This window comes from Vigna angularis, chromosome 10, assembly GCF_016808095.1.
Source record: "Vigna angularis cultivar LongXiaoDou No.4 chromosome 10, ASM1680809v1, whole genome shotgun sequence".
NCBI classification, from domain to species: Eukaryota; Viridiplantae; Streptophyta; class Magnoliopsida; order Fabales; family Fabaceae; genus Vigna; species Vigna angularis.
In genome coordinates, this window is record NC_068979.1 from 26,075,231 (window position 1) to 26,136,178 (window position 60,948).

The window sequence follows — 60,948 nt, forward strand, 5'->3', positions numbered from 1 at the left end:
TTTAAGTTTCTTTTCTTCATTCATGCTTCTGTAATCAGACAACTATTTTTCTTGTAATAAATAAGAGTAAAAAACTATCATCTATTCAAATTATTAAACCTAAAATATATCTTACTAACAGCCAAGAATACTTTTTATTCAAGTGGAAGCCCACTCTTTCGCGTAAGTACTTAGTTCGGATACAGTGTACTTGGTACGAAAAAAAAAAGGAAAAAAAAATTTAAAAATAAATAAATAAAGTACAAATAAATGTAAAAACATTGTACTATTATTCTTTTCTCTTATTCACTTTTAAAAGTACTTTTATAGAATATTTATTTTAAACCATAAAAGACAAACCAAATCATATCAAATTCTAACAATTTTCCCAAATAATTCGGTACAAACATAAATAGTAGTCTTGAATTTCTCCAACAGGAGAGAGTAGGTAAATAACTTGAAAGCTGTGTAAAAGATTTGAAGTTATCTTTAACTTCAAATTTTATAATAAATGTTTGTTTTTGTTTTTTGTCCTTTTCATTCAATAAAAACTGTACTCCCATGCGACATATTCTTACCGCATTTGTGAGGAATCTCAGACTTGGAAACTAACACTTGAGATGAATAGTTTTTCATCCTATAAAAAAACAAAATGGCTAAAATATGTTTTGTGTTATAATTCAAAAGTAAAATTGAAATTTGATTCAGTTTCAAATTTTAAAACATAATTGAGCGAAAATAAATAAATATAATTTTTTTTAATTAAATTGTATGTACTATTTTTCTTAATGATGTCAAAATGGACTACCCAACTTGATCAGACTTAATCATCTGATTTATTATTTAACAAATCGAAAAAATTTGAATTATGTCTGATCTAAATAGGTTAAACGAATTGGTTCAGTAATTTATTAATTTTCTTTTCATCCTAATTTTTATGATTTTTATAATATATTATTTTGATGATTAAATTGAAATAATAATAATTGGATCAATTAATATAAAAAGTTTTACATAGACAAAATAAATATTTGAATTACAATATTTTTTATTCTATTGATAAATTAATTAATCTTTTTCATTTAAAGAAATAAAAAGAAAAAAGTGAGCATATTCAATCTAAATAAATACAATTTTTAATAAATCAGATCAAAATTTACTCATATAAAAAATTTCACGTTTTTTTTCATTCAACCCGATCTAAACCCTAATCACAACTCATTTTAATGGTAGTTGTTAAATGCTATCTCACACCGATTTTTAAAGTGTTTACTAATACTAATTTTTGAGATGTGTTTGGACCCATTTACATGTATAATAAAAAAGTTAACATCATTAAATCGAAAAGATTACATTCATTTATTTATAAAATTTAAAAATTAATATATATATATATATATATATATATATATATATATATATATATAACTTGAAAAGAAATATAAATTTGAATTTGACTTATAAAATGTAAGTGGATTTGAGGGTAATTTTTTTGTTATTTTTTTGAGTGGATGTGTGGGTAATTGAGAGTGGATTTGAAAGTAAAGTTTGTGAGAATTAGTGTAAGATTTGATTGATATGATAGATAAAACTATTTTGTTTAATTGATAAAAATTGAAGATTATCAAAATATCCCTAAGTAATATAAAATGATAATAATAATATATTATTATTTTATTTATATTTATTATTATTATTATTATTTATATATATTTATTATTATTATTATATATATATATATTTATTATTATTATTATTTTATTTATATTTATTATTATTATTATAAAAAATAAAATTAATTATGAAGAGATGGAACCTCCTTCTCCAGTTTTGTTTCAAACCATGCAAACATGACAAATAGGAAATTGAAATCTAATAATGGAGATCATGAACTGTGGCAAGCGTATATAAGAGAATAATTCATCAATCTCTGCAAATCATGCCTCTTATGAGATGATTGAAAAAAGTTTAAATTCTGTATTCACTCGTTCTCTTCTCTTCAGTAATCAATTCAAACGACCATGAAAACTTCCACCATCCATTTGCGTTATTCCCTTTAAACAGTAAATTATGTGCAAAACTCAGCATTAGTGATTTTTTAGGAATCTGGTACTTGGGAGAGTAACACTTGATATGAATAGTGTTTTATCCTATAAAAGATGTATATAAGCATGTACTTGCTTGGATACCCTTCATGATTTGATTTGATTTTGCAGAAAGAGAAAATATGAGATCAAAGTACTGCTGTGATATTTTTGTGTACGTTCTATATTTATTTTATCTGACACCACCACATGGAGTTGTTGCTAAAACAAATCAAAGGATTCATTTACATCTTTAATACCTTACTATCTTTGTATCCTTTTTTTACATCAAACATGCCAAACAACAGTGAAATACCGTAACCTACAAATACTCGTATAAAACACTTTAATTCCCTTACATCTTTTTTTATTCTCATAAACTCATTATTTTTAGTTTGTCTTTTGTTTTCAGACATTTTTAGTTTTTTTTATTGATTTATTATTTATTTAATATTATACTTTAAATTTAATGAAAAGATATGTGTTATGTAAAAATATTATATTAATGTATATATATATATATGATTTAATGAAAAATCTTAGTGTAAATCATTAAAAAACATCAACGATTAGTGAAATAGAGCACAACATAATGTCACATGTACCATACAAAAATGAAACACAGTTCTTTAAACTTGGTACTTTTCCTTGCTACATGTGAAGGTTTGTTAACACTAACACAAACTATTACATCATTTTTCACTTTTGTGCATTTTCTTCAACAGTATACTCAAAAGTGGTTGTAATGATAAGAGTGTGCATATGTTTCCACACTAAAACCTTTATGTACACAAACACAACACAAGTTTTCTGGCATTGCATCATGTGTGTAATTAAATGCAGACAAGAGATACATTTGAGAAGAAACGGGGTAGATGGGAGTTAGTTCACTGTACAATAATAGTAATAATTATCAATATTGACAGAACACTGTTGTTTGATGTTGAGTTGGAAGAAGGTAGAGAAGTATCTTAAATAGAAGTAGCTAAGTAGCTACCTCTTACAAGGGTACCTACCCTAAGACACTTTGTCCCTAAACACCACCCCACATGAGCCACCACCTTCTTACACGTACTCTCACCAGTTACACCACTCTAAAAACAAGCTCTGCATGTCTGACACTGTGTGAGTGACTGTGGCACAGCATAAGGTTTCACCATCTTCTTCACTGCACCCACCCAGCATGTTTTTCTCTGTGTCCATTTGTTCTTCTGCGGCATTGTCTTTGCCACTCAGATGCAATGCCAAAATCTCTTCTCCACGGGTTGATGTTGCTGCCGATGCCTTCCCTTCCTTTCTCCCCAGAGAAATGCACACCATTCAAGACCCTTCTGCCAGAAAATTCGCCATGCGGATTCAGAGGCTACCTGTGCCTGTAAATATTTCATCTTTTTACTTTCTTCAGTTCCCTGCCTCTTCCTTTGATATTCTGCGTACTGTTTTTGCATCTTTCTTGTGTAAAGTTAAAAGGGTATCCGAATCTTTTGTTCCTTTCAAGTATAATGTGTTTTTATTTATACTTTTTTCTAGTTTAATAGAGTAAATCTATGTTTCTGGAAAACAAGTTATGTATCAAAGCTTTTGTAAACAAAGTGTTGACATTTGGAAGGATTTTATTTCTTTTAGTTCCCACAGTTTTCTGAACAAGCAATAGTTTTTTGGTTTGTGATGTGTGAACACCTCTTTGGAAAAGAAAAATCAAAATCTGTCGTGAAGATTTGCTTAAACCCATTTTTTCTTTGGTTTTTTCCATTTTTTATTTGATTTTTAATAAAGGTAAGCAAGCTTCTGGTATTATTTTTGTTGGATTTGAGATTTGCTTTAGTTTCTAATGGTTTTTGCAACGAAAACTTGTTGGGTGGAATTATATTTGGAGAGGTGGAGGAGATTGGATGGGTTTGCATTTCTGGTCCCTAATGCTCGGTTCGACACTGCTGTGTTGTGGTCTATTGGAGTTTTTAATGTTATTTCTGATTAATTCATGATTTTTTGGGTCCTTCGACACACTCCGGAGTTTCTTCTTGGCCAGGAATGAAAAATGTATGTACTTCTGGAATGTGTCTTTTATTAAATAATTTGTTGTGTGACATTATTAATGGAAGTATTTTTCATTAGAAAATTATCTTCATTTCACTTGCTGAGATCTCTGATTTCCTCTGTTTAAAACTTGTAACTAGTCCTAACTTTCTAAGCCTATGAATGTAGTAGATTTTTCTCTTATTTTTTGCTTGGACACAGTTTGATGCAGTCAACTAAAAGCTTCAGAAAGTTTTGACATAACTTTCAACACAGATTCTGGTTTTTGTTAATGGACACTGAACTCATAAGAATTGATCCATTCATGAATTCAGTTTCACTGTTTGTTCCACTATGATGCTTCTTACCTGCCACATTTGCATAGAGTACCAACCAGTGTGCCTCACATTCATATAACTGTCTGATTTAATTAGGTTAGGTTCTCAGAAAATCCCATCATGAGTAGTTGTGTGAAGCCAATGGTGCAGAGCAAGGAAACTCCAGTTGTTCTTCTACATGGTTTTGACAGGTGCTCAAAATATGCAAGAGACAAATTTATTTATGCATTTTATGCACAAGTTACCCCTGAAACTCATGCTGTGTTGTTATTCAGCTCTTGTTTAGAATGGAGATATGTCTTACCATTGCTTGAGGAATCTGGTATTGAGACCTGGGCCATTGACATTCTTGGTTGGGGTTTCTCTGATCTAGGTTTGGTTTTTATTACTTTGCCTATTGTATGTTATTACTTACCCTTTTGTTCATGACATTTTTAAGATGCTTTCTCCTCTTTTTTTTTTCTTCTTCTGTCCATCAGAAAAACTTCCTCCCTGTAATGTGGTATCAAAGCGTGATCACTTCTATCAGGTACTAATGTGTTAGTAAGTGTATATGTTGTATTGTATCCCCAACTCATAATTAAATCTGAAAAGTGAAACTCAGTTGGTGTCTGCACAGCTATAAGATGTAAATAAATCTGAAAAATCTGCTCCACCTAGTAAATTCTTTCCCTAAATTATCTAACTTTGTGAATTGAGTTGGGTTTGGAATAAACTTAAATGGATTAGCTGTTGGAGTCTTATGGCTAGTTAATGTATTAGCAGTACAGGTAGTTAATGTATTAGTCATTGGAGTCTTATGGGTAGTTAATGTGTTAGCTGTTTTTGTCTATTTTGAGTACAACAGTTATGTATATGTGAGTTTATAAATTGTATTGTTGATTGCATGAATAAGACAACAGCAACAGAAGTCAATCAGTTTATTCACATAGTAAATTTGTTGTCATCAAATTGGAGAAACATTTCAGATAAATTATAGGCTTTCACTAGTTCATCAACTATGGTCTAAGGAAATTAAATAAAGGATGCATTCAATAACTATAGTTTCTTTCTACATCTGTTTTTATTTCTTTGCATACTGTGTTGAGAGTGAAATGGATATTTATCTATGACAGTTTTGGAAATACTACATCAGAAGGCCAATGACATTAGTTGGACCAAGCCTTGGCTCTGCTGTTGCCATTGACTTTGCTGTCAATTATCCTGAAGCTGTACGTACCATTCAATAATTTGACTTCTAAATACCCACCACGATCCATTTTGCAGAAGAGTTCTTCATCAAATGACTCTGGTGTCCTGTGGTCATTTATTTGCAGTTCATCTTTTCAGGTGGAGAAGCTTGTTCTGATTGGTGCTAGTGTATATGCAGAGGGAACTGGAAAACTGGCAACCTTACCCAGATCAGTAGCCTATGCTGGGGTGAATATCTCTCCAAATTACTATATTATTATTAACACGGGAGATTAACAACAAAATCACACCAAACCCCATCTCTCTCTATGCAGTTTTTCTGCTTGTTTCTTTTGGCTCTTTATGATACAGAGTTTCATAATATGACATTTAACTTTTAGAAATGGCATCTTTGTTCCTTCATTTTGACTTAAATCAGTTGCTGTAGTTATGAGGAGATTTGGAATTTAAGGACTTTCATTAAATTACAACTCACCACTGTTGTTCTCTTGGATCAGGTTAATTTATTGAAGAGCTTTCCATTACGCCTTTATGCCACCTATTTGACCTTCACAAACATTTCCTTCAGCGCTAGCCTTGATTGGACTAATGTAAGTTTTCTGATTCTAGAATTACAGCTTTATTTGTTGTAACCTGGTATACATGTCCTTTTTATCCATTCTTTGCTTCACAATGGGTCATTCTTCAGTTTTTACTTTTGGATAATTCAGCATCACATGGTCAAGCACTTTGTACAGGATAGCAGAAAATTCTAACAAATATTACGAGCTGTCACTGTTATGAGCTGAAGATTACATGTCTATTGTGTGATCCTATGTGCAAGAACCTAAAAAAAAGAAATAGTAATAATAAATTTACATAGGAATTGTTGGTAAGATTGAGTCTTTGAAGGGTAGAAGAAAAAGAGATAAAGAAAGCTGGGGATGATGTCTTCAAGGCATGGCTAAGCACTTTCCTTTAGGTTGTGTCTTTCATGAATAGTTGATGTCTATTCATGCACTTATTCCATGAACATGAATGGTCACATCATTTTCTCTATCAGTAGAACATGTGTTGAAAATATGCCTTAATATCTTTAATTTGAAAATGAATTATTTAGTATTTTAGGAATATGTTTATTAAGGCAGGAGCAATGTTAAAAAACATGGCTAAATATCTTTTGTTTTAAATTGAACAATTTAGTCCCTTTTAGGAATTTTTTGTTTATGTTTCAAATCTTTAAGATGTTGAGTAGATTTGAAGATATTAATCTGTTTTCAAGATTAGGATGTTGTAAGTATTTAATTGTGTTACACTTTAGCTCTATAAATAGAGCCAAAGAATAGAAGTTTAACAAGCTCCTTTTTGTAACATATTTTCTCTTTTCTAAACATAATTATTCTAACAAAAAACATCTCAACATGTTCCTAGATTCAAATGATGTTAAGAAGCATTATATTTATAACCATTGGATTGAATCTAGAAAAGACAATTCATCATCTTGAATGAATCAAGAAAACCATTCACTTTGAATGAATGAAGACAACTCTTTTATTTAAATGAAACATGATAAATTTTCATGTTCTGGAAATATCTCACATGAGAATTACATGTCTGGTATCTCAATAGTTATCCTCTTGTCAAGGGATCTCTTGTCTGTCCAAGGATATATGAGAAGATCCTTCACACAATGAGCTTCTCATAGTCTGAGTTTGAATGTGCAAGAATGAATAATGCTAACAGTTATCGTGTGTATTGCATAGGTTGGCCGGTTGCATTGTTTATTACCTTGGTGGAATGATGCTACTGTGGATTTTATGACAAGTGGTGGTTACAATGTTTCTCCTTTGATAGGAAAGGTATGTGAAGCTTTCCAAGTTGTTGATGAGTGCTTGCCTTATTTTTGTGTCATTTGAACTGAAGAAGTGGTTTAACTCACAGGGATACTTGGAACTGTTAATCTTCACCATGGAATGAGTCAATTTTTTATGCAATTGTTATTAATGAAATAAAAATGCTTCCTAAGGTCCACTTGACTATAATTTCATGTTTTCTCTTGCAACTCTTTATATGTATATACATATATTGTAAGGAAAATGCATAAGATGATTAATTTTACATAGTTTTTTCAGTAAATTTTAGAACAAACATTTCTTAGATGGAGACTGTGAGCAAATTTATCTATTCATCTGTCAATATCATTTGAGCTTTGTCGGATTTAATGCTACAGCTTACATAAACCGGAATGTTTGGAAGGTTGTCTGCATTGTTTTGATTGCTGTTTGAAATTTTCTATTTTGACAATTTTTATTTTAAATTATGTAGACTTGTGCTAGACTAGACTTGTAGGATTACAAGAGTAGTGTGTATTCTGAGCATACACACATTCATTTTATAATAGTATGTACAGGATGATTAAGGTAATAAAATAAATCACTACATATCTAATAAATATATCTTATATCCCTATTTAATCTGAACCTGATTAAATCATATCTTCAACAAGACTTATGATCAGAGCTATATTTTGCCAGAAAAACAAAGTAAAATTATGATTTTATTCATTAGGATGAAAATGGGCTTGGAAGACATGTGAGTTACATAGAAAGCTAAATATTGTTATGAGGTTAATGTAAGAAAAAATAATTGTATATTATTGAAAATCTCATGTCGACTAGAGATAATTCAATTTACAATGTATAAGTGGGTGTAAACTTTATCTTACAAACTGGTTTCGTTGATTTAGGCTTAAAGTCTGTTTCAAGTTGAACCACACCCTTATATTTTGCATAACACCAATGAGTCATGAATCAACTTATGTAAGAAACAACTTATGTAAGAAACCTGATACCACCTAAGTCCAAAATCTTAAAGTAATAAGATATGGAGTTTTCTTCCTTATATGTTAACATTCCCATTTTTACTTAAGGTAGAACTTAAACTCACTTGAATATCTAACAAATGGATGTCCAGGATGGAGTTCCATTCTTTATTAAGAAACTTGATATCATTCTCATTAAGATGTTTTGAATTTGTCTATCAGGTAAAGCAGAAAACACTGATAATATGGGGTGAAAATGACCGCATCATCAGCAATAAGTTTGCGGTGGTAAGTTACCCTGTGGCACTATTTTTCTAACATTGTGATTAGCCAGAAATGTACAATATTTGTTTGACATGCTGGAAAGTAATGATCATGACTCATCTTGTTTCACTTTATTGGACTGCAAGGGAACACTATTCCATGCTAATATCATAACTGAAGTTTGCTTTTGAACTTTTTCACTTGCAGCAACTCCACTGTGAATTACCTGATGCAACAATTCGCCAAATACCCCATTGTGGTCATCTTCCGCATCTCGAAAGACCAGACTCTACCATCAAATTAATTGTTGAATTTGTGCAGAGAGAAGCTAAGCAATTGAATCCATATGCTGCACAAGTATCAAGATTGAACTGAATAAGAATTTCTCCTTAGTTTGGCAAAGAGCTACAACTGTGAAGTTAATTTGGCAAACCTGAAGGTTATAGAACTACAGAACTGATTAAGAATTTCTCCTTCCCCATTTAGAGGAAGATAGTTCCTAAAGTAACATGACATTGTTAATATTATATGTCTCTTTCTTATATTCTCATTTTACATATACTGATTGACTCTTCTGGGATTGAATTGTTTTCAATGATTAATATTATTCATGGTTCTAAGCTGCTTAGCACAATAGCATCATCTTTGATGATTTGGATTATTTGGTAAGCTTTTTTTGTACTAATTTTCTGTTGAGCTTTCAAAATACACTAAACTGATGGACATTGATTTTGATGTTTTGAAAGCTTAACAAAGCGACTGAAAAAAAAACTCAGAAGTGAATTTGGACAAGTGATTTTCATGAATAATCATGATTTGGTAAGATTAAAGTGTTATTTTTTTTATAAGACATAATAAACACAACAGGACTATCACCCTAGAAAGCAACCCATGATATAAGCTTGTTATGGTGCTAACATGATTGGTAATTTGTTGATAGTGATAGAACAATATAAAATTTATGAGTCTAGCATGTGTACCATTTATTCAATTATTATTCTCTGGCTAAGATGACATGACAATGATAGTGTTTTGTAGTCTAGTATCTAACTCCATATAACTAAAATGAACCTGAGTTATAAATAGTAATGTTACTAGATTCAGTTTGATTAGTTTACATTTGTCAATTGAAATTGTTCTCAGTATTGCTTCTATTGGAGAAAATCTAGTGTTATTTTATTTTAGTTGGCTTTGTAATTTATAGACTTCTTAGTTAATGTAGTATAGAGTTAATTAACTTTTGAACATGACTATTAAATTTATTATAAACTTGTGATTATAATCATATGATGTTTTAGAACAACCAATATGTAATGTTTTTCTTAAAATTTATTCCTTGTTAATGTTTTTAAGCTTAATAGTTATCCAATAAATAATAGGTACCAAAATATTTATAAAATCACAAAATCCGACCAACCTATAGGGTAATATTTTTAGTCTAAAATCAAACCAAATCACACCACAAACATCCTAAACAATTGATTGAGTATAGAATTTTGATTTACATATCTAATTAATCACAATTACCAACGATATACTTTTCTTATTATCTATTGTGTGTTAAGTTTTATAATATTATATAAATATTTTTATACTTTTTCTATTATTTAGATGAAGTACATCATGATATTAAAAATTATTATTTATCTCTTAATAAAAAATCATATCTGAATTTCTTAATAATATCATGTATTTTTTTCTTGAAAACAATTTTTCCAGTTGATTTGGTTTAGATTTAATAAAAGAAAGAAATCAAATGGTTGGAATTTTATTTTCTCCTAATCCTATTCAAATTAATACATTAGCAACACTCACACTTATGAAAAACAAAATTCTTTTTAAAAATACCAAACTTTATTTCCAATAAGTAAAAATCTAAGAGAAAAAATCTGGCATTTAATGTAATTATGTACTTAAAACTCAAATTTGAGACTATAATTACAAATGTTATTGTTAGTAAAAGTAAATAATCGAGGAAAATGAAAACAAATTAGGAGATTTCAGATAATTTGAGTAAAAAATCTCGAAAGTTTTATTAGTACATAGATTAATTCATTGAAGTGAGAAGTTATGGTTGTCAACTAAAAGAAAAAAGTTAAAGAATATTATAATTTTAAAGTGAAAAGGGTAGGTATATAACACGTAATTCTATAGGGCCAAATGAAAAGATTAATTAAAATATTACAAGTCTCTCTTAGGTAAGAATAACTTTTTAAAGGATGTTTATTTTAAAATTATTTTAAAGTTAGCTGGAAAGACTTAGATGTTCTTGACTGGATTTGAGGGAGTGAATTTGAAAGATAAATTTTTTTGTCGTTTATTTGAATGAATTTGTAAATAAAATTTGTGAGAATTAGTATAAAATTGTATTTACGTGACAAATTAAAAAAATTTATTTCCAAATTTATTCTCATTTACCTCCAAATTCACTCAAATAAACGACAAAAAAATTTATCTTTAAATCCTCTCAAATCCCTTCAAATCCACTCCCTCAAATCCACTCAAAAGAACAAGGCCTAAGAGATCAAAAGGAGATTGATTTCAAATTAAGTACATATTTTTTAAATTAGTATGAAACTGATATAGTCTTATTGAGAAGCTGTCTTTGTTTGTACTATTTATGTTTCAAACATAAATATTAAATGAAGTTACGATGCAATTGTATTGTAAAGGAGTAGTATTAATGAACTTTTGTTATCAAAATCTATTTTAGGTAATTGAATTGACATCTTACAAAAATTTCTTTACAATTTTAAAATTTAAAAGCCAGTATAGAAATAAATCAATGAATTTTATATTTGGATGGATTAAGTACTAATAAAGGAATTAGAGTAAGAATTGTAACATTACAATTTTAGCCGTTAATCATAGGTAAAATAAATAAAATAAAACAGATTTTTCACCAATTATAGATTTAGTACTCATACATATATATAAAATAAAATAATCATAATAATAATTATATCAATGAGAACTAAACTTAATCACTAAACATAAGAAGATGTTTTGTAGCATCACCATCCTCCACCAGCGATACTTCAATACCTAACTCTCATATGCTTCTACCAATAAGGTGATCATCGCAGAAGAAATAAATAGCACACCAAGAACAACCAAAGAAAACAATAGGGTGAGCTAGTATTCAAAAGAAAACTTCATAGACAATTTCCTACACTACATATTAGTTCAATATTAAAACATTTTATAACTTATATAAACATATAAACATTTGACTCTAAATTCAATTATCCTGATACTATGCTTGACATAGACGTCACTTAAGGTGTGCACCCATGGCAGTATTTATACTCTGCATAATTATAAACAAATGTAACTAGACCTACTATCCATGAGGTTAATCTTCCACTCCTAAGACCCAAAGGGCTAGAGTAAAGACCTTCTGTCATTCTTTCTGTAATCTCATTCATCTCTATATGAGTTGTATAATTGATAGAATATTATGATACCTGCTTATTGAGTCTCACCATCAAGCATTCACCACAACTTACTTGAACATAGACTTTGAGGTTCTTGTCACATCACATATATTTTTCACAATCACAAATATACCATCCAATAAGCATTAATATGTATTAGAATTATACATACCATCATAACCACCATATCGTATGTGAACAACTACCATACATAAACACGCTCACAAATCATAAATATCCATTTTCTTATGAGATAATCGATTATCATGCCTGATAATGGATTATTCCATAAAGTTTTAAGCAAAGACAATAATACCTATTGAAATAATCGATTATTAAATTTGATAATCGATTATTCTAAAGAGTTTTTCAGCAAAGAACACTAGTACAAAAATCGCGTACAACGTTGAATATTTTGGACTTTTAACGATTAATTCGCGAACGACGTCATATTAGTAGACGTTAAATTGACGTCAAATTTTTTAAATTCGATGTCAAATTAACATCGAATTTTGTAAATAAGCGACGTTAACTTAACATCGAATTTTGTTAATATACAATGTTAATCAATTTTTTTTTAATTAATTGTGATCCTTTTTTACAACTCTACGAGACCTCAAAAGCAGAAAAACAACAAATTTCAGTTTTGATATTTTATAAAGCAAGAACTATGAACGTAGTATCAACAACAAATAACAATAACCAACATCAAACAAGTTCAATCAAACAACAACAACAAACAAGTTCAACTAAACAACAACAACAAACAAGTTCAACAAAAAAACAAAAACAAGTTCAACAAATAAGTTCTTCAAAACGAAAACGAAAACTAAGCTTCAAAAGGTGGGTTTGTCGAAATAAAGTGTCGTCACCAGTGACAGAGAAAACAGAATGTGCCTATGAAGAACAAAAGCACGAAAATAATCGGTCAAAACAAACGAAAATCATAAATAAAATGCATTTGTATCAAATGAAATAAAGATTACATGTGATGGTCGTCAAACTTCGTTCGAGAAAAGTTTCAGAAGAGAAAAGGGTCTCGCGCGCTAAGATAAAGTGAATGAATTTTCAATCTTCCGCTCAATTTTTTGTTGAATTCACAAACCTTTTGACGTCTAACACTGGGGCATTCGACGTTTTACATCCTTTTATGTCGAATTACAATTATAAACGACGTTTAATAATTGCATTTATTTACAAAAATGTCACCGGTCATTTTTAACGTTGGCTATTCATTGGTTAGACGTTAAACGCGTGACGTTATACGCTGTTTTTATACTAATGGAAGCAATTCTGACTGAAATAATTGATTACCAGGTTTGAAAATCGATTATTCCTGTCAATTTTTTACAACAACATGATTTTCTAATTTAGTTACCCTCAATACCCATCTAAATTATCAAAATGGCATCTTAGACACTAGAATTAATCCAAAAATAGATTTATAACTTAAAATAGATACCAATTTGGTGATTTGGTCAAGAATCAAGATGCAACCAATCAACATACAACCCACAACTCATATATCATAATTCAAATTCTTTAAACCAGATTTTTAAAGTACTAACTAACTAAGTCTTAAATGACCTCAAGATAAACATAGAACAACAACTTTACTCATAAAACTATTATTCTCATATTTCACCTATTAAACACCCCTCTCTCCACCCCGCCCCCCTTTATTGACTAAAATTAATCCCTAACCTACATATTGACCAAAACCAAACCAAAATCAAAACTCTAAAACTCATATATCATATTATAAACATTTCACATCAAATTTAGTTAGACTAAAAAGCCTACACAAGTCTTAAATGGCCTAGACACCAACCCCAACATCAGGTTTCTCTCCAAAACCACTCCTCTAGAAATTATTAAAACCCCCCAAATAAGACCCAAAACCCAGCCACGACTTTCATCTTTCGCGACATCAAGATTTAACAACATTTTTGCTACCAATTATAACGCCAACTCCATCATTTCAATCAATCAAAACAGATACATTCAACAAGCAATCTCAACAAGGTTCTTTAAATATCAGACAAGGCATATTCCAACCAAATTCATGCAATAATGCTACAATACAACAAACCAAAATCCACCAGACCATTCAATCACTCAAATCGACTATCATATCATCATACAAGCTTCGAATAAAACTTGTCTTATCAATTAAAATCAAAGAAATTAGCTCTCCTTACTTGACAGATGACCAAACAGCTCTAGGGTCCTAAAATAGCTGCAAGTCACAAAAACACAACCAGAGTACACTGTTAGAATCACTAATCAACAGAGACTCAAATTGGAAACTCAAAGGGCGCATGCAAACTAAGTAGAGCCTACATGCAACAAGTACAAGAAAAGACTAAGGAAAAGGGGTTGAAAACTCAACTTACTCAAACGAAGAAACTGGTCGATCCATATTGAAGAGCTCGTTGCAAGGATCAATCCTACGATCTCGATTCTTCAATTAGAGGAGTAAGGAGGAAAAACCTTTAGAGAGAAGTCAGAGAACTCTAGAAAAGTAGTTTCTAAAAATATAATGTGTTTTAAAATAATGAAACTCGTCTATTAACAAAACAATTTATATTAAAATAATTGAATATCACTATTTTTAAACTACTGTCGCTTTTAAAATATCATTTTCTAAGTCTTTACCAAAATAATAATCACATTTCCCACTAATATTTTCTTAATTTATTGTTTAGGTAAGACTTGTTGTGTTTAAATAATGAGATTGAATATGAGGCTTTTAATAACTTGTTTAAAGATATTGACTATTGTTGAAAATAAAAAGACGTTATTTAAAAATAATTATTAAGGGGTCCCGACAACATGGTGGACATCAAATAGTGATAATTTTGTAACACCAAGCCAAAATGAGAAAGAACAATGAAAAACTAATGTTTATGTCTCTCTTTACTAAATCGTATCAAGTATTCAAGTTTTTCAAGTCTACTTTTTCTCTTTTCCAATTGCTTATTTAAGTATTTGCACTTATTTCTTCGAAGTTAAATGTTAAATCTTTTACTTTGTTCTTTTTTTCTAGGTTTCTTCTTTTAATTTGAATTTTAAAATTTTAAATTTAAAGTTTAATTTATGTCTATTTTTTTTCAAAAATTTAAACTTTACATTTTTCTAAATGATAATTTTATTCTCATAAAATTTACTTTATATAATTGATTATTCGAATGAAAATAAATAATAGAATTGTTTTAATATTCAATTTTTTTTGAAAGATATTAATTAGCAATACATTCAATAAGTATGGAAAGATGGGTGATAAAGTATAAGATTAGTCGCCACAAGTTACATTTGTTAAAATAAAAGTTTGAAATTTAAAGACTTAATGTGTTTAAACTTGAAGATTTTATACTTTCGATCACATTGTACTATGTTAATGATTATATAAGTGTTGAAAATGTTGATTATATGTTTAATTTTATATTTGGATTGTCATTTGTGGTTTGATTGTGATGTAAGCAATTTCTTTATCTTTGATATTGTTTTAGTTAAGTATGTAATAAAGCCTTGCCTGAAATGTTAATCCTACTAAACTCTTAATTAATTTCCTACTAATTAAATCTTAATTTATAAATTAATCTTTAAAAACCATAATCATACTAAACTCTTAATTAATTCCCTATTCTCTCTACTTTTTAATGTTCAGAAACAATAACTTGTAATTCCCTATTCTCTCGACTTTTTAATGTCCACAAACAATTAATTTTTTTTATATTTAATAACAACTATAGATCGCTACTATTGCATTTAATTCTCACTTTACTAATTCCCATTGCATGCATAGCATGCATATTCTACTTTTTATCATTTTGGATCTTCTCCCACTTAATTAAAAAAAAAAACTATATAGATTCCCTATAAATCATGTCACATTCTTTTAAAATAAACACAAATATATTTTTTTTAGAATTGATTGCCAAAATGCATTTTACTATTTTATACAAAATTATTCAAGTAGTGTGACACTTTATCTAAATAAATGGTAGAGATGGATAATCTAAATAAAATAACTTATAATTAATAGTGATTTTAAGTTGGAGAAAATAGAAACATCTATTTTTTTGATGTAAAACAAATCCAAACACCCTTTTAAATACTCTCTTGTGGATTGAAATTAATAGAAAATTACAAAATAAAGTAGAAGAAAGTTATCTTTAACATAATGATTAATAACTAATATGGATAATATATTAGAGAATATATTAGATGGTATTGATTCCCATTTTGTATGTTTTGATTCTCTACGAAAGGAATGCACCATTATTTATTTCCAACATATATGTCGGTCAAGCAATTATTCATTTTCTCATTCAGTCATTCGGTGGAAGTTGACATCATCATCATCATCAACACAAAAGTGGTCCTCATTATCATCAATGCTCAAAAACTAACTCATTTGGAGAAAAAGAAGGTGAAAGATTAAACTTCAAATTATCTGCTATTGTTGCTCCATGCTTCAATCAACTTCACTTTTCCCTCAAGCAATTTCACTCCATTGGAGCCTTTTCTATAACAGAGATGAACAAGTAGCACAAAATGCATGTTTGGAGTGAAAATAAGACAATGAAACATATAAGAGTTCAATATTTCTTATTTCTAAGCTAGTTTTATTCCAAAATTGAATATATAAATATTCATATAAGAGTTGAATATTTTTTATTCCTAAATTATTTAAATATTGTGTTTTATTTGTAAATTTAAAAATGTACTTATTTATTATTTAAAATCCAAATAAGGTTAATGTGCTACCATATACGAAGATTTTATTAAAATAAAAATACGAAAAAACCACACATAAAATTATATCCACACATGATAAAAAAAAACTATTATGAAAAAAATCATAATCTTTTTTATTTTAAATTTTTATATATATTTTATTTTAAATTTTAAAAATAAATAAATATAATTATTTTAATCCAATGATATTGGTTTATTTTTTATTAATAATATTTTACTTAAATTGATACAAATGAAACGATAAATATCTCAAATGTAATTTAATATGTAAAAAAAAATTAACACAACTTATATCTATTTATTTTTAGAATTTAATAATCAAACATTAACAAAATTTAGAATAGGAACGAATTCTAAGTACATTTGAAAATTTAAAATCCAAATACGTATTTAATATTACAATTTATTCTAAAATGAAAACACAACTATTAAAAATAATTTGAAAAAACATATGTAATCCAACATATAATAGCATACCTAACTCTCACATAATATCTTTTTCTCCAATGAAATGATTGAATACAAAATAAAAATTAATAAAAATTTACATGTTGAACATAAATCGTCCTTTATTTTAAAAGGTTTAAGTTATCTATATCGATTATGCCAGTTATCTGCTAAGTTAAATAATATAATTTAAAATAATAAATGAATATGTTGTGAAGAAAGACCACCAGAATCACAAAATCCAAATTCTTGCTCAAGTTTAACTTGCTAAGGGTCTGATTCTTAAATCTCACGCCACATTCTACCCCAAATTTCTGAGTTGTTCAGATCCATAATTCATAAATTGATAACCGTGCCAAATCATCAATGTCCAATGGAAAACGACAAACCAGCTCACGGACTAAACATTAAATATATGTAATTCTTTTTATCAAATTACTATAATAATGTAAGTTTTAAAAAATTACAAAAATAGACCAATTATGCCAACTTGATATGATTTTATTTATAAAAAAAATAGTTAAACTTACAAGTTAATACAATTTTATAATTTTTTGAAATTTTAATCAAAATCTTGTCAATTTCATGTAACTCTAGTCTATAATCTATATCATATAAAAAAGAGTTCATCTGTAATCTATAACTGCATCTATTCTATATCTGTATATAGAAAAACACGTACATTTTTGTGATGTCCTCCTAATTTAGTTTTCCATTTTATTTTCTTAATTATTTTTCAATTTTATCATTTTAATAATTACTCTTTTAAATTCAACTAATTACTCATTATAAAATAACCACGTGTTCAAATTTAAATAATTAATCATAATAGAAAAGTTGTTTACAAAATATTACTTATAACATTTTTTATTTCAATAACTAAAATTTATTTTTCTATAAATATAAACATATATATAAAAACTATATTTAATTTCTTTTTTAATTTTACTCTCTTAATTACTGTTTTTAAAATTTAAATAATTCATAAATATTTAAAAAAAAGAAATACACATACACACGATAGCTAATATAACTATAATATAAAATTAAAGTCATGATAAGCTAGAATTTAATTTTTCTTTAAATTAAGATAACATAAAAGAGAAAAATATCAAACACATAATACAAGGTTATTATTAGCAAGGGTCAATTAAATGAAAAAAATAGTGGCTCTCTCAGTGATGATAGATATTAGATATAATAATATACAAAAGGAAACCGAAGAGGTCCCACCTCGTTTGCAGTCACATATCAAATATTCACCACTGAAAAGGAACCAAATTCCCTAACTTTTTTTTTTCTTAGGAACACAACAAAAACAAGAAACAGGAGGCTAAAGTGGGGTCTGCTTCTGGATGATTCCAACTGATGAACTTCCATGAACACCCTTCTTCTGTATTTGCAAAATCTCATCCACACAAATCACAAAGCCCCCAAGATTTTCCAAGAACTGCTCCATTTAGACCATTAACACTACCAAAAAGGTGAGAACAAAGGACAACAGCAACATGCATGTGTCCTTCAAGTGAACCACTCCTTTGCTTGGATCAGTGATGCTTGTTCCAGTTGAAGATGTTGGACTAATTCCAAACACATTAGGGTTACCTGTGGTGGTGCTGCCTGTACCAGTGCCGGTGCCTGTACCAGTGGGAGTGGTTGGAGTCAAGGTGGATGGTGTGCCTGTTGTTGGTGTAGTGGTTGTTGGGGTTCCTGTGGTGCCTGTTCCTGCATTGCTGCAAATGGAAGCCACAAAAATTAGCTTATGATCATCACACAGACCATAACAGTATATTAATAGTTTAGTGAGCTATATACCAAATATAGAATTACTTTCATTGAATATTATATGATCTTGGATCTAGGATCATGAGTGGGAATGAAGTGGGCAAAAAAAATTGTGGAACATCATAATCATGACAGCTATTGTTTCAAAAGGGTTGATCATGATATCATTGGCTTCTGAGTAAATCTGATTCAGGAGGTGGGTACATGAACCCCTAAAAATGGCCTTTTGGCTACTGTAAACAAAAAGTGTGTAAAAAATAACAGTTTGCTTTTGCTTTTGCAAATGATATAATTGAAGTTGAATCTAACCAAAGCCATCTAAGGGCACCAAAGTAGGCAATTTGATTAATGAAAGGCAACTTCAACATAGAGAGAAAAGGGCAAGAAGGGTTTTCTTCATGTTCTGTAAATGGAAGAAAAAACTGGTTTAATACAGCATGCAAGCAACCAACATCTTGCCATTAGGAAAAATTAAATAAAAAATTGAACTTGAAATTCAGAGGAATAAATGAATGATTGTAGATTAATTTAAACAAATCAGCAAGATCCATGATCAAGAACATACCCAGGGCTTGAAGGATATACACATGTGGATGCTGAAGCTGCAGATCAAAGAGGTAGGGACAACGACAAACAGAGAAGAATTAAAAAAAAAAAAAAAAAAGGGAATTTTGTCAAGAAAGTCCAAAATTTTTGAAGGTGACTAGAAAGTGGTGGCCACTTACTAGGTGGATTTTGGCTTTGGGTGGCAGCACCAGCAAAATCACAGCTTCCCTGAGCCTGACCCTTTCTCTGGAAATAGCTATTAACAGCATAGTTGCAGTGATCCTTCACAGTGTTAGGTTGGTAACATGCTCCATTTTGAATAATAGGGGAACAATCAGCTCCTGCACCACATGCATAATCTATAGCTTTCTGAAGAGCTTGATCACCCACACCATCTTTACATACACAGTAAAGAGCACCTGTTCATGACCAAAAACAAATTGCAAAAAATGTAAACAGAAGAACAGTTAGTCCATTAAAAATCCCATCTTTCCTTAAAAGCTCCAGTCTTCCGTAAAGCAGAACAAAAATAGAAAAGTCCGTGAACAAAATCCATCTCAAAATCTCAAGCTGTATCACAAAACCAAAATAGAAAAAACAGTAAGACATAGCAATCATGAGAACAAATCTGAGAGTTTATATATCATGATTAAACAAACAAACAAAAAAAAATTAACCACATGCTGAACTGAGCTTGAGAAAAACACAGGCAAATCCAGGAGCTTACTTGAATGGCCAGTGAAGGCAAGAAAAAGCACAAAATACATCACAAGAGTCATGATTGATGATGGTGATGATGGATGTTGAGAGGGTATAAGAGAAATTTCTGTGATGGAATTTGGAGGGAATAGCAGAGGGTACTCCAGTGTGAGGCCAAGGGAAGAAAAAAAAGAGAGAGGAAAGCAGAAGAGAGGAAGCAGTTTTGAAGAATGGAGATTTCTGGACAATAGGTGAGGTGGGGGGAGCCTGTCTGGTACACTTTTCAAGCACCTTTATGAGTAAAACATTATGTGCATAAGTATTTCGTAAAGATTAATAAAATAATATATAGTACTAAGTAATATAAGTTTATGTATTCTCCTGAGGAGTGTGTTCTGGGGAATTGTACCAAAGCTGAAGCTTTTATTATTTTGTTATGCTTACATTATTATTACAGTGTGTATATATATAATATATGTTTATGTATCTATTATAAGTATATTAATTTTGTGTATATTTTCAAACGGTCCTAAATTGACAAGGGTAACTGGGGGTGGTGACACTGTGAATGAGAGAGCATGGAGAAGTTCCCTGTGGGCCCAGTTAGCAGGGAGATTCCCATAGATCTTTTTCTCTGGCTGTGTGTTGGCACTAGAACCACCCATTAGTTTACAAGTCCTTTTGGGGGATGGAACTTCTATTGTAGAAACCATAGATTGTTATCATTTCCTCTTTTTATTTAACTAGTTTTATTTACTTCCTTTTTTAGCCTAAATGTATAAATTGAATTAGATTATTATGAAACTAAACTCAATTATATTATGATTTGAGCACATTAAACTCAATTTGGTCATTTTTATACGTCGTTTAAATTGTTACGGAAGATGAACAGTGTGTTATGTGTCTTTTTTTAAAAAAATTATTTTTTTAAAAAAGTTTTTTACTTACCAAGTTAATATTATGTCAAGTATTAATATCAGATGTCATTGACAATATGTATATTAAATTCAGTTTCAATTTTTGTTAATTTTATTCAGTTTAGTTATATTTTTTTTTGGTTAATTTTCTTCAATTTACTCTTGAGACCAAAATTTAATTCATAATTTTATTAAATATTTTTTTCATTATTTTTATATCGACTCTAACTATATAATTGAAATATAATTATTAGATTTATATGGTTAGAGTTGGTTTAAAAATAATAAAGAATTTTTCTTCTATTTTAAAGTAATAAAGAATTTTCCTTCTAATCTTAAAAAAAATTATAATTATAATTTTTTTGTTATAATTTTAAAAAATATATTAGAATTTTTCTTCTAATTTTAGAAGTAAATTAAAATTTTCCTTCTAATTTTAATAATAATGAAGAATTTTTTTATAATTTCAAAAATAATAAAGAAATTTACTTGTATTTTTAAAAATAATGATGAATTTTCATTTTTATTTTTAAAATAATAAAGAATTCTCTTTCCAATTTTAAAAATAATGAATTTTCCTTCTAATTTTAAAAGGTTTAATACATTATTCATTTGGTCCCTACTTTTAGGGGTTTAGTTCAAAGTAATCCTACCTTTTAAAAAAGAGTTCAGTAAGACCCCATAATGTTTGATTAGTTCCTTTCCGCTCATGCCGTAAAAAACATAACAGTGCAAATGTCACTGTGGCATCTCATCGTGGCACACGTTAATAGGTGGACTTAAATGATTTTTTAGTTTTAAAAGAAATCTCTGTCACGTCATCATCACCATCTCCAGACAAACCCTAAACTCTTTCCAAGAAACCCTAGTCGTCGCATCATCCAGCGCCGTCACTGCCATCCTCGTCGGCAGCCATCCTCTCCAACGCATCACACGCCACCACCAAAGCTATGCGACGAGAACGCGAGAAACCCTAGGTCTCCATGGTTTGCTTGTAGGTTTGATTGTGGTTGCAGGTGGAGGCAAAAAGCGGCGCGATTAGTGGTGGCGAAGAGTGGTGATTCGCGATCTGCAGCAGCTGGCAATTTGGCTGGTGGTTAGTGGTGGACGATTCTGTGGTGGAGATTGGACGACAGTGCTGACGATTTGGCTGGTGCGAGGGTGAAAATGGTGAAGATTGATGGTCGCGGCATAGCAAGGGATCGCATTGGGTGGTGGCGCGAGAACGAATGTGAGATGCGAAGGTGATGGAGGTGCAACAGAAGGGAGAAGACGCTTTGGTGGTGGCGCATGATGTGTTGGAGAGGACGGTTGCCGACGAGGATGTCGGTGACGGCGCTGGATGGTGTTGTGGCTAGGGTTTCTTTGAGATAAATTAGGGTTTGTTTGGAGATAGTGATGATGACGTGGCATTTGCACCGTTATGTTTTTAATCGCGAGAGCGAAAAGCACCAGATTGAACATTTTTTAATAAAATATGGGGTCTTACTGAACTTTTTTAAAAGGTAGGATTACTTTGAACCAAACTCCTAAAAGTAGGGACCAAATGATGTATTAAACCTTTTAAAAATAAAAAAAAAATTACCTTTTAATTTAAAAAATCATCGAATTTTAAAAATAATGAAAAAAATTTCTTCTAAAATTTAAAACTATGACTGAATTGAACAAAATTAACAAAATTTTAGACTAAATTAAACAAAATTAATGAAAATTAGGATTGAATTTAAAACAAGACACTAATACATACTTAGTTAACACATGACATTGATACTCAGTTGACACATGACATTGACACTGACTTGACACTAACATTATCATATGACACAAGGTTGACTTAACACGTGAACAACCTTTTTTAAATTAAGAAATTTTTTAAAAATTAATAAAAAATTTCAAATAAATTAAAAAAACTACAAATTGATAGGTGAGATACACAGTTCATATTTAATTAACAATTTAGACATATTTATTAAAAACAACCAAATTGAATATATTTATCAAAATAATATCACATTAAATATTTAAAAAAATAATCCTATATTGAATAAAGTCGAGAAAAATAGGAAAAAGAAGTATTTAAGCCTATTTTTCAATAGCCAAACTTATAACTTTTTTGATAGAATTATTCTTTGTTAGCTCATTAATTTTCTTGAAATAATTGTTTTCCATACTGATTTTATCTTAATATATGGTTATTTGTGTGAATTTTAATTGCTGATTATAAAAAGTCCGTAGTAAACTTAAGGTTTTAATTTGTATTTTGTAACTATATCATTTATCATATTTTACTATATATGTAAATTTTCTCATTTATTTTATTATTACTAATAGAACATAAATATTATTATGTTAGATATTCATAGGTCTATTTTTTATATTAAATAAAAATAATTATGGTTTAATTAAGTTTTGAGTATATGTAAATTTTGAAACTTTCAATTGATTTTTTTTCTTAAATTTTGGTGGTTTATTGAATTTTTAAAATTTTAAAATTTTTAATTGAATTTTAAGATTTAGATTTTCCTGTTAAGTTGTCTTGTATTGTTATATGAGCATTTCTTTTAAAGATTTACAATATTTAATAAAATTCTTTTAAAGTTAATTAAAATTATAAAATTATAAATTTAAAAAATAAAAAAATTATAAAACCTATTATATACAAGGTTAGTCTATTAACATTTTTTGTCAAGGTAAAACCCTTAAGACCTCTTCCAACTCTTACCACATACCTTATTTTACTTTATTGAGTTTGAATGATTATTAGAGTGATATGATAACCTCTAACATATTTACTCCCACATTAATGTGCATACTAATAAAACCAGATCTTAATGTCCTTGAATTAGTACCAACCATCCTTATACAAATCACATATACATATAATTTATTTAATAATCATATTAAACATACAAAATAATGAACATAGAAGACTAAACAACCCTGCTAATCTTGCTCGAAAAGATTGTCTACTCGTTTAGTGAGTAGTGTTTGAAGGCCTACTCGTCTAGTTATTAAACATCTCGCCTAGCCAAACAAGCACTGGAACATACAAAGATTAAATCACTCATAATTCGTCCAGCGGAGAAATGTCATGTCTAGCGACAACCAAGTCAGTGATTTCTCTGACTTTGGAGTAGCTCAATGAGTATATCATCGCCCAACGACTACCAAGTGAGTGGCTTTTTGGCTTTAGAGTGACCCAACGAAACAGTTTCTCGCCCAACTAGTCAACATAATTTTGTAGAATATAATTATGCAAAATTTTGCTATTTCAACCCTGCCAATTTAGCCAATATCACATACAAAGTTCAAAACACACTAAATTCGAATAATACAACATACATGAAATAAATTCATCCCAATTGGGATACAATTTAGACAACATTCTCACATCTCATCATACGACCAATTCATGCAATTTAGGAACCTAACCCTAGTTCAACATGACACACTCATCACATAGCTTAATCATTCAGACAATACATAGTATAATGATACAATTAACAATTTCAATATATCTATCAATTTGAAAACAATGCAATTAGCTTCTTTTACTTTTTACCTAACTCAAACAACTCTAAAACACAAAACAATTCTAACTCCACAAGATGCTCTATCTACACATAGAAACATCACAAAAACAATCAAGATATATATTTATGATCACTAATAAGTAAAAACTCATATTGATGACTGAAACAACACATGTAACCAAATGAAGGACCGCTTACAACGACAAAACAGATTGAACCGAGAGAAAAGAGACAAAAAATGAAGAAGCTGATAAGTTCAATTTAAAGAACTTGCCGTAAGGATCACTTCAACGATCTGAGATATTCAAACAAATGAACAAATAACAAAAACTCTTAAAGAGAAGTCAAACAACTCTAAAAAAATATTTATAAAAAGATTGTATATCTTAAAATAATGAAACTTGTTTATAGTAAAATTATTTATACTAAAACCTTTTAATATTAAAATAATCGAGTTTCATTAATTTTAAACCACTATAAATTTTAAAATATAGGTCTTTAAAAAAATTTTAGTCAAGGGTTAAATAAAATTTCCTAATTTTCATGAATTTTTAATATTATTTAAATAAGAAATATAAAAAAAACAACGTAACCATTTAAAAATTATAAATTCATTTATGTTTCTTTTTTATCTCAATTATTTTATTTTCTTATATTTTCTTTCTTTCTCCTTTATCTTTCACCCTATATTAGGAAAGTTAAATTCTTTTTTATATTAGAATAATTTTATGAATAACATGTATTTAAAGTATTCCAAAAGATAATAAATCCCACGTTGCTTAGTTTTGTGAAGATGAAATTCAAGAAAAACAATAAAAACAGTTGAGAGTGCTTTTAAACCTTTTCACATTATTCATCATTACCAATAATGAAATAATGGGATTCTGTTATACTCTATGATGAAGTGTGGTGAGGACTTCAAAAGGAATAAGGAACTTTAACTTTTATGAGAGTCAAAGAAGCATTCCTTGGAATTTTATGTTTGCTTTTAGGTCATTTTATAATGTGTCTCTAAAGTGCTTAACTGGGTTTAATAAAAAGTGAATGATGAAGGGTTCATTACCATCTAAGCCAAACTGTGTAAACTTTATGCTTCTCCTGGAAAGTCCTTAGCCAAAGTTCTCACTTTTCTACTTACTTTTATGATCTGTCTTTCTTTAATCTTCTCATCTCAATGCTTCTCCAAATCCATATTTCATAACGTTTTTCTCCTCCAACTGTATATTTCACATTGGATCCATTTCTTAAATCAAGTTTTGTAGTTATAATTCTGTGTTTAGTGGTTTGTTTTGAATAGAAGATGAAAAGAAAGAAGGAGTAGAAAAGGGAAAAGAGAATAGAAAAAAATGGTATGGATTAAAAGAAAAATAGAAAAAAATAATGAAAGTAGAGTTTATTTACTTACTATTAATGTTTTTATTTCATTTTATTTTTTTAATAGTACTCTTTTAATGGTTTATTTTATAATAGTAAAAATGTAGTTCTTATTAAATAAAATAAAATAAAATAAAATAATCTATGTATATTTTAAATATATAAATATAGTAATAATATATTTTGGAGAAGAAAATCAATAATATAATATATAGTTAATTATTTGTTTAAACATGATCATATAAAAAAAACGTAAATCCTTTTATATTGATGCAAAAAATTTAATGTATGTTTTTTTTTCACTTGTTTATTTATTTTATTTTTCATAATTTTCCTTTAATTTTTATTATCGACCTTTTGGTATTGATAGGAACAAGAAAATACAAAAAAGATATAAGTGCTAAGATTTTATAAAAAAAAAGTTTTTTTAACATAAATTAATTATTAATAAAATCATAGATATTTTATATAAATAATATGATTAAAAAAAAGGTTTAAACCCTCGGATATGGGAATCTCAGTTAGGTCCTTCTCATATTTAAAACTGTCTCAATTGGGTTATAATATTTGTAAAATTGAACCAATTTTATCATACCCCTTAAGTTGTCCCAAACGGTATTAAACTGTGATGACGTGTTTATGCTGATGTGCATTATTTAATTAGGTAGAATTTTTATTTAAATTAAAAAATTATGACATGTGTCAGTCCCTTTCTTACCCAAAATTAGGGTTTCAGATTGGGGGAAAGGGGCTTCTACTGTTGAACCGTTACGCATGCGAGAATAAGGTTTTGCTTCTTCTCCCCTGTCGCACCGTGGAGATTCATGGTTGTGCTTCTCTTTTTGCAATTTCATAAATGATACAGGTGAATCAAACTCATGGTGTAAATTAGGAAAGCTTGATGAATAGATTTTGCAGGGAATTTTCTATCGGTATTGGGATACGGAGGTGGAGGCTTGGTGGTCACGGTACTGCAATGGTGATGAGATGACTGCGCAGGGTTCGCAAGAGAATTGGGGAAAACGCTATTGGGTTTTGCTGTGTAGGTATATGCGATAGTGGAGATGAAGGAGACAAACATAGTGACAACGACGCATGGTCACGTCGATTTGCCATTGGGGTTTTTCTGATTGTAGGTCTGTGTTGATGGTGGGGAGAGCATGATTCCAGGATGGTTTCTGGTGGCTTCGAGTTGCAAAAATAGTGACTGGCCGTGAGCGTGGGCCGCACGATTTTAGAGAATGACATGGAAGAGGCTTGCGATTTGGCTCGCAGAGATTATGGATGCGTTCGTCGAGATTTGCAAATCACAGCGGCCATGGAGGCGTCGTTAGCATTCCGGTGATGGTCTGATGCGATGGAGAAAATTGGGTGGTGGCGTGAAGTCTTGTGCTGTTGATGACAGTTGTTGTTTGAGGCAATGACGACAAGGTAGACGTTGTTTGTACTGCGAAGAAGATGATGCGAAGACGCAAAGGAGGCTGATGAAGGTTGATGGAGGAGAACGAATTAGGGTTACGCGACGGCCTTGCGGCATGATGGTGGCGGCACAGTTGCGGCACGACGGCAAGGGTTATGGAATTAGGGTTTCTGTGGAGAGGATGATGATGTGGCAGCAAAAGTTATCAAATTCCACGTCATTATTTAAAATTTATTTCCACGTAATAAGATAACACATATCAGTATCACCACATCAACAGACTTTAACACCGTCTGGGACAGCTTAACGAATATGGTAAAATTGACTCAATTTTACAAATATTATGACCAAATTGAAACAGTTTTAAATATGAAGACCCAACTGAGATTCTCATACAAATATGAGGACCATCCAAGGGTTTAAAAAAAATTAGGACTATTATATAAAAAAAACTTACTTTTAACTTTAAATGGTATATGAAACATTAACTATCATACTTAAAAGAAATTTTAAATGAACTTTTATGGATTTGATTTTATATTGAAAAGAAAAGTAATTATATTGTATTATGTTTAAGACTTACGCTGTGTTCGCTTGAATAGGTTTTACTGTTCAAAAGCTAATGCAAGCGATTTGAGAATCCAGTCGTGTTCGGATGAGAGGAAACGCGAAGAAATGCAAGCGATGATTTGCGAAATACTATACTTTTTCATCACCCGCGACTTTGAAGAGATTTGGAGGGATTATGACTGAAATGTCACAACTACCCTCAACCTATTATACATTTCCTGTATGTATATAAGCTTTAACACAGAAAATCCATTCGCAAAAGTAACGAACCGATTCCAACAATCGAAAGTTGTTTGAAGCTTTCTGTGCATTTGTTGCTTTTGCAGCGCTTGCAGCCTTAGCTTCATGTTGAGGAGAGGTTGATGGATGAAGATGAAGAAAGCTTCAAGGTTGAAACAACAGTTGAAGAAGAGTTTGATGTTCTTCAAGGACGTGTATTCGGTTCCACAAATTGGGTATCTGATTCCAGTACAGAGAAGAAAATCCACATGTTGTATTCGATTCCATCTCAAGCGTATCCAGTTCCACTGCTTTGAACAAATTGCACACAACATCGTATTTGGTTCCATAGCATGTTGTATTTGGTTCCAACTTCTTCTTCTCACTCTAGGATAAACACTTCTTCTTCTTCTCACTATGGGATAAGCACTTATGCTTCCACGTTGGTTGGTCCTCCTCCTCCGAAATCTTGTTGCTGGCGGGGGATCACGACATATGATGTTTGGGATTGCTGGGATTAGGATTCGGTCGATTGAGCGGTACGAGGTGGGGAGGGACCGGTGGATGGCGATGGATCCGCTGACCGGGTTTCAGACTGGGTGTGTGGGATTTATTGGCAGGAAGGGAGGGAGTTCTGGGTGATGGGAGGATACGACAGTTGAGGAATATTTTTCTGGTGAATGAGTATTACAGGGATGCAGTGATGATGGAAGTTGAGGGGGGGGGGGGGAGGTTTGGGATGTGTGGGGGATATTGGTTCTTTCTTAATTATAGGTTTTTAATTCAAATTTTCACTTTATTTATTTATTGTTGGTAAAGTTTAAAATTACGTTAGTTATTTTTTACCAACTATGAATTCAGATTTTCAACTTACGTATTTTATGTGGTGCTTATGTGTCTTTAAGATATACCACTTCTGATACATCAAAGATATCTTTAACATATTTTAAAATATTGAAAAATTGAAGACAGGTAGAAAGATAAAAAAGTTACAAGGGTATCTAAAAATTATATCTTCATTTTTTAAAAATTCAAATAAAAATAATAAAATACTCTTTATATTACAAAGTTACTTTATGAGGAATATTTTTTCATTCTATTTATTTGGACAGAAATAAATTATTATAAATACAGAAGCTAAGTTATTTTTGTGGAAAAAAAAAGACATTTTATTATAAAAATAAAAAAATATATTACAAACAAATACTACATTTAAATATATTTATATTATTTGATAGTAAATTATATTACAAACAAATATTACATTTAAAAACAAATTCATTTTACTACATTATAACTTTTATAATTTTTAAAAATTAATTTTAAAAATTATTTATAATTTTTGTCTCTTTATAAACATTTTTACAATTAAATATAACATTAATAAATAACATTTTATATTACTTTAATAATTAAAAACATTTTTTAATCTTTAATTTTTTCCAATTAAACTAATTTTTTAAATCTGTCACATCAATCAAATCTTACACTAATTCTTACAAACTTTACTTTCAAATCCACTTTTAATTATTCATAAATCCACTCAAAAAAACAATACAAAAATTATTCTCAAATTCACTCAAATTCATTCAAATCATTTCCCTTAAATCATCTTCCCTGAATTCCTATAAAAGAACAATGCCTTTGATATTTGTGGATGTATTTATTAGTAAAAACATATAATTTAACGATGTTGTTAATGGAGGGTTTCTAAAATTGGTATATACTGGAACAGTGTGATGTTTGATTGAATGAAATAATACTGAAGGGTAAAATAATCATTTTATGTTCCGCCCAGCCCAACATTGAAGCCGTACTTCCTCCCAAAATAACACCAGTTTACCAATTCTACCCCTCACCCCTTCCAGCTCACCAAATCTCAAACCCTGAAGAAGCAAAAGAAAACCCTAAACCCGAAAGCACAGTCACTCTCTCTCTCTCTCTCTCTCTCTCTCTCTGAGTCCACTGATGGCGCCGCAAATGGCGATCCTCTTCCGCACGCGTTCCATTCTCTTCCCGAAACCCTCTTCCCTCATCAAGACCATATCCACATTCCCCTTCCTCTCGCAGGAGCCTCAGCTGGCGGATCCCACCCCTCTCCCTCCCAACCCCGCCTCCGGCAGCCCTCTCTACCACCAAAACTGGCGCACCCCTGGCCCCTCCTCCCATCCCTCCGACCACGCGATCGCTCCCATCGGATTCTACAACCGTGCACCCTCCGATTCTTACGACCCTCAGGCGCTACTCGACCTCTTCGGCGATTGCATGGCCTCGAACGAGTGGAACAAAGTCAAGAAAACCTTCGAGACCTGGGTTGGCGCCCTCGACAAGACCGGCAAGCCTAACCGTCCCGACGTCAACCTCTTCAACCACTACCTCCGCGCCAACCTCATGCTCGGCTCCTCACCCTCCGAACTTCTCGACCTCCTCGCTCAGATGGATGATTTCAATGTGAAGCCCAATACGGCGTCGTTTAACCTCGTCCTCAAAGCCATGTGCCAGGCTAACGAAACCGCCGCCGCGGAAATATTGCTCCAACGGTTAGTCTTCTAATCGCACTCGTTTCGTTGAATTGAAACCAATGCAGTTCTTTAGGTTTGAAGATTTTGGACTACTACTATATCAGTATTATCTTATTATTGTTGTTGTTTGGAAATTAGTTTCTCCTACTAATTTGGAGGGGTTTATACCTTTGCTAAATTTTTGTTTCTAAATTGTGTTTAAGTTTAAGAATAAGTTTATTTTTTGTGCAACATCATAATGATGACAGCTAATGTTTCAAAAGGGTTGATCATGATGTCATTGGCTTCTGAGTAAATCTGATTCAGGAGGTGGGTACATGAACCCCAAAAAATGGCCTTTTGGCTACTGTAAACTAAAAGTATGTAAAAAAATAACAGTTTGCTTTTGCTTTTGCAAATGATATAATTGAAGTTGAATCTAACCAAAGCCATCTAAGGGCACCAAAGTAGGCAATTTGATTGATATGAAAGGCAACTTCAACATAGAGAGAAAAGGGCAAGAAGGGTTTTCTTCATGTTCTGTAAATGGAAGAAAAAGCTGGTTTAATACAGCATGCAAGCAACCAACATCTTGCCATTAGGAAAAAATTAAATAAAAAATTGAACTTGAAATTCAGAGAAATAAATGAATGATTGCGTATTAATTTAAACAAATCAGCAAGATCCATGATCAAGAACATACCCAGGGCTTGAGGGGTAAACACATGTGGATGCTGAAGCTGCAGATCAAAGAGGTAGGGACAACAACAAACAGAGAAGAATTAGAAAAAAGGGAATTTTGTCAAGAAAGTTCAAATTTTTTGAAGGTGACTAGAAAGTGGTGGTCACTTACTAGGTGGATTTTGGCTTGGGGTGGCAGTACCAGCAAATCACAGCTTCCCTGAGCCTGACCCTTTCTCTGGAAATAGCTATTAACAGCATAGTTGCAGTGATCCTTCACAGTGTTAGGTTGGTAACATGCTCCATTTTGAAGAATAGGGGAACAATCAGCTCCTGCACCACTTGCATAATCTATAGCACCTGTTCATGACCAAAAACAAATTGTAAAAAATGTAAAGAGAACAGTTAGTCCATTAAAAATCCCATCTTTCCTTAAAAGCTCCAGCCTTCAGTAAAACAGAACAAAAATAGAAAAGTTCCTGAACAAAATCCATCTCAAAATCTCAAGCTGTATCACAAAACCAAAACAGAAAAAACAGTAAGACATAGCAATCATGAGAACAAATCTGAGAGTTTATATATCATGATACAAAAAAAAAGCCATTAAACCACATGCTGAACTGAGCTTGAGAAAAACACAGGCAAATCCAGGAGCTTACTTGAATGGCCAGTGAAGGCAAGAAAAAGAACAAAATACATCACAAGAGTCATGATTATGGTGATGATGGATGTTGAGCGGGTATAAGAGAAATTTCTGTGATGGAATTTGGAGGGAATAGCAGAGGGTACTCCAGTGTAAGGTCAAGGGAAAAAAAGAGAGAGGAAAGCAGAAGAGTGGAAGAAGTTTTGAAGAATGGAGATTTCTGGACAATAGGTGAGGTGGGGGGAGCCAGTCTGGTACACTTTTCAAGCACCTTTATCAGTAAAAAAATTATGTTTAATTTTCTTAGAACGGAGTTTCGATAATCCCAGTGCATTTTTTGGGATGAAATGGATAAGTTAAGGCCAGAAAATAGAATATTATAAAATTCAGGGTGTAAACAGGTCACGAACACTGGGTCAGGACAAATAAGGATGGGGCTTGCAATGGCTAAAAGTGACAAACTCCAGGACTAAACTGCCATAACTGACTGATGGGGGCATGCAACAGCTGAAATATATTCCCCCTCATGGTGAACGATGAAAATGACGACGAGCCGATAACATACTGTGAAGCTAGAAGATTTGGTTCTTCAAAAGAGTTTTCCTCAAGAGATGCAAGGGTTCGACCAAATTTGAGAGGCAATAAGAACCCATATGCAGGGAAGAAGAAGATTATGGTGCTGGTAGTGATGCTGTTACGAGTGACACATGGCTGTTGAGTGACAATAGAGACTTTGATTTGCATTGTACAATGTGATTGATTGACGAAAGGATGAAGGATGTCTAGGGCTTGACAAATTTCCCATTGAAGTAACTGAATGAAGGGTCCAATTTTTTAGAGAAAACAAAACATCCTTACTTGATGGCAATCCAATCCCTGCAGTTTGTCTGTCTACCACTGCTGGCCGTCATCCACTTTTGATGGAAATCTCTTTTACCAAAGTCATCCTAGTTGAAGGTTCATGGTGCTAGTTGAAGTTTTGTGGTTGTCCATTGTTGTCCAATTTTATTCTCCATAAGTTGTTGAGAGTTATCTGTTAATATGTGTGTGCACTTTTGCTATCCGTCTACCATTGTCATTTGTTTGCTGCAAACTCTTGACAAGGGATCATATATCTTAGGAGGAGTCTCTTTGGCTATGTTGGTTTGTGAGTCCAATTTGGTTTATAGACATTCTCTCTCCATGGTCTGAAGCATACATGCATCTTGTTCTAAGTTGAAGTTCCCACGTCTATTGTCTCATTCGAGACAAGTTGATTTTGTTGGTTCAAATGACCAACTTACATATGTATGGACCAAGTTCCTAAAGTGATATCAAATTGAGTTTATCTATTGCAAGCTTGGTTCATACAAGCTTGAGAGGGAGTGTTAGAATAATTATATCTATGTATAATCATTAAGTCTAGGCAAGGTGTAGTATGCTACCTTCATTTATTAGTTGTACCTAGTTCTGCACTTAGGGGTCTGGTGAAGTCCCTTACTACATGTACTCTTGTATTTTCATTATATATAGAATGACAGTGAGAGAGATCTCTTAAGCCCTCTAAAAATATTTTACAGTTTCAGTCTCAACTTAAAGTTTTGTTAATGCATATAAGTTAATTTTGAGTTACAGATAAGTTCATTTTCTTAGTTGTGCTTATTGGACTGTAAAGAGTCCCTGCAGTCGTGAGTGGTCAAATGACCATGATAAAAAATGAGCTAGTGAGAGGGCGTTGAGCATTGCCTTATGGTTTGTCCAGTGTACAGCATTGTAAGTTCTTAATTTGCAAAAAGTTAGATCAAATTAAGGTCTTGGATTAACGTTTCTTGTAAACACTTGTAGGATTAGAACAATAAGAAAGAAAAGTAAATTAAGTTTCTTACTTACACGAGTTGAGCTATTCCAAAGTACTGAAATTGACATGTGGATATTGGAGAGGTTTTGGGTTTGGTTATGGGAAAATTACTGTTCTGAAATGGCGTGTAATACTGCTTACCAGGCAAGAGCTAACAGTGCTAGAAGAGCTGCCAATGGTTTAACTATATATTACCTTAACTAATATTTACATGTTTAGTTAATTGTAATTGGATTGAAAAGAATTGGGTCGACGTTTTGAATTTTTTATAGTTAATCTTGGTGTAGCGGAGATCCCACACTTGTTAAAAGCCAAACTGTTACATGACAAAACTTTAGAAGTTGGAGTTGTGTCTAATTTCCAGCTGATGTGAAATTCTAGCTTCATTGTCAACTCATCAGGTTGAAAGATCAGTCCATACACAGACAGAGTGGGTTCTATGTCATTTGATTTGATTTAATTTGAGGTGAGCCCACTCCTAATATCTAGCTTTTACGAAGTTAGGCTCTGATGTAAGTTCATCTTATATTTTGAAGGAGTGTAAGTGTTTCTGTTAATGTTTCTTAGGAAATCTCCAAGAAGATTCCCGCTGAACATTAAGATAACTGGGTATTAAGATGTGAATGCACACTTCAAAGGAGCTCAAAGAGAGGAGTGGACGATTCAATTGAATGAGCACTTCAAAGGAGTGGACGATTCCAGACATAAGACTAAAAGCTGGAGCACTTTCAAAAGAGCAAGTTCACAATGGCTGAAATGTTAGTGTATATACTCATAATTCCAACCCTTTACAAGTGGTGGAGGGGCTACCTTATGTAGGCATGAGTAGGGACCTCTTAGCAAAAATACAAAGTATCTTTCTAGAAGGTATGTCAACCTAAAAACTAGGGCAACCTAGCATGACCTAGGCACCTCCTTGCTCTCCAAGGATGAGACACGCGATCTAGAAGGTCTATTGAGTCTCCTCTCCACTCCATGTGCCGCCCCAAGTGTTGTGCCAAGCTCCAATGCCCTTCATCCATCAAGGTGTCCTTAGCAAGCTTGGGGTATCCAGGAGCAATCCTCATGTTGGGCTAGGTTTTTCACCATCCAAAACTTCCAAAGGGAGTCTCAACATTAAAAGAAGAGGTTCCAAAAGCAAACCTACAAAAACACAAGAGAAAAGATAAGTCTAGAATTTATTCTAAGACAAAAACTAAATCAAGTAAACAAAGAAGGTGAAGAAACTTCCCTCCAAAAATAGTTTATTTTCTCTAAGCACTTTCCTTTATCTTTGGTAGGAGTTAGGGGCTACTTCAAATGAAGTTTCTCACACTCATCTGAATGGACCTCCCTTTTATTATTGAACAAAAACCACAGTTGAAATGCCAGCAAGCAGACCAATGAGACTAACCACTTCAAATAACTTTCATAGTGTGTAAGCTAAATTTGTCTGTGGTATTTGTACAAGTAATTGAGCACATTTACATTTTTTCTTTATATATAAAGTTTTTCTTTGTTATTATGATATTATCAGGATGCTGCAGACAGGAAATGAGACTCTCCCTGATGACGAATCATACGACTTGGTCATTGGATTGCTCTTTTCTACGGACCAGATTGATGCTGCGTTCAAATATATAGATCAAATTTTGAAATCTGGTAACATCTTGTCAATGAAGGTATTTATGAACTGTGTAAGGAGATGTCTCACTAAGGGAAGGCTTGATACGTTGGTGACAATAATTGAAAGGTGCAGGGTGAGTGATTAGTCTTGTTGACGCTTAATAAACTGTCTAAATTGTTATTTTGTCCCTATATTTTAGAAAACCTGTAATTTTGATTCAATCCTCAAATTTCTATACATTTATTTCATTTGTAATTTTAATTAATTAATTTATTTCTTGATGATACCTGAAATGAATATGATAGGTTTAGGGTTCAATTAAATTGAAATGAAACGTATCTAAAATTGGGGACTTAAATTTCAGAGGAAATATTAAAAGGAGACCAAAATTGCAATTTAGCCATAAATTTGTCTTTAACAGATTGACTACTAACTTGATGTTTCTTCTGTTAATGTTCTCAAATCTCTTTGTTATTTCCAGGCTTCAGATGTAAACAAAGCTCTCTGCCCCAACTGGGACTTGTGCAATTTTATTATTGAAACTGCAACTCGGGAGGATAATAGCAAACTAGCTTTTTATGGCCTGGAGTATATGGCCAGATGGATTGTAAAGGGTGAACGTCAAAGAGCCCCTATATTTCTGTCTGCAGATGAAGGTTTAGTTCTGTCAGCAATTTTGACTGCTGGTAGAACCTATGATTCTGAGTTGCTAGGGGCATCATGGGCTGTGTTGGACCGCTCACTGCGTAAAAAGAAAGCCCCTAATCCTGAGTCATACCTAGGGAAGATATATGCCCTTGCATCAATGGGAAATCTGCAAAAGGCTTTTAGTACTCTGAATGAGTATGAATTGGCTTATGGAGACGCGGGTGAAGAAGCTGAAGAATTGTTCTGCCCATTTACCTCGTTACATCCATTGGTTTTGGCATGCTCTAAGAAGGGTTTTGAGACTCTAGATAATGTATATCTTTCTCTGTTGAACAAAATATTTAGTAGTACCTAACCTTTCACATTTGTTACCATTCCAATTCTTTGTGATGCATGGCATTTTTATTGAATTCACCACCAGTTTTGATATTTACAAGTTTTCATGAGGAAATAGATGATACAATTTCTATTTTTGACAATATATTTAAAAAAGCTTCTATGTTGCCGTGACATATGTTACATTTATAAAATGTCATTTCTACTGTTGACAGGTTTGCAGCGTAGATTGAATTTTTGCCATGATCTATGCAGTTTTTACTAATGTTGCATTCAGCTCCACCTTCAGCTTCATCTAATCATGCTCTGTTCTATTTAGGTTTATTTTCAACTGGAGAATTTAAATCATGCCGAGCGTCCTTATAAATCTGTTGCTGCACTAAATTGCGTCATTTTAGGATGTGCAAACATATGGGACCTTGATCGAGCTTATCAAACTTTTGAGTCAATTGGATCTACTTTTGGGTTGAGCCCTGATATTCATTCGTACAATGGGCTGATATATGCCTTTGGGAAGCTCAAGAAGGTGATGATTCCTTCTCCCAACCCACTATATATGTATCTTTTTGTTCATCCTCTTCACTGCTTTCACAGATCCCACCTTTAGAAAGCCTGCGTTAGACATTAAATCTGTTTTCCAAGCTTTGATGCATGATATTTGACATTTGTTACCTCTATCCCTTTATATAGACGTCTTTCTGAGAAATTTGTTCGTCCCTTTCTATAGAACCCTTTTCACATTGTCTTTTTGAATGATCTTTTCTTATAAAAAATACCCTCGATTACTTTCAACTTTTATTCAATAAACAAAACCTTTTTTCTCTCTGGTATGAGGATTGAGAAAGATGACTAGCCACAAGACCGTCTAGTTTAGCTGTTAGGAAATGAGTTGAAAGATTGAGATGAGGTTGTAAGTTTTCATTGATCTTGATTACATGACATTAGGATCTTAAGAATTTATGATTCTCACTAGATTAAACATAATTACATAAGCAAGTTAAGAAATTACTAACCTTGATCCATGCTAATTGGTTCTTGATTTCCTTGCTCTAGATCTTCAACTCCTTACCCAATCTATCCCTTTATGTAACCTTAATTCTCTCAATACTTTCTTGATGATATTTTAATGGAAGAGAGAGCTTCTTCAAGAATTGTGTGCATCAGGGACAGAACCCTTCAACCATTCTTATACAACTTTCATCAAGTTGTAATTGCCATTAAGTCCCTCAAATATATTAAATCACATTTTAACCCTTATTTATTTTCACGAGTCACTTAATTGTTAGGTAATTCTAACATTCTCCCACTTGACTCTTGTGATATCATAACATTTTGTGATTTAATAAATAATCATAATGCGCATTTGAGGACTTTACATAATTGGCTTCATCATTATTCATAATTAAAGATATAGAAATAATAAGAGTCATGGCGGTCGCACATCATTCAACCAATATGTCTCCTTCCATGTACTACTGTATTATCTCTTTCTCTTTAATATGACGTTACAAAACTTAAATACATAATGGGTTCAAACATAATGTCATTTTAATAACAATAATATAATTTGTTTCTTTTTCTTCATCATAATTTGTATACATAACCATATAGAAGAAAATACAAATACAAATTTCAGAAACTTATACATTAAAGAACTCAAGTGTCACATAAGCATTAATAACATTAACATTCAACTTTCAATGGTAGACATAATGCCCATATTCTTTACATGATCAATAAATAATTTGGGCGGTAACCCTTTTGTTAAAGGGTCAGAAATCATAAAATCAGTGCTAATATGTTCTATTGACACTTTATGTTTCTGAATTTCTTCTTTAACGACAAAGTATTTCAATTCCATATGTTTAGCACCTTTGGAATACTTGTCGTTCTTAGAAAAGAAGACTGCTGCGGAATTGTCACAATAAATTTTCAGCGGCTTGGCAATACTGTCAACTATTCCAAGTCCTGAAATAAAGTTCCACAACCAATTAGCCTGAATAGTGGCCTCAAAGCATGCCACAAATTCAGCTTCCATAGTGGGTGTAGCAATGACGGACTGCTTCGCACTTTTCCATGAGATTGCTCCTCCGGCTAAAAGATACAGATAACCATATGTAGATTTTCTTGTATCTATACAGCCAGTAAAGTCTGAATCTGTATATCCAATCACTTCAAGATGATTAGATCTTTTATAAGTAAGCATGTGATTCTTTGTTCCTTGTAGGTATCTTAAAACTTTCTTTGCAGCTTTCCAATGATCCATTCCTGGATTACTCTGATATCTACCAAGCATACCAACTGCAAAACTAATATCTGGTCTTGTACATGTTTGAGCATACATCAAACTCCCAACAACAGATGCATAAGGGATATTTTCCATCTGTTTCCGTTCCAAATCATTCTTTGGACATTGCATGAGACTAAACTTGTCTCCTTTATGTATTGGAACGGGAGATGCTGAACATTTATCCATTTTAAATCTCTCTAAAACTTTATTAATATATGCTTTCTGAGACAAACCTAACAATCCTTGTGATCTATCATGGAATATTTCTATTCCTATCACATAATATGCCTCACTCATATCTTCCATTTCAAAGTTGTTAGAGAGAAATTTCTTAGTCTCACTTAATAGACCAAGGTCATTAGTTGCAAGCAAGATATCATCAATATATAGAATCAAAAATATAAACTTGCTCCCACTGACCTTTAGATATATACACCGATCAACAGTGTTTTCCTTAAATCCAAAGGATATAATAGTATCATTGAACTTGAGATACCATTGTCGGGAAGCTTGTTTAAGTCCATATATTGATTTCTTTAGTTTATACACCATGTGTTCCTTTCCTTTTTCAGTGAACCCTACCGGTTGATCCATATAGACATCCTCTTCTAAATCCCCATTCAGAAAAGCAGTTTTGACATCCATTTGATGCAACTCAAGATCATAATGAGCTACTAATGCCATGATAATTCGGAAAGAATCTTTCTTAGAAACAGGTGAAAAAGTTTCCTTATAGTCAATGCCATCTTTCTGAGTAAAACCTTTGGCAACAAGTCGGGCCTTGTAGCGTTCGATATTACCATGAGAGTCACGCTTAGTCTTAAGGACCCATTTACACCCAACTCTCTTGCATCCTTCTGGTAATTCCACAAGATCCCATACATCATTTTGTACCATCGATTTAAGCTCATCTTTCATAGCATTTAACCACTTATCAGAATTATCACCATTAATGGCTTCTGAAAATGAAACTGGATTGTTATCAATACTTAAGTCATTTTCTGAATCTTGTAGATAAACCACATAATCATTCAAAATAGCAGACTTTCTTTCTCTTTGAGATCTTCTTAATACTATTTCTTGTGATTGTTCTACAACTGGTTCATTGTTAATCATGGGAGTATTGATGTGTTGTTCTTCTTGATTGTTGTGTGTTTCTACAACACGAGGAACAACAACTCTTGAAGAAGAGGTACCAATTACAGGAACTTGTACTTTAATTTCTATAATTTCAACCTTTCGTGAATCTACACTCCCACTAGTTTCACCATTTTCAATGAACCGAGCATTTCCAGTTTCAACAATTCTTGTACTATGGTTAGGACAGTAAAATATATACCCTTTTGATTTTTCTGGATAACCAATGAAATATCCACTGATTGTTCTTGCATCCAGTTTCTTTTCTTGCGGATTATAAATTCTTATTTCTGCCTGACAACCCCAAACATGCAGGTGACTCAAACTGGGTTTCCTATTTGTCCATAACTCAAAAGAAGTCTTTTGAACAACCTTACTGGGAACCCTGTTTAACAAATACATGGCAGTTTTTAAGGAATACATCCATAACGATACAGGTAAACATGAATTACTTAACATACTCCTAACCATATCCATTAAGGTTCGATTACGCCTTTCTGATACACCATTTTGTTGTGGTGTGCCTGGCATTGTGTATTGAGCACAAATACCACGTTTCTCAAGAAATTTAGCAAATGGACCGGGATGTTGTCCACTTTCATCATATCTTCCATAATACTCACCACCTCTATCAGACCTGACAATTTTCACCTTTCTGTCTAATTGTCTTTCTACTTCATTTACGTAAACTTCCAACACATTCACTGCTTGAGATTTCTCATGCAGTAGATAGACATATCCATAACGCGAAAAATCATCAATGAAGGTGATGAAGTATTTCTCTTTATTGAAGGAATTCACATCAAACGGACCACATATATCAGTGTGTATAATTTCAAGAAGTTGTGTACTTCTTGTGGCTCCTTTCTTTGTGTGTTTTGTTTGTTTGCCTTTAATACAATCCACACATACATTCAAATCAGTAAAATCTAAATCTGGAAGGATTTCATTCTTTACTAATCTTTGCATCCTTTCTTTAGAAATGTGTCCCAAACGTTTATGCCACAAATAAGCAGATCGTTCATCCACTAAACTGCGTTTAGTGCTAACATTGTGATGCAAGGTCATAAGAGATTCAGCATATAAATTATCCAAATTCAATTTATATAAACCATCATAAAGTGCACCAGATCCAATCATACAGGCACGCTTAAACAAACTGAAACAACCATTCCCAAATTTAAAAGAGTATCCAGCAACATCAAGCTTAGACAAAGAAATTAAATTTCTAGTGATACTAGGTACATAAAAAGTATCCATCAGGTCTAAGTGATATCCAGTGTCAAGAATCAATCGATAAGTCCCGACGGCTTCCACTGGAACTTTCACTCTATTTCCCATGAAGACGAACTTCTCAGTTGGGTTTATGGTTCGGATTGTAAGGAATCCCTGCATCACATTAGAAACATGAGTCGTACATCCAGAATCAATCCACCAAGTATTATGGAGAACTTCAGTTAAGTTTGATTCAAAACATATGCAAGCATTATGCTCACCTTTCTTTTCGAACCAAGCTTTACGCTTTAAGCAGTCTTTCTGAAAATGTCCAGGCTTCTTGCAGAAATGACATTTGTCATTTTTCTTCTGGATTTTGGTTGAGGACTCGTCAATCTTTAATGGTCCTTTACCCTTTACATGTTTCTTAAATTTCTTTCCAACTCCTTGATTCTTCAGATAATGAATAGAGTGGCTTCTTAAGTTTTTAAGTCTGGTCTCTTCTTGAACTAACATACTGTGCAATTCATGCACATTCCATTTGTCTTTTAAGGTGTTATAGTTCATCTGAAATGGACCATACTCAGACGGTAGCGAGTTCAAAATGAAATGCACGAGAAAAGTTTCATCCACTTTCATTCCTAGAGACTTAAGTCTTGCTGCAATATTTGTCATCTCGATCACGTGTTCATGCATAGTACGTGAACCGTCAAACTTTATGGTGGTCAACGTACTCATCAATGTCCCAGCGAGGGACTTGTCAGCAGTTTGGGAGCGCTCTTCCACTAATTTCATAAATTTTTTTACATTTTCGGTTTTCGGAATAGCAGATTTGATGTTACTTGCAATGCTCATTTTCATAAACATTAGACTAAGTTTGTTTGATCTTTCCCAAGTTTTGTAATGAGTTTTCTCTTCATTGCTACTAATATCAGTGATAGCAGCCGGTTTCTCAACTTGAAGAGCCAAGTCAAGATCCAATACACCTAAGTGAAATTGGACTTGTTCACTCCAATCAGGGAAATTCAATCCATTAAAGACTGTAACAGACGTAGCGAGCGAGTGTAAAGATACCGGAACGGGGACTGTAATTAATACATGCTAATCATTAGTGCTTTGAGTCATAAATACAGATTCATACTTTAATCATCATTCTATGTATATTAGTGTTCTCCTTTGGGAGATCCATTAATACACAAACATAAGCATAATGATGCTAATAATTGTAAATCTTTATTGATAATTAAAATATGCATCAACTAGAATCATCTACTACCTTTGGGTATATAAATAAATCTAGCGAGCATACAAAATTATCTATAATCATACTCATTAATTATAAGATCAAATAATCATCTTTGGATGATACAAAATATCTTATAATAATGAATTTTCAATTAACCCATAAATTAATTATTCATAATTTAGTATCCATACAATGAGTAATTGAAATAAAATCATTAATAATTTGAAATTAAATTAACTTTAAAATTTTGGTCACTTTGGTGACTAACAAAATTTATCATAATTAATTTCAAATAATAATAATAAATAATAATCTTTAATTAATTAGTAAAGGTTATTATTTAATGTGTTGTAGGTTACCTTTACCATTCATATAAAATTATAAAACAAGCAAAATGAAAATTGATTTTCATTCACGACAAATGTGCTATAGTATCCATCATTCATTCATATAAAAAAATGATGGCTTTCATTTACGTGGGATGTGATGCTTGGACCATTATTCATAAAAAGGCAAAGGAAAGTTGCCTTTCTTTATTCACATGGAGACAAAGTTTGTCTCTTGAAAGTTTTATAATATATAACAAAGTTAACTTTCATTAACATGGCATTCATTCCCGTAACCTTTCAACAATACTATTCATAAAAAAACAAAAGCTTTGCAAAAGTTGAAAGCACCCTTCAATGCATCACACCATTCACGGCAAACAAAGTTTGTCCAACATTCATAAAGTTAAACCTTTAATGATAACATTTTGGGTGCATTCCCGTAAGCTTTCAAATCCATACTATTCATCATCTTCTTTGCAAAAACACTATTCATCATCTTCTACCTCTAACACATAATTCCAATATGCAGCCTTTTATATATACAACTTAAAGGATTTATTCCAGCACCACAATTTCATCATTTTTTAGGAAAAAACCATGAATCAAATTTCTTTATTCTAGGAGAATCATAAATCTAACAATCTAAGATACCACATGTAAGTTTAATGATTTTTTTTTTTAAATATACTATTCATAAAAAAAAATCATTAAACTTACATGTGGTATCAGAGCTTAAGTTGTTAGATTTATGATTCTCCTAGAATAAAGAAATTTGATTCATATTTTTTCCTAAAAAATGATGAAATTGTGGTGCTGGAATAAATCCTTTAAGTTGTATATATAAAAGGCTGCATATTGGAATTATGTGTTAGAGGTAGAAGATGATGAATAGTGTTTTTGCAAAGAAGATGATGAATAGTTTGGATTTGAAAGCTTACGGGAATGCACCCAAAATGCTATCATTAAAGGTTTAACTTTATGAATGTTGGACAAACTTTGTTTGCCGTGAATGGTGTGGTATATTGAAGGGTGCTTTCAACTTTTGCAAAGCTTTTGTTTTTTTATGAATAGTATTGTTGAAAGGTTACGGGAATGAATGTCATGTTAATGAAAGTTAACTTTGTTATATATTATAAAACTTTCAAAAGACAAACTTTGTCTCCATGTGAATAAAGAAAGGCAACTTTCCTTTGCCTTTGAATAATGGTCCAAGCATCACATCCCACGTAAATGAAAGCCATCATTATTTTTATATGAATGAATGATGGATACTATAGCACATTTGCCGTGAATGAAAATCAATTTTCATTTTGCTTGTTTTATATGAATGGTAAAGGTAACCTACAACACACTAAATAATAACCTTTAATAATGAATTAAAGATTATTATTTGAAATTAATTATGGTAAATTTTGTTAGTGACCAAAATTTTAAAGTTAATTTAATTTTAAATTATTAATGATTTTATTTCAATTACTCATTGTATGGATGCTAAATTATGAATAATTAATTTATGGGTTAATTGAAAATTCATTATTATAAGATATTTTGTATCATCCAAAGGTGATTATTTGATCTTATAATTAATGAGTATGATTGTAGATAATTTTGTTATGCTCGCTAGATTTATTTATATAGCCAAAGGTAGTAGATGATTCTAGTTGATGCATATTTTAATTATCAATAAAGATTTACAATTATTAGCATCATTATGCTTATGTTTGTGTATTAATGGATCTCCCAAAGGAGAACACTAATATACATAGAATGATGATTAAAGTATGAATCTGTATTTATGACTCAAAGCACTAATGATTAGCATGTATTAATTACAGTCCCCCTTTCCGGTATCTTTACACTCGCTCGCTACGTCTGTTCCAGTCTTTAATGGATTGAATTTTCCTGATTGGAGTGAACAAGTCCAATTTCACTTAGGTGTATTGGATCTTGACTTGGCTCTTCAAGTTGAGAAACCGGCTGCTATCACTGATATTAGTAGCAATGAAGAGAAAACTCATTACAAAGCTTGGAAAGATCAAACAGACTTAGTCTAATGTTTATGAGAATGAGCATTGCAAGTAACATCAAATCTACTATTCCGAAAATCGAAAATGCAAAAGAATTTATGAAATTAGTGGAAGAGCGCTCCCAAACTGCTGACAAGTCCCTCAAATATATTAAATCACATTTTTACCCTCATTTATTTTCACATGAGTCACTTAATTGTTAGGTAATTGTAACAGAGGTGTCACAATATTTGCAAGGGTAAACCTTTTTTCAAATTTAATGCCATTGTCTTTATGAACCAACTTTTCGAAGTCCGATGTTTCAGTTAAAATGCTCGTGTATATATATAGGTACTATATCGATGCTTCTCAATTTTGCTTTTCTTTGTTTCAATTGTTTTGGGATAGCATAGGATAACAGGAATGAATGCAAATGTTAGGTTGGAAGCTGATGTAGGATTGGATACATTTTTTTTTCTTTTTTTTTTGCTTGATTATTATGTACTACAGGCTTTCAAAAAATTGTGTACTACAGCAAGATATGGTATGTCAAACAAAGAAAACTCTCTTATCTCTTTAATTATCTTGTGGCAGACACATGAAGCTTCAAAAGTGTTTGAGCACCTGGTGAGTCTGGGTCTCAAGCCTAATGCAAAATCATATTCCCTGCTAATTGAGGCCCACCTGATTAACCGGGATGTCAAATCTGCTCTTGCAGTGATTGATGATATGGTATCTACACTGTTCTTTTTTCTTTAAAAAATGTATATATTTGCCAGCAAAGGTCATTGATGCATATCAAATTCCTTGGCAGATGTGTGCTGGATTTGAACCGTCAAAATCGATTCTGAAAAAGGTCAGGCGGCGATGCACGAGAGAAATGGACTACGAAAGTGATGATCGAGTACAATCAGTGGCAAATTCCTTGAATTATAGATTGGGTTCAGAAAGCCGAGGGGACATTCTGTTTAATCTTGACTACAGTGGGGGTTATGCTTGAATGGTAAGTTTTGACAATTTATGGTAAGTTGACACTTACAAGATTATTTTTTACAAAATGTAAGGATTATTTGATTTTGGAATTTCTTTGTTTTCATTTCACATTTTCACTGTTTCCTGTATAAAATGTATTTTTTTTTTATCATTTTCACTATCACTCAAACTTTTGAAATTAGGAAACCAAGTGGAAATAAAAACAAAAATGAAAAACTCAATTCAAATGGACCCGTATTTTACTTAGAGTGAAAATATTTACTTAGAATGCAGTATTCACACTAATGCACTTCAGTTTACTAATAAAGGAGTGTCTAAAACTATTGTTTGTTTTTCTCCTTGGATAACCTAACATTAGAATGTTGTTTAGCACTAAACCCACTCTTCATATTTGATATTATATAGTTGTTTTTGGGCAGGTGCATTGTATCTGATGTGCCAATGAATTATTGGAATTATTTGACATACCTTTTATTGCATCCATAGCCAAGGGAATCACTGTATATAAGTGGATGCTGTTCTGGTTGCCGGGTCAGGATAACACATAACTCGGCACACCCTCTATTTTTGTATGTGTTTGTGAAGTGGAGGGAGATTATTGATGATGATGGCATTAGGTTTCTTAGTGAAAACCGGAAGCAGTGACTAATCCAATTTTAGTAGAGAGGATATAATCAAGCTGGACTCTTCTCTTTGGTTTTCTTTATTTTTTGGTTTTTTGACGACCTAGTGTGGCATCCACTAAAAGCTGCAAGGATTTGTAGACTCTATTTATGGTGCAATGGCTGTACTAAATTATACTGCAAATAATGGGAACATTTTCAATACAATCTCTCCATTTTATGATGTCTAAATTAACTTGAGATAAAATGTCTTTGTATAGAGAATGCTTTGCTTGGATGTTATGTTTAATTGAACAGAGGTAAAAGAGAACTTGGATAATATTAGTGTGTTGTGAACCAAATTTTTAAGCACCCGCTTCTAAAATATTATTTAAGATTAAATACAAACATATTATACTCAAGAAAAATAACTACTTATGACTAGATGCTGTCTTCGATTATAATTATATATTTTTAAGCAATGAAACTAAATATTATAAAGACTTTTAAAATAAATCGTTATTTTAGTATTTATTGCTACTATACCACGATTAAATGTGTTTGACTTTTTTTGTTTTTGTAAGTAATATCTTAATGTTGTTTATTGTAATATTTAAATTCTATTTTTGAACGAAGATACTTTACATTCTATCTTAATATTACTTTTACAATTATAGTTATTATTAATAATTTATACTTTTATTTGTTAAAATTACATAATAAATAAAATAATGTTCCTTAATATTTAATGATCAAAATTAGGTTATTTATCAACATTTCTTTGTTTATATATATATATATATATATATATATATATATATATATATATATATATATATTTATGCACATAATGTTCTCTAGTTTTTCTAATTTAACTTATATAACAAACATTAATACTTAATCTTTACAACTATAAATTAAAGAGGGCAAGTTATTTAGGTTTTGTTTAGGGTGTTGGACTGACATGCCAGATTGGGCGGATTGTACCGGCCTGATTTACTGGACTACCGGACTGGTTGGGACTGCTCATCATACGGTTCCGTGATTTAAAAAGTAAAAACTCGCTCATTTTATACGGTGGTTCGGTTTCGAGATTTGAAAATTGAAAACTCGTCTCTTTTATATTATGATTGTTCATTTTCACTGTCAGATTTTTCAATATGGGTTTTATAAGAAAAAGACATAAAAACACTGAACTCCCATTTCCCGTGGATGCATGGATTCAATATGAAGTATAAAGGTAAGTTTCATTTTCTGCTAAACTTTCGTTTTAAGGTTTAAATCTTGGATCCAAATAATTTAGATAAAAACCATCACCTAACCCATTGGACCTTTTTGGGAATTGTACTGTGATCGAGTACCTCTCATACATATCAGTACAAGTCTCGTCATTATACAAGTACATGTTAAATTATTAACTCAAAATATACTCAACCCATCCCTATTTATATTGGAAAAGAAGAAAAAGAAATTGTAATTGCATCAAAACTTCAAGAATCATTATTACTTGATATCAATATATGTACATGCCAACAAAGTCACAACTTTTTTTTTTACCTAAACCTAATTAATCATATTAAAATAATGGTGTGACAAATAATGTTGTCTCAAGTTAGATTTCATAGTCATACTTTAAAATTAATTTTTTTTTCACATATGACAAAAATCATTAATATATATATCAACAAAACATGACAAAAAGATTAATCAACTCAAAATATACAACTAAACACTTATAATTAAACTTTTTTTCAATGTTTGAATTCCAAATTCATTAAGATATTTTTAGGATCAATCATCTCAAAGAGTGGAAGGAGAAAGAAGTATTTAAATAATACTTGACCTCGACTTCTAAGTGATGTGAGACTATTAGGTGTATTGGAAAACTTCTTACAGACAAAACCTAAATAAACTCAAATAGGTGAATTCTAAGTAAGATAATGAATTTAATCGCAAATACAAACCAATAAACCCAAGATTAAAGATGTTAAGTGTTAATAAAAAATATGTTAATCATATCTTTCCACACTTACACTTTGCACTCTAAGCAAAAGATCTAATGAATTAAAAAATTAAACAAATACAATTAGCATAATATGTTGGCAAAGCACGAAGTGTTGATTTGTTATGATTTTGATGATACATGCACCTCTTGTTGGTTTCTCTATTCATGTCTCATTATCTTAGTTTTATCAAAATGTAAAGCATAAATCAACCTATAAGATTATCTTGAGCATATTTGCATTGAAAAACTGATTTTTATGCTTTTTGTGAACATAATAATTCACTATAATAGTCAATTACCTCAAAACTTCTTTAAAAAAGAAAGTTCTCTCCCTTTCAAATTAACATTTGTTGTATCTCTTAAATATAAAGAACTCTTAGTTTGTGATTTAAAAATAATTTTGAAAGTACTTTTACATTTTGCATTTGTTTTTTAAAGAAAGACTACTTAAGGCTCATCAAGATTCATTAGAGAGGTGATCAGGCTATAGGTTCTTATTGTAATATCCATCACATAAGATTGATAAGTTTATTTTTATTTTTCTTGTAATTTCAAAAATGTGGTGAATGTTGAGGTGAGTGTGTATAATCTATTTTTGTGTAATTCTTGAAGTATTATTTCAAGAGTTGGGTATGTATAGAGTGTAGGTTATTGATGTGAACTTGTAATTTTGAATAAGTGAAACTTCGGTTTAAGTTGTTGGATAACTAGACATAAATTCTTGTTGAATTGAATCAGTATAAAAATCTTGTGTCTTTTATGTTTGATTTAATTCTTGATATTGCATCTCATTCCAAATTTGTCAACAAGATTCATAAAAATGTATGGTCTATTATTTTTGAAAAATCATTTTTTAGTAAAACTACCTCTCCAGCTGGTTTGATTTTAACCTATTTTCTTTTTCAATAAAATACAAAATTCAAGGAACTAAAGAATAAAAAAGTTAACAACATTCTCCGTAATTTAGCAAACAAGAGCGTTGTTAAGTTAAAGGATGAATCAAATATGATAGAATGATCAAAGACATAATCTCCAAATGTTAAAGCTTGTGTATATTCACTGAAAGCACACAAGTAAGCAAGCATTGACATAAAATTGTTAAGGCTATAATGTCTACAACTGAACCACTTACAACAAAACATCAAAAGGACTTCGTATATCTCAAAATAAAGAAAGTAACATAAATCTGAATATCAATATTATACTCCTCAATTTTTTTTTAAATGCTTAATATTATTTTTTTAACACATTTCTGAGTTTTTCTTTATTCTTTATTTAGTTTGAATTATCCACATGAAGAGATAATAAAATGAAGCACATTCTTATTCTTAATTAAGGCTTTATTCGAAAAAAAAAATTTCAAAAGTTCCTTCAACCATATTATTATTTTCTCCTTTAAGACATATAATGAACTTTTTATAATATGAATTGAGATATATAGGCTCAAAGGGATAATAAGTGGATTAATTATTAAGGTAGGTTGATTCTTATCAACAAAAGAAATATCTCAATCATCTCAATACATACACGCGAACCAAGTAACAAATTAAAGAATCATGTCAAGTTCTAGAACATAAACAAACATAATTGAAGTCACACGAAAAAATTGGATTGGTATAAAATAATCCATTCCTCAGCTCAAATCTCACCAAAAACAATTATATTACATTAGATTCAACAAAATAATTCTAAGAACCAACTTATTAAAAATGTAATGAATACAATCAACCTAACTCATGAAATTAATTATCCAAGAATTATGAAAATGCTAACCACTTATACAAATCCTAAAAATCCAATGCAAAAATATACCGTATGTATTTCTTATTTTAGGAATTTTGTTTTTATGTAAAGATAAAAAATAATTACTAACTACAACTCTTTCTTTTACAACACAAATAGTGAATGCAATAAATACAAATTAACTACTAAACAATAAACAATAAAAGAAGAGAAAAATTACCACAAAGTAAACAATAAAATATTTCTAAAACTGAAAATAATCTTTAAAATCCTAAAACTATATTTCTCCTCTCCCTACTTAAAACAAATTATAGATGAATAAAATATAATACAATGAAAAAAAAAACTCTCTTCAAGGTGGATAAATAATAAATTTCATCACAAGAGAATACACTAAGCTCAAAACTAATCTTAATCATCTCCTCTAATAACACAAGACTCTCATAAAATAACTTGAGACAATCTTATTGTTGGCTTCACTTTAAAGTTCTATAACAACTTAAAGATACATAAAATAAAGAACAGTCCAACAAGAATGAAACTTAAGACTATACAACGCTCTACCATGAATTCACACTTGTCATAATTTAGACTAAAATTAGTCTTAATGCATATACACTTAAACTATGAGAGTGCATAAAAGGAAAATCCATAAACACTAAAATCATTCATAAAAGAAAGTCTATGTGATGTTCAAGTAAATAAGTATAAATACTTATTAAGAAGTTCTAGGACCATTACATCTCTGAAAAATTTTTAAGAACATTTCATAAACTAATAACATACTCCTATAAGGAAAAATGTAAAAAAAAAATGAAACAATCTTATCATGTAATCCAAAACAACTAGAACAACTATGAGAAACTATACTACTAATAGCAGATAAGCAGCTATTCCAATAAATAAGCTGCAAATATTTTGAACTTCATTGCAGGGTGTCATAAGAAAACCCTTTCAAAAAGTTGCGTATGCCGCATATAGTGATGAGCCCACGGTATTCTTTAGTAAAAGGCGAAAGAATAATTCGCTATGTACTCATCACACGGCTCCATAAATGAAATATGGAGAAAACTCAGTGGTTTTATATCATAATTGTTTATTCAAACTGAATAGGCTAAGCGATATGGGATTAGTACGAAACAGAGACATTAACACTGAACTCCTCAGCTATTATGTTCCGTCCCTTCTCTGTCATATGTGGTGCCTTTATGTAGTATTATAGTTTTAGCTGTGACATTGAAGAGTCATGAAGTTAAGTTTCATTTTCTGTTATTTTTCCTGCAATCCAGAATTCAATAACTAAAGTGACTCATACTCAATCATTATAATACAAAATAGTTTAGGATATATGAAGTTATTTTTTCTTTAAAAACTTTAATGTGTTTCCTTTCTCTTTATGGCCAATAATAAAAATGACTTATTTATCATTAAAAATATATAAATAAATATATTTACAAAATAGAAGCACATAGGTGGTGCTGAGATGTCTCAAAGTTGACACTCAACACTCAAAACTAGAAAGATAGCATCCAAAGAGTGGTGTTCAGTGTTCGATTTAAGAGAGTTAGCACTCAGGCGCCATGACAGTGGCACTGAGTGCCATGATAGATTCTAATACACTTTAAATCTGACTTTGGACACTCTACACCCCATTTCTAGTGACCCTAGGACCCTCTAAACATTGAGAAACTCTAAAAAACACAACTTTAACTCCATTTGATTACTTGAAACCAAAATCACTTCTTTAAGCTACCCAAACTCTTTTCTACTTCTTCTAACACCAATTTAAGCAAACTAACAGCATGGAGAAGTCATAATACATTAGATGACACACCGTAACACCTCAGTTTACTCCTAACCTTTCTGTTTCAAGTTTTCACTAGTTAAACCTCAAAGTTGAACTGAAATGTGCTAATGAACTCACCCTATTATGCAATTATCACTCTCACACTAGATTTCACTTATTTAAATGCCTAGACAAGTCATAATTGGTCTAATAACATACTCCCAACTTCCCAAAACAATTCACGCCCCTTAATTTGCACTTAAAATCCTTTAAAACACCAATAATGAACTACCTCTTTGTCCTAGATTAGTTTTAAATAAATTCACACTTCTCACAAGTCTCAAATAATTCTATAACAAACCTGAAATAGTTATTTCCTCACACCAACACCTATATCTCAAAATCACCTATTAAAAACCCCTTTTTAGGCTTAAAACCCAAAGATTTGATCAATCATTACTCCAAACTGTTTGCATTCAATTTCATATATTTACACAACTTCATATTACAAAATTCATGACAACATTGAATTCAAATTTCATCACACCAGAATTAGATCATCCAATACCAAAACATACACATTTAATTAAACCAACATAGCATAAATACTAAAATTTAGTACTCAATCAAGTTAATACACATATAATCCCTAAACTTACAAAACAATTAAAACTAAATAGTTAACGTCTAGCTTCCCTTACCTTACACCAATGGTACAAAGCTCTAAGAACAGAACCCTTTTATTTCTCGCGCAAGGAACTTCTAGAAACACCTACGAATCACCAAATTGTGATAGAAAGGAATCTTTAAGACTACAAATTTACATAGAATCAGGATGAGAGATCCTAAAGCTCATGCGACAAGAGATTATCACACATGATCTCAAACTAAGAACAAAAGAGAAGAAGGGATATAAACTTACTTGCTCTAAACAAGAAATTAGTCGGATGAATATGTAAACCTCGTTGCAGTGATTGATTAGGCATCTCTTGATCGTCAAAGAGATGACTCAAGAATTAGAAAAATTGGAGAGAAGGTAAAGAGAACTAAGAGAAAGAGTTTTATAGAGATGAGTTGTGCTTTAAGTAATGAGATAGGTTTAATAAATTTCATTTATATTATCAAATTATTTTAAAATATACTACTCGGTCTCATTATTTTAAAACAACTATCAACTCTAATACTCTATTTTCTAGGTTCTTACAGTCTCGACCATTCTTGGTCGTCCTAGTCGAATTTCGCTTATTTTCAACCAGTGTCGACTCGATCAAATTCAGCCAATTTCTATCGAGACCAACTTGACTAAATTTCAGTCATGGTTGTCTTAGCCAAATTCGATCCATTTTTAGTTGGGGCCAATTCGACCTAATTTGGCTGATTTTCAGACAAGACTAAATCAAACAAGTTTCACCTGTGGTTTTTCCAAGCATGGTTGTTCCAACTGAATTTGTCCAATTTTCGATCAGGGCTGACTCAATCAAATTTTGGTCAAGACTGACTTGACTGAGTTTCGTATGTCGCCTTCCTAGTCTAATTTAGTCAATTTTAGGCTAAGGGTGACTTAACTAAGTTTCGATTGTGTCTGTCCCGGTCGAATTTGACCGAATTTCGACCTCGATCTATTTCATCATTTTTCCCAACTTAGCCTGTTTCAACCTTTGGTTTGACCCGACTCATCTCAACTTTTTAATTTTTGTTGTCTATGGGAGAACTCGTGTTCTTAAGTGAAAATCTTTCATTTCTACTTAGTTAATTTTTTTTCAAGATTTTTAAATAATAGTTCAATTCAATTTGTTATAACAAAAAGTAATTTGATTCAGACGAACTATTTTTTGGTTTAGTGCACTTTTTAACATTTCAATTCAAACAAACTATTTTTTGGTTTTGTGTGTTTAATTATTTTTAATTGTTTCTTAATTTTTTTATTAAACACTTAATAAGAATTAGTTAGTGAAGAAATTATAAAACATTTAAAATAACTAAATTTTGAATTGTATAACTTGATTAAGATAAAGATTCAATGAGATCAATTCTTGTAATACATTTTTTAATTAATGCATTTCTAAAATGATTATGATATTTACCATTAGTAGTCCTAAAGAGGGGTTTTAATCTTTAATGTAAAAAAATTCATTTTCTTAATTTTTATTAACAAAGCTTTGTAGAAGATAAATTGCTATAAAATTATTAAGAGATTTGTTTGAGATAACATATATTCTTGAGTTGAGACAATTGTTTTTTATACTTAATTTTATGTCTTTTTTACGAGGAACATATATTATGAAAGAAGTGGGTAAATATAATTTTTTTTAGATTTTTAATTAAAAAATATCGTAGTTTGTTCAAAATTAGTGTCGTTTGGTTTAAAAATTGTGCAGTTCAGTTAAAAATTAGTGTAGTTCGAAAACATGTTAAAGTACATAGTATAACAGTTCAATTTAGTTCATATACAGTTCAGTGTAGTGTAATTTTTTAGAATAAAAAATAGTTCAATCCATTCGTCTGAAAGGAAAACTAATTTTTGGATCAGTAAAATTTTTCTCACCCTAATTATAACTTAACCCAACCGCTTCTTTTATACGAAGCAAATAGGCAACTTATTCTTCTTGCTTGAGAGTCGTTTAACCGATCAATCCAAGTATCTAGTTTGGCTAATCATGATTAGATCAATCTAAGGTAGATAAATAATTTGAATTAAACTAATAATCATATTTAAATAAATTCTAATTAAAAGTTTAGAAAGATTGAATTTTGGTCTAAACAAATATTAAATTATGTAAATCAACTCTGATTCCATAAGTTAACCCTTGCTAAAAGGACTATTAAATTAAACTTAATTACAGGGCGGCCACAAGGGAACCCTTCCATAAAGTTGCGTATGCCGCTTATGATGACGAACTCACGGTATTCTTTAGTAAAAGGCGAAAGAATAATTCGCTTTGAGTTCATCACACGGCTCCGTGATCTGAAACACCTTACAATTCACATATTTTATTAATAGTTTCTTATTTCTACTCAAGAGACTTCTTGATGTGGGCTTAATAATAGATACAAAATCACATAACTCCTTCTGTCCACTTTTATGTTACATTGGGTGGTTTGATTGTGAGGGACTCAAAGTCCTCCCTTTGTAGATAACTCTATGCACTCAACCTCACCCACACTGCTTTGACAGTTTCAGGAAATCTGTTCTAATTTTAAGTCTCTTAGTTCAATGATTGTTAGTTTACCAATGTACTAAAACTTTTGGTCATATCCATTTTGGCAGATGGATGAAGTCTTAATTACAATTATGTTAAAAAACTGCAGTGCTTGAAACATTTCTTGCAATGAACCAAATACTTTTACAGTATTATAGTTTTTGCAGTGACATTCAAGAGCCATCGATTATTTTGTAAGTTCCATTTGCTGCTAAATTTCATGAAAGGTATAGAATATTTTAACTTTAATGTTTTAAAATACTTTAAAAATCTTTTTAATATATTAATATAAATGTGAATTAAAGACTCATCAGAAAAATAAACCAACATATTCCGTTAAAGAACTTGAAGTGAAAAAGGTTCTCGAGATAAATAACTATACCTATTCTTAACAATTCCAAAATATTCTATTAAAGATCTTGAAGTTAAAAACGTTGTGGAGATAAATACTTATTATTTAACAATTTGTTCTTTTGGAGAACAATTTGTAATATAATATTGGACCTTCAAGCAGATAACAGTTTAAATTTAACAATTGATAAGAATTATATTGATTGTATATATCAAAGCTAAATGCTAAAATGACTCATATTCAATCATTATATGATATCAATATGTATATTATATATATATATATATATATATATATATATATATATATAACTTTTGAGATAGAATAATATGTTAGGTCATGTCATTTTCTTTCAAAATTTTAAGTATTTTTCTTTATTTTTATTATGACTCATAATAAAATAAATGAATCTTTCTAATAAAAAATAAATTATTAATTATTTAAATTATATAAATAATTTAATTGTTTAAACTATAGAAAATTATAATTATATAAACTTTTATAATGCACGGATATAATTTTATAATCAGTTTATTAAATAATTTGATTGTTTAAGTTATAAAAAGATAAAACTTTATATATATATATATATATATATATATATATATATATATATATATATAATTTTCTTATCAATACTAAATAGTATATTTTAAATAATTTAATTGATTAAATTATAAGCATTTATAATTGTACATAGTATAATGTAACATAATACAAATATAATTGTATATATCCTACTCAAAATATGTTATAATTCAGGTACAAAACCGTTCAATAAATGAGATCTATATAAAATATTAACTCTTCTAAGATTAGAAAAATATAATAATATAAACAAAATTGAAATTATAATAAACTGAATTAATTTATTACATATATGTTAGTAAGTTGTTATATATTAAGTGTATCTTATTTGTTATATCCTGTGATGGTGGTACTTGATAATATGGATAAATGTTTCATATAACTCCAAAAATGTCTTCAAGCTTCAGCAGCTCCTGCAGGTTCTCAAAGCTTTTAGCCTTGAGCAGTAAGAGATGAACAATTTTAGGGATGTTGATCTGCTTCCTGATCATCTCAATTAGAAACATCTTGATTTTTGAATTCATTTCCCACAAACCAAGACTCAAATCTACCATAATGTTCATTTGTCAGATAACTAGGAGTAGGAGGTGTGAAGTGTTCCTCTTACGAGATTGGCGTCTAGACATGGTAATTTAGTTGGCTAATGGCTATAAACGATGGATGCAAATGCTAGTGCATGAGTGTAGTATTTATAGATCAACACATTAATTTCAAAATCAATTACTTTATTTGTGTAGAATTAATTCTTTAATGCAATTAATAAAATCAGTGTCAGATTTATTGGTCTAGATTGATAGAGACATTTATGTATCTTTTTTTTTGCAATTTATCGAATGGCTACAGAATCTTGCCGAACGACTGTACCGAACGGCTGTACCGAACGGCTTCACCGAACGGCTTCGGAAAAAGATTTGGATACAGTGTTTTGTGCAGCCGTTCGATAAGATCTTGTAGCCGTTCGGTAAACTACGGAAGAAAAGATCTATGAATGTCTCTATCATAGATATCAAGGAATCATCACGCTGTAGTTCTAAGGGTTGTTATGAATGTATCAATCAATTTAAAACATGTAAATGCATACACATTGAAAATTTGTAGAACGAACCTCGACCGAGGCAACCTCCACCTGAGAGCCGACTTGCATGGATGAAGCTTCTTTTCTCTTTTTGGATGGGCTAACATCAACATTAATGACTAGGAGAGACCTCACCCAAATGCGACATGGAAATCAAACTTCTTGCCCATAACTTCTGCAAAACAATGAAAGTTATCATAATTAGAAAAGCTTGAAATTAGGAGTAAAGATACATTAAAGTTACCAAAAGAACATGGTAGAAGGGTTCTTAGTAGAAGGTATGCTAAGGAGCGACTTGCTATTAATCGACTAAGGAAGGTCCTTCAAAATAACAGCATTCCTTCTTTCCTCGGCCTGAGAGAAGATGTTCAGATACAAAGGTAAACTTTTCAGGCCTTTTCCTTATCAGAATCAATACACCTAAGCTTGAAAGCCCAAGTCTTAAAACCCTGTAAGATTGGGTATACATGGAAAAAAAAGACTAGTATTGGACAGCATTCAAGGATAGCCAGTTGACCTCTGAACCTTGCTTAAGCTAGTAAAAATGATGAAAGTATGGCACGTACGTGTCATGTCAAGTTGTTCACACAAAATCTAAAAAGCCTTTAAGAAGGGCCAACTATTTGGATGCAACTGGCTTGGGCCACACCTGCATCGTGGTTAACATGAGCTGATATTGTGTTAGATACAACAGAAAAATGTTAAATACAACTCCACCTCAAGCAAAGAACAATTTATGAACACAAATCTATTTAATAACTTGGTCTACTTGCAAATATTATTAACTTTTGAGTTCAGAAGTTTATAGACATACCCGATCCAAAATATATTATTATGGTCAAACATAAAACAGTAAGATAAGAATGAGATTGAACGTGCGATCTATACGAAATATTAACACTCCTAAAATCAAGAAAAAAAATTATATTTATGATAATATAAACAAAATCCATAATATAGTAACTAACTTTAGTGTTAATATGTTGTTATATTTTGAGCTTATCTTATTTGTTATTATTCTCTACATCCTATCAGGCTCATGAAAACCTATAAATACATAATAATAGAGAATACTTTAATTCAATATTCATTTTTTACTCTCATACTTTCATAAGATAATTTTTATTGACTTGAACATGGAGTTCTTATAAATAAACTTTCTCCTAAGGTAAAAAAAAAAATAAGGTTTAATAATTGAGAGATTTTGATGACTTTTCTTAAATAGGTCTTTCACTTTTTTTGTTTTGTCAAGGTTTTTATTTTTATAAAATTGAAACAATTAGGTCTTTATCGTTAATTTCGTATTAACATCGTTAAAGAGTATGTGACGTGTCAGTTCGTGTTTTTTTTGAATTTTTTAAATATTTTTTTAATTATTTTTTCTTTTATTTTGTTTAACGCTTGTGTCATTATATTCGTTTCAATTTGGTTCATATATTTTTATTGTTTTAATTTAGTTGTGTATTTTTATTCTGTCTCAATTTAATTTTAATTTTCTTAGAAATTAAATAATTTTGTTTCTCTTCCCATTCAAAAGAAATAGAGAAGAAGAGATTTTGAGCGTTTCTGGGTTTTCAAGGCCAAATAGAATAAGGAGAGTTTGAAGAAAAGGGAGAAGAGAACACATGCGTGCCACTGGAAAGGAGAACGCATGCAAATTGCATATATTATTATCACCTTCTCTGTTTGATATCTGTTATTTTATTTTGGTTGGTTTTCTTTCCTTTGGCTTGTGGTGCTAATGGAGAAATAGACTTTCGTAGTAATTGGCCATAGAAATTGACATTCACTTATCCAATTTTGCAACCTGTATATCAAAACTGAATAGAAAACGTTCATTGTTTTTTTCCTCAACCCAAAGTTTTCACAAACAGGAAAAGAATACTAATTTGAATTAAAAATGGGTTCAATGTCCAGTTTGTACAAGGAGTTAGTGGTGAGCTTGGTTGAGTGATAAAATTCCACTTGTCCGTAGAAAACATGAATGGAACTGACTTAGTGCCGCGGAGGTTTTGTTCATGGGGTAAGATTGTGCGGTGTGGTTTGGATGTTGCTATTGATGGTGTTTTGGAGGATGACAAATTACAGCCACTATAGAATCTATACTGTGATGTGATACAATCGGTCATAGGATGTGTTTGTTTTCAGTCCACTCACATGTTGAGGTCACATTTTCTGTATCGTTCACCATAGAATCTATATAGTCCGGTGATTACTAGAAATTCAGGTTTCAGTTCTAATGTACACATTGTTTTGGAATTTGTGTACCATGTGAATATCTGTTTAGCTCTTACCCAACAGATTTTGAAACTTGGTGATAAGTATGAATGAAATGACCTTTTCCAAAAGTCAAAGTGATGATGCTGGTGCAATTGTGGCTGCATGGAGCCCTGTCATAATTTTCTGAAAACATTATAGGCATCAGCAATGGGATGGATTTGGGATTATTAAAGGGCATTGTCTCAGTAATTGGATGGAGGAGACAATGGTTAGAATTATATGCTTTAATCCTAAAACCCATTTCTTACTCTAAAATATACTAGGATCCTTATCCTACAGTCCCCACAAAATATTAATATTTAACAACAGAGTCACCCCACAAAATATTAATATTTAACAACAGGGTCACCATATGATGACCCTTCCAAAAAGTGGCGTATGCCGTTTGTAGTGACGAACACACGGTATTCTTTAGTAAAAGGCGAAAGAATAATTCGCTATGTATTCATCACACGGCTCCGTAATTTTAAACATCAAACACTCACATTCTTTATATCATAGTTTCTTATTTCCACTCAACAGACTCCTCGATATGGGCTTAACAATTGATACAAAATCATATAACTCCTGTCCACTTTTATGTTATATTGGGTGATCTTATTGTGAGGAACTCAAAGTCGTTTCTTTACTATACTCAATCTCAATCACACTGCTCAGCAATTGCAGTAAATTTGGTTACAATTTTAAATACCTTAGTTCAATGGTTGTTGGTTTACCAATTCACAAAAACTACTGGTGATATTCATTTTAGCAGATGAGAAAGTCCTAATTAGTATTATGTTAAAAAACTGCAGTGTTTGTAGCATATCAAGCAGTGAGCTAAAATACTTTTGCAGTCTTATAGCTTTAGTGTTGACATTCAAGAGCCATTAAGTACAAAAGTAAGTTCCATTTGCGGTTAATTTTCCTCTCAGGTTCACATCCAGGCTCCCAAAAAGTGTTCTCAAGGTAAACAACTATTGTTTAATAATTTGTTGCTTTGGGAAAGAATTTGGCATATAATATGGGACTTCTAAGCACATATCAGTTTATCAATTGATTGTATACATAAAGCTAAGTTACAGGCTAAAATGACTCATATTCAATCATTAGCTGATATCAACCAGTATATTATATATAATAAAAAAGTTGAGATAAAATAATATGTTAGTTCATCATTTATACTAATTTCCTTTTCTTTCAAAATTTTAAGTACTTTTCACTTTCTTTTTATTATGACTAATAATAAAATAAAAAAGTATTCTTTCTGATAAAAAATATTAATTACTAATTATTTAAATTATAGAAATTTATAATTATTTATACTTTTATAATTAGATTATTAAATAATATATTTTAAATAATTTTATCATTTAGGTTATAAAAAATTAAAATTTTAAATCTCATACATATGTATATAATTTTCTAATCAATTTAGTAAATGATATATTTAAAATAATTTAATTGATTAAATTATAGAAATTTAT

The 60,948-nt window shown here is 30.9% G+C and overlaps 3 protein-coding genes and 3 non-coding genes across 12 annotated transcripts; 2 read left to right on the plus strand and 4 right to left on the minus strand.

Moving 5' to 3' along the window:
* Positions 1-3,055: 3,055 nt before the first annotated feature.
* LOC108341230 (uncharacterized) lies at positions 3,056-9,292 on the plus strand. 2 transcript variants are annotated; one of them, XM_017578919.2, is made up of 10 exons: positions 3,056-3,438; positions 4,514-4,608; positions 4,693-4,790; positions 4,897-4,946; positions 5,533-5,628; positions 5,747-5,836; positions 6,106-6,198; positions 7,351-7,446; positions 8,631-8,696; positions 8,880-9,292. In XM_017578919.2, the coding sequence occupies exons 1-10, from the start codon at positions 3,247-3,249 to the stop codon at positions 9,045-9,047; spliced, it is 1,044 nt and encodes a 347-aa protein (XP_017434408.1). In that variant the 5' UTR covers positions 3,056-3,246; the 3' UTR covers positions 9,048-9,292. The 2 variants fall into 2 exon arrangements, with proteins under 2 accessions (XP_017434408.1, XP_017434409.1); XM_017578920.2 differs by having other exon boundaries at positions 4,519-4,608.
* A 9,183-nt stretch (positions 9,293-18,475) lies between these two features.
* LOC108342817 (PLASMODESMATA CALLOSE-BINDING PROTEIN 3) lies at positions 18,476-20,747 on the minus strand. Of its 3 annotated transcripts, none has more exons than XM_017580640.2 (4): positions 20,379-20,723; positions 19,831-20,070; positions 19,671-19,707; positions 18,476-19,053 (listed from the first exon to the last, which is right to left on the minus strand). In XM_017580640.2, the coding sequence occupies exons 1-4, from the start codon at positions 20,428-20,430 to the stop codon at positions 18,780-18,782; spliced, it is 603 nt and encodes a 200-aa protein (XP_017436129.1). In that variant the 5' UTR covers positions 20,431-20,723; the 3' UTR covers positions 18,476-18,779. The 3 variants fall into 3 exon arrangements, with proteins under 3 accessions (XP_017436129.1, XP_052725853.1, XP_052725854.1); XM_052869893.1 differs by lacking the exon at positions 20,379-20,723 and adding an exon at positions 19,415-19,508 and having other exon boundaries at positions 19,831-20,055; XM_052869894.1 differs by lacking the exon at positions 18,476-19,053 and adding an exon at positions 19,409-19,508 and having other exon boundaries at positions 20,379-20,747.
* Positions 20,748-30,223: 9,476 nt separating this feature from the next.
* Positions 30,224-46,705, plus strand: LOC108342815 (pentatricopeptide repeat-containing protein At1g26460, mitochondrial). 4 transcript variants are annotated; one of them, XM_052869896.1, is made up of 7 exons: positions 30,227-30,923; positions 35,562-35,784; positions 36,133-36,612; positions 36,955-37,161; positions 45,453-45,590; positions 45,673-45,881; positions 46,257-46,705. In XM_052869896.1, the coding sequence occupies exons 1-6, from the start codon at positions 30,352-30,354 to the stop codon at positions 45,856-45,858; spliced, it is 1,806 nt and encodes a 601-aa protein (XP_052725856.1). In that variant the 5' UTR covers positions 30,227-30,351; the 3' UTR covers positions 45,859-45,881; positions 46,257-46,705. The 4 variants fall into 4 exon arrangements, with proteins under 4 accessions (XP_017436128.1, XP_052725856.1, XP_052725855.1 ...); XM_052869895.1 differs by having other exon boundaries at positions 45,673-45,861; XM_017580635.2 differs by having other exon boundaries at positions 30,228-30,923; positions 45,673-45,861; positions 46,271-46,705.
* A 4,428-nt stretch (positions 46,706-51,133) lies between these two features.
* LOC128194557 (U5 spliceosomal RNA) lies at positions 51,134-51,249 on the minus strand. The gene has a single exon (XR_008245932.1). It is a non-coding gene; the product is annotated as a U5 spliceosomal RNA (small nuclear RNA).
* Positions 51,250-54,830: 3,581 nt separating this feature from the next.
* LOC128194560 (U5 spliceosomal RNA) lies at positions 54,831-54,945 on the minus strand. Its single transcript, XR_008245935.1, has one exon. It is a non-coding gene; the product is annotated as a U5 spliceosomal RNA (small nuclear RNA).
* A 4,879-nt stretch (positions 54,946-59,824) lies between these two features.
* LOC128194556 (U5 spliceosomal RNA) lies at positions 59,825-59,940 on the minus strand. Its single transcript, XR_008245931.1, has one exon. It is a non-coding gene; the product is annotated as a U5 spliceosomal RNA (small nuclear RNA).
* Between the last annotated feature and the right edge of the window lie 1,008 nt (positions 59,941-60,948).

Coding starts and splice junctions, on each gene's coding strand:
- LOC108341230 (XM_017578919.2), top strand. CDS start 3,247: ATGTTTTTCTCTGTGTCCATTTGTTCTTCTGCGGCATTGTCTTTGCCA. Junction 4,791..4,896: donor TTGGGGTTTCTCTGATCTAG/GTTTGGTTTTTA, acceptor TCTGTCCATCAG/AAAAACTTCCTCCCTGTAAT. Junction 7,447..8,630: donor TTTCTCCTTTGATAGGAAAG/GTATGTGAAGCT, acceptor TTTGTCTATCAG/GTAAAGCAGAAAACACTGAT.
- LOC108342817 (XM_017580640.2), bottom strand. CDS start 20,430: ATGACTCTTGTGATGTATTTTGTGCTTTTTCTTGCCTTCACTGGCCAT. Junction 20,071..20,378: donor TGCCTTCACTGGCCATTCAA/GTAAGCTCCTGG, acceptor GGTCATGAACAG/GTGCTCTTTACTGTGTATGT. Junction 19,054..19,670: donor GTATATCCTTCAAGCCCTGG/GTATGTTCTTGA, acceptor TTCCATTTGCAG/CAATGCAGGAACAGGCACCA.
- LOC108342815 (XM_052869896.1), top strand. CDS start 30,352: ATGGCGCCGCAAATGGCGATCCTCTTCCGCACGCGTTCCATTCTCTTC. Junction 35,785..36,132: donor CAATAATTGAAAGGTGCAGG/GTGAGTGATTAG, acceptor TGTTATTTCCAG/GCTTCAGATGTAAACAAAGC. Junction 37,162..45,452: donor CCTTTGGGAAGCTCAAGAAG/GTGATGATTCCT, acceptor ATCTTGTGGCAG/ACACATGAAGCTTCAAAAGT.